We start from the raw sequence: 72,089 nt of genomic DNA, 5'->3' as shown, positions 1-72,089 counted from the left end.
AGCTGCCTGCCTGCCCAGAGCCGTCTGAGCTGCCTGCCTGCCCAGAGCCGTCTGAGCTGCCTGCCTGCCCAGAGCCTTCTGAGCTGCCTGCCTGCCCAGAGCCGTCTGAGCTGCCTGCCTGCCCAGAGCCGTCTGAGCTGCCTGCCTGCCCAGAGCCGTCTGAGCTGCCTGCCTGCCCAGAGCCGTCTGAGCTGCCCGCCTGCCCAGAGCCGTCTGAGCTGCCCGCCTGCCCAGAGCCGTCTGAGCCGACCGTCTGTCCCGAGCCGTCAGAGCCGCCCGTCTGTCCCGAGCCGTCAGAGCCGCCCGTCTGTCCCGAGCCGCCAGAGCCGCCCGCCAGTAAGGAGCAGCCAGAGCCGCCCGCCAGTCAGGAGCCGCCAGAGCCGCCCGCCAGTCATGAGCCGCCCGCCAGTCATGAGCCGCCCGCCAGTCATGAGCCGCCCGCCAGTCATGAGCCGCCCTCCAGTCATGAGCCGCCCTCCAGTCATGAGCCGGCCCTCAGTCCGGAGCCGCCCCTCAGTCCGGAGCCGCCCCTCAATCCGGAGCCGCCCAATGTAAGTCTATTGTTGCCTGGATTGGTTCTCAATTAGAGACAGCTGTCTATCGTTGTCTCTGATTGGGAGCCATATTTTAGGCAGCCATAGGCATTAGGTAGGTTGTGGGTAATTGTTTATGTGTAAGTTGCCAGTGTCTGCACTTATTTGTTTGTATAGCTTCACGGTCGTCTGTTTGTTGTTTTGTTTAGTTTGTTTTAGTGTTATTTGTCTTTCTTAAATAAATACATAATGTATTTATACCACGCTGCGCCTTGGTCCTCTCTTTCACCCGAAGACGGCCGTGACACTATCCCAGCGGGCACCACTCACTTTCACCCGTTCACCAGTAGTTATTACATTGACAAAAATCCCATGCTATTGTTTGAGGAGAGTCCACAACAACAAAACACTTTTATCACGGCAACTGGTTTGATACATTCACCTCTGAAGGTAAATAATGTACTTACATTCAGTAATCTGGCTCTGATGTGTCATCCTGAGGGTCCCAGAGATAAAATGTAGCATAGTTTTGTTTGATAAAATCTAGTTTTATGTTCTACAGTTTGACCCCACTGCTGTCTCTGGCTCCATACCCACTCCGCCCGGGCATCTAGATGTGTGAATGTTAGTGAATGAGCTAACGATCCATCATGTATGACATTTCTGGAAGTGTGTAAACTCTACTTTGATATTGCCATATCATTTGTCTGTGTTCTCTATAGTTATGTACTTGAAAATATATCAATGGACCAAAATTGGCACATTTGGTAAAACTCCTATCAGGATTAATTCAAAATATTGTGTAGTAATGTAATTCTTCACTGGATCAGTCTGAAACTTTGCAAACACACTACTGCCATCTGGTGGCTAAAATTTAAATTACACCTAGACTCCAATCTGAAAGTATGGCCTTTCTCTTGCATTTCAAAAATGATACATTTTTTTCGGTCGGGAAAACGTACGTTTTCTTTTTACAGATATTTTACCAGATTAAATGTGTTATATTCTCCTACATTAATTTCACAGATCCACAAACCTCAAAGTGTTTCCTTTCAAATGGGATCAAGAATATGCATATCCTTGCTTCAGGTCCTGAGCTACAGGCAGTTAGATTCAGGTATGTCATTTTAGGTGAAATTTAAAAAAAGGGTCCGATCCTTAAGTTATTGCCCAGAACAAAATGTATAATATCTCCAAAGCCTGTTTTAACTTCAGACCTTTTATCCCAAAACCCCATTATTTCACCCCTTCATTTCTCCCACAGCAATGGTCAACGAACCAGAGGAAGAAAATGCTGACTCATTTCCGTGTTTTAGGACTACAAGCTGGCGAGCTCTATAGGATAGAATATAATATGTAAAGAGCTGATGGTCTCATCATGGACTGTAGGGGACCTCTAACTTTAATAATGTGAATGTCTCTACAGTCTGAACCACTAATTAGCATGATGTATTCAGATCATCAGTCCCTCCCACTTCACTGACATGTTGAATATGGTGGAACCTGCCGTGGTCTACTGATTGGCATCTATTCATCTATGTGACACTCCTCTTGTTTTATATACATTGATACCAGACTCTTTCCAGCACTCTCACATATAACGTGATCAAACATGTTCACATTTCTCTCCACTGTTACTGTCTCACTGCTCTGTGCTGCAGGTACAGTTTCATAATGTTTCATTTATTTAACCAGGAAAGTTAAGAACAACATTCTTATTTACAATGAAGGACTTCTCTAGTTATAGATATTGATGTTTCCAAGCATATGTTCCCTTCACCTGAGTCTTGATGTATTCAGGTCTAACTGAACCTAACTCTATTGATTTCATTCTCACTGTATCCTTACAGGTCTTGTTGAGGGGAGTGAAGTCACTCAGACACCCACCATACTCTGGGAACTGAAAGACAGGGATGCTCAGATGAACTGCAGTCACACTAAGGGTCTAAGCTACTTCCAGATGTACTGGTACAGACAGCTTCCAGGAGAGGGAATGAAGCAGGTAGCCTTCACTACTCCCAGTTCCAAACCTGAGTATTCAGGGGATTTCAGTGAAGACAAATTCTCAGCCAACAAGACTGTAGCTGAGAGGGGATCTTTCACAGTGAAGAAGTTGGAGGCAGGAGACAGCGGCATGTACTTCTGTGTTGTGAGTGAACACAGTGATACAGACAACAAGTACAGCTGCACAAAAACCCCAGTATTTCAATAGGATGTAATATAATATGTAAAGAGATGGTCACATACTGTAGGGGGACCTCTAACTCTAGTTCTTCTAATGTCTGATGGTCTCATCACATACTGTAGGGGGACCTCTAACTCTAGTTCTACTAATGTCTGATGGTCTCATCACATACTGTAGGGGGACCTCTAACTCTAGTTCCTCTAATGTCTGATGGTCTCATCACATACTGTAGGGGGACCTCTAACTCTAGTTCTACTAATGTCTGATGGTCTCATCACATACTGTAGGGGGAACTCTAACTCTAGTTCTTCTAATGTCTGATGGTCTCATCACATACTGTAGGGGGACCTCTAACTCTAGTTCCTCTAATGTCTGATGGTCTCATCACATACTGTAGGGGGACCTCTAACTCTAGTTCTACTAATGTCTGATGGTCTCATCACATACTGTAGGGGGACCTCTAACTCTAGTTCTACTAATGTCTGATGGTCTCATCACATACTGTAGGTGGACCTCTAACTCTAGTTCTACTAATGTCTGATGGTCTCATCACATACTGTAGGGGGACCTCTAACTCTAGTTCTACTAATGTCTGATGGTCTCATCACATACTGTAGGGGGACCTCTAACTCTAGTTCTACTAATGTCTGATGGTCTCATCACATACTGTAGGGGGACCTCAAACTCTAGTTCTACTAATGTCTGATGGTCTCATCACATACTGTAGGGGGAACTCTAACTCTAGTTCTACAAATGTCTCTACTCTCTTTCCCCTCTAGACTGCCCACCCCCCTAACTCTCCTCTCAGTGATACTCGTATGCAACCAAACTACTAGTTTATACAATACTATATTATGGTACCAGCAGCCATACTACTAGTTTATACAATACTATATTATGGTTCCAGCAGCCATACTACTAGTTTATACAATACTATATTATGGTACCAGCAGCCATACTACTAGTTTATACAATACTATATTATGGTACCAGCAGCCATACTACTAGTTTATACAATACTATATTATGGTACCAGCAGCCATACTACTAGTTTATACAATACTATATTATGGTACCAGCAGCCATACTACTAGTTTATACAATACTATATTATGGTACCAGCAGCCATACTACTAGTTTATACAATACTATATTATGGTACCAGCAGCCATACTACTAGTTTATACAATACTATATTATGGTACCAGCAGCCATACTACTAGTTTATACAATACTATATTATGGTACCAGCAGCCATACTACTAGTTTATACAATACTATATTATAGTACCAGCAGCCATACTACTAGTTCATGCAATACTATATTATGGTACCAGCAGCCATACTACTAGTTTATACAATACTATATTATGGTACCAGCAGCCATACTACTAGTTTATACAATACTATATTATGGTACCAGCAGCCATACTACTAGTTTATACAATACTATATTATAGTACCAGCAGTCATACTACTAGTTTATACAATACTATATTATAGTACCAGCAGTCATACTACTAGTTTATACAATACTATATTATAGTACCAGCAGCCATACTACTAGTTTATACAATACTATATTATAGTACAAGCAGTCATACTACTAGTTTATACAATACTATATTATGGTACCAGCAGTCAATAGATGATACTAGTCTGAAACTGATTGGATATGTGTATTATAAAAGTCAGACAGTTGAAGGATCATTTTAAGAGCACTTTGAAATCCTTGGAAATGGATCGAAAGAAGCATCTCTTCAGCTTCTGTTCTGACCTGAAGTCAGTCCAGTGTATTACTGTTCTGACCTGAAGTCAATGCAGTGTATTACTGTTCTGACCTGAAGTCAGTGCAGTGTATTACTGTTCTGACCTGAAGTCAGTGCAGTGTATTACTGTTCTGACCTGGAGTCAGTGCAGTGTATTACTGTTCTGACCTGAAGTCAGTGCAGTGTATTACTGTTCTGACCTAAAGGCAGTGCAGTGTATTACTGTTCTGACCTGATGTCAGTGCAGTGTATTACTGTTCTGACCTGAAGTCAGTGCAGTGTATTACTGTTCTGACCTGAAGTCAGTGCAGTGTATTACTGTTCTGACCTGAAGTCAGTGCAGTGTATTACTGTTCTGACCTGAAGTCAGTGCAGTGTATTACTGTTCTGACCTGAAGTCAGTGCAGTGTATTACTGTTCTGACCTGAAGTCAGTGCAGTGTATTACTGTTCTGACCTGAAGTCAGTGCAGTGTATTACTGTTCTGACCTGTAGTCAGTGCAGTGTATTACTGTTCTGTCCTGAAGTCAGTGCAGTGTATTACTGTTCTTACCTGAAGTCAGTGCAGTGTATTACTGTTCTGTCCTGAAGTCAGTGCAGTGTATTACTGTTCTGTCCTGAAGTCAGTGCAGTGTATTACTGTTCTGTCCTGAAGTCAGTCCAGTGTATTACTGTTCTGACCTGAAGTCAGTGCAGTGTATTACTGTTCTGACCTGAAGTCAGTGCAGTGTATTACTGTTCTGTCCTGAAGTCAGTGCAGTGTATTACTGTTCTGACCTGAAGTCAGTGCAGTGTATTACTGTTCTGACCTGAAGTCAGTGCAGTGTATTACTGTTCTGTCCTGAAGTCAGTACAGTGTATTACTGTTCTGACCTGAAGTCAGTGCAGTGTATTACTGTTCTGACCTGAAGTCAGTGCAGTGTATTACTGTTCTGACCTGAAGTCAGTGCAGTGTATTACTGTTCTGTCCTGAAGTCAGTGCAGTGTATTACTGTTCTGTCCTGAAGTCAGTCCAGTGTATTACTGTTCTGACCTGAAGTCAGTGCAGTGTATTACTGTTCTGACCTGAAGTCAGTGCAGTGTATTACTGTTCTGACCTGAAGTCAGTGCAGTGTATTACTGTTCTGACCTGAAGTCAGTCCAGTGTATTACTGATCTGGCCTGAAGTCAGTCCAGTGTATTACTGTTCTGACCTGAAGTCAGTGCAGTGTATTACTGTTCTGACCTGAAGTCAGTGCAGTGTATTACTGTTCTGACCTGAAGTCAGTGCAGTGTATTACTGTTCTGGCCTGAAGTCAGTCCAGTGTATTACTGTTCTGACCTGAAGTCAGTGCAGTGTATTACTGTTCTGACCTGAAGTCAGTGCAGTGTATTACTGTTCTGACCTGAAGTCAGTGCAGTGTATTACTGTTCTGTCCTGAAGTCAGTGCAGTGTATTACTGTTCTGACCTGAAGTCAGTGCAGTGTATTACTGTTCTGACCTGAAGTCAGTGCAGTGTATTACTGTTCTGACCTGAAGTCAGTGCAGTGTATTACTGTTCTGACCTGAAGTCAACACAGTGATGTAGATACCCTTCTCTCTTCTACAAACCCCCTTCTGATCCTTTACTCCATAACTGCAGTGTACATCAACACCCAGCACACCTGCTATCCACCGCTGTAGATGTCTGAGCACATGGAGGAAGTTGATATCAAACCTCTAGACCAAATAATGTGGTTGATGTTGTTGTCTTGAAGAAACGGTTCAGGTATTTCTTCAAATTACATCCTATTTCTAGTGTGATGACCGCAGAATCTATAACACAGATCAAATCTAAAGACTAAAAGAGACTTTCAATGATGTAGATACCGGTATGTTCCACAATACACCTTTAAGTTGAACAGGAGACCTGTAGGTGAACAAGGGATCTGCTTGAATATCAACACAAGTTCTGACGTCAAAGTGATGTCATTTCCTTCCCCTCCGGCAGCTCAGTTCAGCTCCCCTTCTCTATTGCCTTATTCTCCTCTCCCCCCCTATGGGCTCTGGTCTAAAGTAGTGCACTAGAAAGGGAATAGGGTGCCATTTGGGATGCTGACATACATTTGACACTCCCACTAGATGACATCACATCTCTGACTATCTGAAAACCCTTTCTCCTTGTCCATGTGACTCTTCTCTCCAGAACCATCAACATGATCAAGCTTCTCATACATGTAGCAACTCTACCACTATGGGTGACAGGTACTAAATCCCTCATGAAAGATAGATTTACTACTGAAATATATTGCTGTCAATATGCTGAGTAATACTGTATATTTCATATTGTCTGTTTTCATCCACAGGGCTGTCACCAACAGACAAAGTTCACCAGACTCCTACTGCAATACTAAAAGGACCTGAAGATAAAGTTAATCTCACCTGCAGCCACACTGATACAAGATACGACACGATACTGTGGTACCAACAGTCAGCCCAAAACACTGCTCTGAAACTCATTGGGTATGTGAGATTCACCAGTCCAACGGTGGAAGATTCCTTTAAAGGGCGTTTTAATGTCAGTGGAGATGCTGCAGCTAATAAAATGGCGTATCTACATATTCCCAAAGTGACAGAAGCTGAAGACAGTGCAGTGTATTTCTGTGCTGCTAGTAAAGCACAGTGTTTCACTATACCCTCTCTCCTCTACAAAAACCCTCTCTGATCCTCTCATATAATACTGACTACAGCTCTATACAACTGCACCTGTCTTCAACCACTTCAACAACACTTTGCTATGAACCATTTGATGTCAAACAGATGGTAATGATACTGTTATAAGTGGCTAGTTTAGATGGTTTAGGTGCACTTCCTCAGTTCTCCACCAGGAGGGAGTGTTTCTCCACACACATTTAGAAGATGCTGTATGGTGGCACTCTATGGTCCCTGGTCAAAGTTAGTGCCCTATATAGGGAATAGGGTGTCATTTGGGATTCAGGCGCTTTCTAAATGTGTGTGGGCCTGGACCAGGGCCAGGCGGTATGGGAGGGCCCTAGGGGGTCTGGACCAGGGCCAGGCGGTATGGGAAGGCCCTAGGGGGTCTGGACCAGGGCCAGGCGGTATGGGAGGGCCCTAGGGGGTCTGGACCAGGGCCAGGCGGTATGGGAGGGCCCTAGGGGGTCTGGACCAGGGCCGGTGGTATGGGAGGGCCCTAGGGGGTCTGGACCAGGGCCGGTGGTATGGGAGGGCCCTAGGGGGTCTGGACCAGGGCCAGGCGGTATGGGAGGGCCCTAGGGGGTCTGGACCAGGGCCGGTGGTATGGGAGGGCCCTAGGGGGTCTGGACCAGGGCCGGTGGTATGGGAGGGCCCTAGGGGGTCTGGACCAGGGCCAGGCGGTATGGGAGGGCCCTAGGGGGTCTGCACCAGGGCCAGGCGGTATGGGAGGGCCCTAGGGGGTCTGGACCAGGGCCGGTGGTTTTGGAGGGCCCTAGGGGGTCTGGACCAGGGCCGGTGGTTTTGGAGGGCCCTAGGGGGTCTGGACCAGGGCCGGTGGTATGGGAGGGCCCTAGGGGGTCTGGACCAGGGCCAGGCGGTATGGGAGGGCCCTAGGGGGTCTGGACCAGGGCCAGGCGGTATGGGAGGGCCCTAGGGGGTCTGGACCAGGGCCGGTGGTTTTGGAGGGCCCTAGGGGGTCTGGACCAGGGCCGGTGGTTTTGGAGGGCCCTAGGGGGTCTGGACCAGGGCCGGTGGTATGGGAGGGCCCTAGGGGGTCTGGACCAGGGCCGGTGGTATGGGAGGGCCCTAGGGGGTCTGGACCAGGGCCGGTGGTTTTGGAGGGCCCTAGGGGGTCTGGACCAGGGCCAGGCGGTATGGGAGGGCCCTAGGGGGTCTGGACCAGGGCCAGGCGGTATGGGAGGGCCCTAGGGGGCTTGTGCCAAGGCCGGTGGTATAGGAGGATCCTAGCGGGCCTGGAATTGGTCCGGTAGTATGCGAAGTCCCTAGGGTGGCTGGACCAGGGTCAGTGGTATGGGAGGGCCCTAGGGGGCCTGGACCAGGGCCGGTGGTATGGGAGGGCACCAAGGAGGCCTGGACCAGGGCCGGTGGTATGGGAGGGCCCTAGGGGGCCTGGACAAGTGCCGGTGGTATGTAAGGGCACTTGGGGGCCTGGCCCGCCCTACCGTACCTCCTTGCCCTTCTAAGTAAAATGTTTAAATATGAATAATTTATTTTACCAAGACGTACACAAACAGAAAGACACATCAATCTCAGATAATGCATCCGATCAAGTGAAACAGCTCCCCTCTGTCTCAGTATGTGTAGACCATGTATCTGATGCTGTCTGGACAGTGAAACAGCTCCTCTCTGTCTCAGTATGTGTAGACCATGTATCTGATGCTGTCTGGACAGTGAAACAGCTCCCCTCTGTCTCCGTATGTGTAGGCCATGTATCTGATGCTGTCTGGACAGTGAAACAGCTCCCCTCTGTCTCAGTATGTGTAGACCATGTATCTGATGCTGTCTGGACAGTGAAACAGCTCCCCTCTGTCTCCGTATGTGTAGACCATGTATCTGATGCTGTCTGGACAGTGAAACAGCTCCTCTCTGTCTCAGTATGTGTAGACCATGTATCTGATGCTGTCTGGACAGTGAAACAGCTCTCCTCTGTCTCAGTATGTGTAGACCATGTATCTGATGCTGTCTGGACAGTGAAACAGCTCCCATCTGTCTCGCTATGTGTAGACCATGTATCTGATGCTGTCTGGACAGTGAAACAGCTCCCCTCTGTCTCCGTATGTCACGCTCTGACCTTAGAGGGCCGTTTTATTTCTCTATTTGGTTAAGTCAGAGTGTGATGTGGGGTGGGCATTCTATGTTTTGTTTTCTAGGTTTCTGTATTTCTATGTTTTGGCTGGGTATGGTTCTCAATCAGGGACAGCTTTCTATCGTTGTCTCTGATTGAGAATCATACTTAGGCAGCCTTTTTTCCCACCTAATGTTGTGGGTAATTACTATTTTCCGTGTGTGTTTGTGTGCACCTCGGTTGCGTCACCTTCTTTGCTGTTTACCGGTTTGTTTTGTTGGTTAAGTTTTTCATTCCCATTAAAAGATGTGGAACTACATGCACGCTGCGCCTTGGTTTTATTTATGACAGGGAGTTTGAGGATAGCGAGCGTGACACCGTATGTGTAGACCACGTATCTGATGCTGTCTGGACAGTGAAACAGCTCCCATCTGTCTCCGTATGTGTAGACCATGTATCTGATGCTGTCTGGACAGTGAAACAGCTCCCATCTGTCTCCGTATGTGTAGACCATGTATCTGATGCTGTCTGGACAAAAGGAGATTGGCATGTCAAATCACATTCAATTTTATTTGTCACATGCACCGAATACAGCAGGTATAGACTTTACATTGAAATGCTTACTTAAATGCCCTCAACCAGCAATGCATTAAGAAGTTTTTAAGAAAAAAAAAGTGTTAAGTAAAAAATAGATACAGAGTCAATGTGCGGGGGCACCGGTTAGTCAAGGTTATTGAGGTAATATGTACATGTAGAGTTAAAGTGACTATGCATAGACAATAAACAGAGAGTTGCAGCAGTGTAAAAGACGGGTCTGGGGAGCCCTTTGATTAGCTGTTCAGGAGTCTTCTGGCTTGAGTGTAGAAGCTGTTATGAAGCCTTTTGTACCTAGACTTGGCGGTCCGGTACCTCTTGCTGTGTGATAGCAGAGAGAACAGTCTATGACTAGGGTGGCTGGAGTTTGACAATTTTTAGGGCCTTCCTCTGACACTGCTTGGTATAGAGGTCCTGGATGGCAGCAAGCTTGGCCCCAGTGATGTCCTGGGCCGTACGCACTACCCTCTGTAGTGCCTTGTGGTGGGAGGCTGAGCAGTTGCCAAAACAGGCAGTGATGCAACCAGTCAGGATGCTCTCGATGGTGCAGCTGTAGAACCATTTGAGGATCTGAGGACCCAATCCAAATCTTTTCAGTCTCCTGGGGGGGAATAGGCTTTGTCGTGCCCTCTTCACGACTGTCTTGGTGTGTTGGGACCATGATAGTTTGTTGTTGATGTGGACACCAAGGAATTTGAAGCTCTCAACCTGCTCCACTACAGCCCCGTCGATGAGAATGGGGGCGTGCTTGGTCCTCCTTTTCCTGTAGTCCACAATCATCTGCTTTGTCTTGATCACGTTGAGGGAGAGGTTGCTGTCCTGGCACCACACGGCCAGGTCTCTGAACTCCTCCCTATAGGACGTCTCATCATTGTTGGTGATCAGGCCTACCACTGTTCTGTCATTGGCAAACTTGATGATGGTGTTGGAGTCGTGCCTGGCCATGGATTCATGAGTGAAAAGGGAGTACAAGAGGGGACTGAGCACGCAGCCCTGAGGGGTCCCCGTGTTGAGGATCAGCGCTGTAGTTGTGTTGTTACCATCCCTTACCACCTGGGGGCGGCCCGTCAGGAAGTCCAGGATCCAGTTGAGGTGTTAAGTACCAGGATCCTTAGCTTAGTGATGAGCTTTGATGTTGTTGAACGCTGAGCTGTAGTCATTGAACAGCATTCTCACATAGGTGTTCCTTTTGTCCAGGTGGGAAAGGGCAGTGTGGAGTGATTTCAAGGTTTTACTGCTAACCTACAAAGCATTACATGGGCTTGCTCCTCCCTATCTTTCCGATTTGGTCCTGCCGTACATACCTACACGTACGCTACGGTCACAAGACGCAGGCCTCCTAATTGTCCCTAGAATTTCTAAGCAAACAGCTGGAGGCAGGGGTTTCTCCTATAGAGCTCCATTTTTATGGAATGTTCTGCCTACCCATGTGAGAGACGCAGACTCGGTCTCAACCTTTAAGTCTTTACTGAAGACTCATCTCTTCAGTAGGTTATATGATTGGTCATATGATTGAGTGTAGTCTGGCCCAGGAGTGTGAAGGTGAACGGAAAGGCTCTGGAGCAACGGACCACCCTTGCTGTCTCTGCCTGGCCGGTTCCCCTCTCTCCACTGAGATTATCTGCCTCTAACCCTATTACAGGGGCTATTACAGTGCTCTTCCATGCCGTCCCTAAGAGGGGTGCGTCACTTGAGTGGGTTGAGTCGCTGACGTGATCTTCCTCTTTGGGTTGGCGCCCCCCCTTGGGTTGTGCCGTGGCGGAGATCTTTGTGAGCTATACTTGGCCTTGTCTCAGGATGGTAAGTTGGTGGTTGAAGATATCCCTCTAGTGGTGTGGGGGCTTATCCTGCCTGTTTGGCCCTGTCCGGGGGTATCATCGGATGGGGCCACAGTGTGTCCTGACCCCTCCTGTCTCAGCCTCCATTATTTATGCTGCAGTAGTTTATGTGTCGGGGGGCTAGGGTCAGTCTGTATATCTGGAGTACTTCTCCTGTCTTATCCGGTGTCCTGTGTGAATTTAAGTATGCTCTCTCTAATTCTCTCTTTCTCTCTTTCTTTCTCTCTCTCGGAGGACCTGAGCCCTATGACCATGCCTCAGGACTACCTGGCATGATGACTCCTTGCTGTCCCCAGTCCACCTCCAGTTTCAACTGTTCTGCCTGCGGCTATGGAACCCTGACCTGTTCACCGGACGTGCTACCTGTCCCAGACCTGCTGTTTTCAACTCTCTAGAGACAGCAGGAGCGGTAGAGATACTCTCAATGATCGGCTATGAAAAGCCAACTGACATTTACTCCTGAGGTACTGACTTGTTGCACCCTCGACAACTGCTGTGATTATTATTATTTGACCATGCTGGTCATTTATGAACATTTGAACATCTTGGCCATGTTCTGTTATAATCTCCACCCGGCACAGCCAGAAGAGGACTGACCACCCCTCATAGCCTGGTTCTTCTCTAGGTTTCTTCCTAGGTTTTGGCCTTTCTAGGGAGTTTTTCCTAGCCACCGTGCTTCTACACCTGCATTGCTTGCTGTTTGGGGTTTTAGGCTGGGTTTCTGTACAGCACTTTGAGATATCAGCTGATGTAAGAAGGGCTATATAAATACATTTGATTTGATTTGAGTACAATAGAGATTGCATCATCTGTGGATCTGTTTGGACGGTATGAAAATTGGAGTGGGTCTAGGGTTTCTGGGAGAATTGTTTTGATGTGAGCATTACCAACCTTTCAAAGCACTTCATGGCTACGGACGAGTGCTACGGGCCTGTAGTCATTTATGCAGGTTGCCTTTGTGTTCTTGGGTACAGGGACTATGGTGGTCTGCTTGACACATGTTGGTATTACAGACTCAATGAGCGACATGTTGAAAATGTCAGTGAAGACACCTACCAGTTGGTCAGCACATGCTGGTAATCCGTCTGGCTCCGCAGCCTTGTGTATGTTGACCTGTTTAAAGGCCTTACTCACGTCGGCTACGGAGAGCGTGATCACACAGTCGTCCGGAACAGCTGATGCTCTCATGCATGCCTCAGTATTGCTTGCCTCGAAGCGAGCAAAGAAGTGGTTTAGCTCGTGTGGTAGGCTCGTGTCACTGGGCAGCTCGCGGCTGTGCTTCCCTTTGTAGTCTGTAATAGTTTGCAAGCCCTGCCACATAAGACGAGCGTTGGAGCCGGTGTAGTATGATTCAGTCTTAGCCCTGTATTGACGCTTTGCCTGTTTGATGGTTCGGCGCAGGGCATAGCAGGATTTCTTGTAAGCTTCCAGGTTAGAGTCCCGCACCTTGAAAGCGGCAGCTCTACCCTTTAGCTCAGTGCGAATGTTGCCTGTAATCCATGGCTTCTGGTTGGGGTATGTACGTACAGTCACTGTGGGGACGACGTCCTCGATGCACTTATTGATAAAGCCAGTGACTGATGTGGTGTACTCCTCAATGCCATCGGAGGAATCCCGGAACATGTTCCAGTCTGTGATAGCGAAACAGTCCTGTAGTTTAGCATCTGCTTCATCTAACCACTTTTTAATAGACCGAGTCACTGGTGCTTCCTGCTTTCATCTCTGCTTGTAAGCAGGAATCAGGAGGATAGAGTTGTGGTTGGAGAGGGAGAGCTTTGTACACGTCTCTGTGTGTGGAGTACAGGTGAACTGGAATTGTATTCCCTCTGGTTGCACATTTAACATGTTGATAGAAATTTGGTTGAACTGATTTAAGTTTCCCTGCATTAAAGTCTCCGGCCACTAGGAGCGCCGCCTCTGGTTGAGCGTTTTCCTGTTTGCTTATTTCCTTATACAGCTGACTGAGTGCGGTCTTAGTGCCAGCATCTGTCTGTGGTGGTAAAAAAATAGCCACAAAAGGTATAGCTGAAAACTCTCTTGGCAAGTAGTGTGGCCTGCAATTTATCACAATATACTCTACTTCAGGTGAGCAAAATCTAGAGACTTCCTTAGATTTCGTGCACCAGCTGTTGTTTACAAATATGCACAGACCGCCCTCCCTCGTCTTACCAGAGTGTGCTGTTCTATCTTGCCAGATCTCCCTCTCTGCTCTACTAAACCCTGCTTCCTGTCCCACATAGACTCCTCCTGCAGGGTTCATCTCAGGTCTCTGATGTTTTAGATGTTCTCATAAGGAGGCAGCATCCCTCTATTAGATCACTGAGATGAGTTGATGAGAAGCCACCTCTAATTCATGAGGAGGGGTTTGTCTGTCTCATTCTGTCTCCTTAACAGTGAGTCAACATGATCACAATTCTTATCTCCATCACCATGGGTTACACAGCCTGGGCTGCAGGTATTCAGATCACTGATTTCATCAACTACTAATATCCTCATTTGATTAGTTTTCATGTTTCAAGTGAATATGTTTCTTTATATGTTGTTTCACCTCTCTCTCTCTCTCTGTCTCTCTCTCCAGGTTCTTCTCTCAGTAGCCAGGTTTACCAGAGACCTGCAGACCTGTACAAGAACCAGGGAGAGTTGGCTAAGATGGAGTGTTCACATAGTATATCAACCTATAATGTCATCCTCTGGTACAAGCAATCCAACTACAGAGAATTAATGCTATTAGGATACATGGTAGGGACATCTGGATTTCCTGAGGCTGGATTTGATATAGAAGGAGATGCTAATGCAGGTGGTACCAGCACCTTAACCATCAATCAACTAACTCCAAATAGCAGTGCTGTGTATTACTGTGCTGCTAGTTTACACAGTGCATCAGATCTCCCTCTCTGCTCTACAAAAACCTCCTCCCTGGTGTACTGTAGACTAATCACACCTGTATTAACATCACACTGTATCTGACTCCGATTCAATGCCAAAACACTCACCAGCTGGTCTAACAGAAAGGGGAGGATCCCTCTGATATACAGGAGACCATGATACAGTATGGTATGATATCATGTCTTTCCTGTAGGGGGAGGTACAGCTCAACAAATCCATGTGGACTCACCAGAAACAGTACCACAATAAACTATGGTGTGTAGTAAGGAGTCTGAGAGCTGAAGATCCATGTCCTTTTGAATGTACATCTTGACTCAGTGTTGGACTAAGAATCTTTCACTGTTGGATATTTTCCACCTATGAACGTGAATCTCTTGATTATTCTGGAACACAGGTTAAATACCGTCTGAAATAATCTATAATTCTATATATTTCCTGAATGACTACAGTAGTTATAACAAACAGGTCTCTCTCTCCTCTTCTGTAACAGGTGAACTCCTCTGTTCCTGCGTTCTTCAGTCTCCATCTTCAGTATTTCAGAGTTCTGGAGAAACTGCTATCCTGTTCACACACTCTCCCCAGCTACAACACCATACTGTGGTATCAGCAGGTGGAACACACTCTCCCCAGCTACAACACCATACTGTGGTATCAGCAGGTGGAACACACTCTCCCCAGCTACAACACCATACTGTGGTATCAGCAGGTGGAACACACTCTCCCCAGCTACAACACCATACTGTGGTATCAGCAGGTGGAACACACTCTCCCCAGCTACAACACCATACTGTGGTATCAGCAGGTGGAACACACTCTCCCCAGCTACAACACCATACTGTGGTATCAGCAGGTGGAACACACTCTCCCCAGCTACAACACCATCCTGTGGTATCAGCAGGTGGAACACACTCTCCCCAGCTACAACACCATACTGTGGTATCAGCAGGTGGAACACACTCTCCCCAGCTACAACACCGTACTGTGGTATCAGCAGGTGGAACACACTCTCCCCAGCTACAACACCATACTGTGGTATCAGCAGGTGGAACACACTCTCCCCAGCTACAACACCATACTGTGGTATCAGCAGGTGGAACACACTCTCCCCAGCTACAACACCATACTGTGGTATCAGCAGGTGGAACACACTCTCCCCAGCTACAACACCATACTGTGGTATCAGCAGGTGGAACACACTCTCCCCAGCTACAACACCATACTGTGGTATCAGCAGGTGGAACACACTCTCCCCAGCTACAACACCATACTGTGGTATCAGCAGGTGGAACACACTCTCCCCAGCTACAACACCATACTGTGGTATCAGCAGGTGGAACACACTCTCCCCAGCTACAACACCATACTGTGGTATCAGCAGGTGGAACACACTCTCCCCAGCTACAACACCATACTGTGGTATCAGCAGGTGGAACACACTCTCCCCAGCTACAACACCATACTGTGGTATCAGCAGGTGGAACACACTCTCCCCAGCTACAACACCGTACTGTGGTATCAGCAGGTGGAACACACTCTCCCCAGCTACAACACCATACTGTGGTATCAGCAGGTGGAACATACTCTCCTCAGCTACAACACCATACTGTGGTATCAGCAGGTGGAACACGCTCTCTCCAGCTACAACACCATACTGTGGTATCAGCAGGTGGAACACCCTCTCCCCAGCTACAACACCGTACTGTGGTATCAGCAGGTGGAACACACTCTCCCCAGCTACAACACCATACTGTGGTATCAGCAGGTGGAACACACTCTCCCCAGCTACAACACCATACTGTGGTATCAGCAGGTGGAACACACTCTCCCCAGCTACAACACCATACTGTGGTATCAGCAGGTGGAACACACTCTCCCCAGCTACAACACCATACTGTGGTATCAGCAGGTGGAACACACTCTCCCCAGCTACAACACCGTACTGTGGTATCAGCAGGTGGAACATACTCTCCTCAGCTACAACACCATACTGTGGTATCAGCAGGTGGAACACACTCTCCCCAGCTACAACACCATACTGTGGTATCAGCAGGTGGAACACACTCTCCCCAGCTACAACACCATACTGTGGTATCAGCAGGTGGAACACACTCTCCCCAGCTACAACACCGTACTGTGGTATCAGCAGGTGGAACACACTCTCCCCAGCTACAACACCATACTGTGGTATCAGCAGGTGGAACATACAGTCTCAGACGTTGTTCCACGTAATGGAACCCAATTATTGTTTTAGATGACATTACCTTCTTGGTTAAATTCACTGGTGTTTCCCAAACGATAAAATGTATTTATAATAATTATAAATGGTTAAAAACATCTCCCATTCAACTATTCATACCTCTGCTCCAAATATCCCACATGCACCCCTTACAGCCGCTCTAGCCCAGCGGGCACCACTCACTTTCACCCGTTCACCAGTAGTTATTACATTGACTAAAATACCATGCTATTGTTTGAGGAGAGTCCACAACAACAAAACACTTTTATCAGGGCAACTGGTTGGATACATTCACCTCTGAAGGTAAATAATGTACTTACATTCAGTAATCTGGCTCTGATCTGTCATCCTGAGGGTCCAGAGATAAAATGTAGAATAGTTTTGTTTGATAAAACCTAGTTTTATGTTCTACAGTTTGACCCCACTGCTGTCTCTGGCTCCATATCCACCCCGCCCGGACATCTTGATGTGTGAATGTTAGTGAATGAGCTAATGATCCATCATGTACGACATTTCTGGGAGTGTGTAAACTTTAATTTGTTATTTGTTAATTCAGGAGAAATTTGAAAAAAAGGTTCCGATCCTTCATTTATTGTTCTCAATTAGAGACAGCTGTCTATCGTTGTCTCTGATTGGGAGCCATATTTTAGGCAGCCATAGGCATTAGGTAGGTTGTGGGTAATTGTCTATGTGTAAGTTGCCAGTGTCTGCACTTATTTGTTTGTATAGCTTCACGGTCGTCTGTTTGTTGTTTTGTTTAGTTTGTTTTAGTGTTATTTGTCTTTCTTAAATAAATACATAATGTATTTATACCACGCTGCGCCTTGGTCCTCTCTTTCACCCGAAGACGGCCGTGACACTATCCCAGCGGGCACCACTCACTTTCACCCGTTCACCAGTAGTTATTACATTGACAAAAATCCCATGCTATTGTTTGAGGAGAGTCCACAACAACAAAACACTTTTATCAGGGCAACTGGTTTTATACATTCACCTCTGAAGGTAAATAATGTACTTACATTCAGTAATCTGGCTCTGATGTGTCATCCTGAGGGTCCCAGAGATAAAATGTAGCATAGTTTTGTTTGATAAAATCTAGTTTTATGTTCTACAGTTTGACCCCACTGCTGTCTCTGGCTCCATACCCACTCCGCCCGGCCATCTAGATGTGTGAATGTTAGTGAATGAGCTAACGATCCATCATGTATGACATTTCTGGAAGTGTGTAAACTCTACTTTGATATTGCCATATCATTTGTCTGTGTTCTCTATAGTTATGTACTTGAAAATATATCAATTGACCAAAATTGGCACATTTGGTAAAACTCCTATCAGGATTAATTCAAAATATTGTGTAGTAATGTAATTCTTCACTGGATCAGTCTGAAACTTTGCAAACACACTACTGCCATCTGGTGGCTAAAATATAAATTACACCTAGACTCCAATCTGAAAGTATGGCCTTTCTCTTGCATTTCAAAAATGATACATTTTTTTGGTCGGGAAAACGTACGTTTTCTCCTTATTATTATTTTTTCTACATTAATTTCACAGATCCACAAACTTCAAAGTGTTTCCTTTCAAATGGGATCAAGAATATGCATATCCTTGCTTCAGGTCCTGAGCTACAGGCAGTTAGATTCAGGTATGTCATTTTAGGAGAAATTGAAAAAAAGGGTCCGATCCTTAAGTTATTGCACAGAACAAAATGTATAATATCTCCAAAGCCTGTTTTAACTTCAGACCTTATATCCCAAAACCCCATTATTTCACCCCTTCATTTCTCCCACAGCAATGGTCAACGAACCAGAGGTAGAACATGCTGACTCATTTCCGTGTTTTAGGACTACAAGCTGGCGAGCTCTATAGGATAGAATGTAATATGTAAAGAGCTGATGGTCTCATCATGGACTGTAGGAGGACCTCTAACTTTAATAATGTGAATGTCTCTACAGTCTGGACCACTAGTTAGCATGATGTATTCAGATCATCAGTCCCTCCCACTTCACTGACATGTTGAATATGGTGGAACCTGCCGTGGTCTACTGATTGGCATCTATTCATCTATGTGACACTCCTCTTGTTTTATAGACATTGATACCAGACTCTTTCCAGCACTCTCACATATAACGTGATCAAACATGTTCACATTTCTCTCCACTGTTACTGTCTCACTGCTCTGTGCTGCAGGTACAGTTTCATAATGTTTCATTTATTTAACCAGGAAAGTTAAGAACAACATTCTTATTTACAATGAAGGACTTCTCTAGTTATAGATATTGATGTTTCCAAGCATATGTTCCCTTCACCTGAGTCTTGATGTATTCAGGTCTAACTGTACCTAACTCTATTGATATCATTCTCACTGTATCCTTACAGGTCTTGTTGAGGGGAGTGAAGTCACTCAGACACCCACCATACTCTGGGAACTGAAAGACAGGGATGCTCAGATGAACTGCAGTCACACTAAGGGTGGAAGCTACTTCCAGATGTACTGGTACAGACAGCTTCCAGGAGAGGGAATGAAGCAGGTAATCTTCACTACTCCCAGTTCCAAACCTGAGTATTCAGGGGATTTCAGTGAAGACAAATTCTCAGCCAACAAGACTGTAGCTGAGAGGGGATCTTTCACAGTGAAGAAGTTGGAGGCAGGAGACAGCGGCATGTACTTCTGTGTTGTGAGTGAACACAGTGATACAGACAACAAGTACAGCTGCACAAAAACCCCAGTATTTCAATAGGATGTAATATAATATGTAAAGAGATGGTCACATACTGTAGGGGGACCTCTAACTCTAGTTCTTCTAATGTCTGATGGTCTCATCACATACTGTAGGGGGACCTCTAACTCTAGTTCTACTAATGTCTGATGGTCTCATCACATACTGTAGGGGGACCTCTAACTCTAGTTCCTCTAATGTCTGATGGTCTCATCACATACTGTAGGGGGACCTCTAACTCTAGTTCTACTAATGTCTGATGGTCTCATCACATACTGTAGGGGGAACTCTAACTCTAGTTCTTCTAATGTCTGATGGTCTCATCACATACTGTAGGGGGACCTCTAACTCTAGTTCCTCTAATGTCTGATGGTCTCATCACATACTGTAGGGGGACCTCTAACTCTAGTTCTACTAATGTCTGATGGTCTCATCACATACTGTAGGGGGACCTCTAACTCTAGTTCTACTAATGTCTGATGGTCTCATCACATACTGTAGGGGGACCTCTAACTCTAGTTCTACTAATGTCTGATGGTCTCATCACATACTGTAGGGGGAACTCTAACTCTAGTTCTACAAATGTCTCTACTCTCTTTCCCCTCTAGACTGCCCACCCCCCTAACTCTCCTCTCAGTGATACTCGTATGCAACCAAACTACTAGTTTATACAATACTATATTATGGTACCAGCAGCCATACTACTAGTTTATACAATACTATATTATGGTTCCAGCAGCCATACTACTAGTTAATACAATACTATATTATGGTACCAGCAGCCATACTACTAGTTTATACAATACTATATTATGGTACCAGCAGCCATACTACTAGTTTATACAATACTATATTATGGTACCAGCAGCCATACTACTAGTTTATACAATACTATATTATGGTACCAGCAGCCATACTACTAGTTTATACAATACTATATTATGGTACCAGCAGCCATACTACTAGTTCATACAATACTATATTATAGTACCAGCAGCCATACTACTAGTTCATGCAATACTATATTATGGTACCAGCAGCCATACTACTAGTTTATACAATACTATATTATGGTACCAGCAGCCATACTACTAGTTCATACAATACTATATTATAGTACCAGCAGCCATACTACTAGTTCATGCAATACTATATTATGGTACCAGCAGCCATACTACTAGTTTATACAATACTATATTATGGTTCCAGCAGCCATACTACTAGTTTATACAATACTATATTATGGTACCAGCAGCCATACTACTAGTTTATACAATACTATATTATGGTACCAGCAGCCATACTACTAGTTTATACAATACTATATTATGGTACCAGCAGCCATACTACTAGTTTATACAATACTATATTATGGTACCAGCAGCCATACTACTAGTTTATACAATACTATATTATGGTACCAGCAGCCATACTACTAGTTTATACAATACTATATTATGGTACCAGCAGCCATACTACTAGTTTATACAATACTATATTATAGTACCAGCAGCCATACTACTAGTTCATGCAATACTATATTATGGTACCAGCAGCCATACTACTAGTTTATACAATACTATATTATGGTACCAGCAGCCATACTACTAGTTTATACAATACTATATTATGGTACCAGCAGCCATACTACTAATTTATACAATACTATATTATAGTACCAGCAGTCATACTACTAGTTTATACAATACTATATTATAGTACCAGCAGTCATACTACTAGTTTATACAATACTATATTATAGTACCAGCAGCCATACTACTAGTTATACAATACTATATTATAGTACAAGCAGTCATACTACTAGTTTATACAATACTATATTATGGTACCAGCAGTCAATAGATGATACTAGTCTGAAACTGATTGGATATGTGTATTATAAAAGTCAGACAGTTGAAGGATCATTTTAAGAGCACTTTGAAATCCTTGGAAATGGATCGAAAGAAGCATCTCTTCAGCTTCTGTTCTGACCTGAAGTCAGTCCAGTGTATTACTGTTCTGACCTGAAGTCAATGCAGTGTATTACTGTTCTGACCTGAAGTCAGTGCAGTGTATTACTGTTCTGACCTGAAGTCAGTGCAGTGTATTACTGTTCTGACCTGGAGTCAGTGCAGTGTATTACTGTTCTGACCTGAAGTCAGTGCAGTGTATTACTGTTCTGACCTGAAGTCAGTGCAGTGTATTACTGTTCTGACCTAAAGGCAGTGCAGTGTATTACTGTTCTGACCTGATGTCAGTGCAGTGTATTACTGTTCTGACCTGAAGTCAGTGCAGTGTATTACTGTTCTGACCTGAAGTCAGTGCAGTGTATTACTGTTCTGACCTGAAGTCAGTGCAGTGTATTACTGTTCTGACCTGAAGTCAGTGCAGTGTATTACTGTTCTGACCTGAAGTCAGTGCAGTGTATTACTGTTCTGACCTGAAGTCAGTGCAGTGTATTACTGTTCTGACCTGAAGTCAGTGCAGTGTATTACTGTTCTGACCTGAAGTCAGTGCAGTGTATTACTGTTCTGACCTGAAGACAGTGCAGTGTATTACTGTTCTGACCTGAAGTCAGTGCAGTGTATTACTGTTCTGTCCTGAAGTCAGTGCAGTGTATTACTGTTCTGACCTGAAGTCAGTGCAGTGTATTACTGTTCTGTCCTGAAGTCAGTGCAGTGTATTACTGTTCTGTCCTGAAGTCAGTGCAGTGTATTACTGTTCTGTCCTGAAGTCAGTCCAGTGTATTACTGTTCTGACCTGAAGTCAGTGCAGTGTATTACTGTTCTGACCTGAAGTCAGTGCAGTGTATTACTGTTCTGTCCTGAAGTCAGTGCAGTGTATTACTGTTCTGACCTGAAGTCAGTGCAGTGTATTACTGTTCTGACCTGAAGTCAGTGCAGTGTATTACTGTTCTGTCCTGAAGTCAGTACAGTGTATTACTGTTCTGACCTGAAGTCAGTGCAGTGTATTACTGTTCTGACCTGAAGTCAGTGCAGTGTATTACTGTTCTGACCTGAAGTCAGTGCAGTGTATTACTGTTCTGACCTGAAGTCAGTGCAGTGTATTACTGTTCTGTCCTGAAGTCAGTGCAGTGTATTACTGTTCTGTCCTGAAGTCAGTCCAGTGTATTACTGTTCTGACCTGAAGTCAGTGCAGTGTATTACTGTTCTGACCTGAAGTCAGTGCAGTGTATTACTGTTCTGACCTGAAGTCAGTGCAGTGTATTACTGTTCTGACCTGAAGTCAGTCCAGTGTATTACTGATCTGGCCTGAAGTCAGTCCAGTGTATTACTGTTCTGACCTGAAGTCAGTGCAGTGTATTACTGTTCTGACCTGAAGTCAGTGCAGTGTATTACTGTTCTGGCCTGAAGTCAGTCCAGTGTATTACTGTTCTGACCTGAAGTCAGTGCAGTGTATTACTGTTCTGACCTGAAGTCAGTGCAGTGTATTACTGTTCTGACCTGAAGTCAGTGCAGTGTATTACTGTTCTGACCTGAAGTCAGTGCAGTGTATTACTGTTCTGACCTGAAGTCAGTGCAGTGTATTACTGTTCTGACCTGAAGTCAGTGCAGAGTATTACTGTTCTGACCTGAAGTCAACACAGTGATGTAGATACCCTTCTCTCTTCTACAAACCCCCCTTCTGATCCTTTACTCCATAACTGCAGTGTACATCAACACCCAGCACACCTGCTATCCACCGCTGTAGATGTCTGAGCACATGGAGGAAGTTGATATCAAACCTCTAGACCAAATAATGTGGTTGATGTTGTTGTCTTGAAGAAACGGTTCAGGTATTTCTTCAAATTACATCCCGTTTCTAGTGTGATGACCGCAGAATCTATAACACAGATCAAATCTAAAGACTAAAAGAGACTTTCAATGATGTAGATACCGGTATGTTCCACAATACACCTTTAAGTTGAACAGGAGACCTGTAGGTGAACAAGGGATCTGCTTGAATATCAACACAAGTTCTGACGTCAAAGTGATGTCATTTCCTTCCCCTCCGGCAGCTCAGTTCAGCTCCCCTTCTCTATTGCCTTATTCTCCTCTCCCCCCCCCTATGGGCTCTGGTCTAAAGTAGTGCACTAGAAAGGGAATAGGGTGCCATTTGGGATGCTGACATACATTTGACACTCCCACTAGATGACATCACATCTCTGACTATCTGAAAACCCTTTCTCCTTGTCCATGTGACTCTTCTCTCCAGAACCATCAACATGATCAAGCTTCTCATACATGTAGCAACTCTACCACTATGGGTGACAGGTACTAAATCCCTCATGAAAGATAGATTTACTACTGAAATATATTGCTGTCAATATGCTGAGTAATACTGTATATTTCATATTGTCTGTTTTCATCCACAGGGCTGTCACCAACAGACAAAGTTCACCAGACTCCTACTGCAATACTAAAAGGACCTGAAGATAAAGTTAATCTCACCTGCAGCCACACTGATACAAGATACGACACGATACTGTGGTACCAACAGTCAGCCCAAAACACTGCTCTGAAACTCATTGGGTATGTGAGATTCACCAGTCCAACGGTGGAAGATTCCTTTAAAGGGCGTTTTAATGTCAGTGGAGATGCTGCAGCTAATAAAATGGCGTATCTACATATTCCCAAAGTGACAGAAGCTGAAGACAGTGCAGTGTATTTCTGTGCTGCTAGTGAAGCACAGTGTTTCACTATACCCTCTCTCCTCTACAAAAACCCTCTCTGATCCTCTCATATAATACTGACTACAGCTCTATACAACTGCACCTGTCTTCAACCACTTCAACAACACTTTGCTATGAACCATTTGATGTCAAACAGATGGTAATGATACTGTTATAAGTGGCTAGTTTAGATGGTTTAGGTGCACTTCCTCAGTTCTCCACCAGGAGGGGGTGTTTCTCAACACACATTTAGAAGATGCTGTATGGTGGCACTCTATGGTCCCTGGTCAAAGTTAGTGCCCTATATAGGGAATAGGGTGTCATTTGGGATTCAGGCGCTTTCTAAATGTGTGTGGGCCTGGACCAGGGCCAGGCGGTATGGGAGGGCCCTAGGGGGTCTGGACCAGGGCCAGGCGGTATGGGAGGGCCCTAGGGGGTCTGGACCAGGGCCAGGCGGTATGGGAGGGCCCTAGGGGGTCTGGACCAGGGCCGGTGGTATGGGAGGGCCCTAGGGGGTCTGGACCAGGGCCAGGCGGTATGGGAGGGCCCTAGGGGGTCTGGACCAGGGCCGGTGGTTTTGGAGGGCCCTAGGGGGTCTGGACCAGGGCCGGTGGTATGGGAGGGCCCTAGGGGGTCTGGACCAGGGCCGGTGGTATGGGAGGGCCCTAGGGGGTCTGGACCAGGGCCAGGCGGTATGGGAGGGCCCTAGGGGGTCTGGACCAGGGCCGGTGGTATGGGAGGGCCCTAGGGGGCTTGTGCCAAGGCCGGTGGTATAGGAGGATCCTAGCGGGCCTGGAATTGGTCCGGTAGTATGCGAAGTCCCTAGGGTGGCTGGACCAGGGTCAGTGGTATGGGAGGGCCCTAGGGGGCCTGGACCAGGGCCGGTGGTATGGGAGGGCACCAAGGAGGCCTGGACCAGGGCCGGTGGTATGGGAGGGCCCTAGGGGGCCTGGACAAGTGCCGGTGGTATGTAAGGGCACTTGGGGGCCTGGCCCGCCCTACCGTACCTCCTTGCCCTTCTAAGTAAAATGTTTAAATATTAATAATTTATTTTACCAAGACGTACACAAACAGAAAGACACATCAATCTCAGATAATGCATCCGATCAAGTGAAACAGCTCCCCTCTGTCTCAGTATGTGTAGACCATGTATCTGATGCTGTCTGGACAGTGAAACAGCTCCTCTCTGTCTCAGTATGTGTAGACCATGTATCTGATGCTGTCTGGACAGTGAAACAGCTCCCCTCTGTCTCCGTATGTGTAGGCCATGTATCTGATGCTGTCTGGACAGTGAAACAGCTCCCCTCTGTCTCAGTATGTGTAGACCATGTATCTGATGCTGTCTGGACAGTGAAACAGCTCCCCTCTGTCTCCGTATGTGTAGACCATGTATCTGATGCTGTCTGGACAGTGAAACAGCTCCTCTCTGTCTCAGTATGTGTAGACCATGTATCTGATGCTGTCTGGACAGTGAAACAGCTCCTCTCTGTCTCAGTATGTGTAGACCATGTATCTGATGCTGTCTGGACAGTGAAACAGCTCTCCTCTGTCTCAGTATGTGTAGACCATGTATCTGATGCTGTCTGGACAGTGAAACAGCTCCCATCTGTCTCTCTATGTGTAGACCATGTATCTGATGCTGTCTGGACAGTGAAACAGCTCCCCTCTGTCTCCGTATGTCACGCTCTGACCTTAGAGGGCCGTTTTATTTCTCTATTTGGTTAAGTCAGAGTGTGATGTGGGGTGGGCATTCTATGTTTTGTTTTCTAGGTTTCTGTATTTCTATGTTTTGGCTGGGTATGGTTCTCAATCAGGGTCAGCTTTCTATCGTTGTCTCTGATTGAGAATCATTCTTAGGCAGCCTTTTTTCCCACCTAATGTTGTGGGTAATTACTATTTTCCGTGTGTGTTTGTGTGCACCTCGGTTGCGTCACCTTCTTTGCTGTTTACCGGTTTGTTTTGTTGGTTAAGTTTTTCATTCCCATTAAAAGATGTGGAACTACATGCACGCTGCGCCTTGGTTTTATTTATGACAGGGAGTTTGAGGATAGCGAGCGTGACACCGTATGTGTAGACCACGTATCTGATGCTGTCTGGACAGTGAAACAGCTCCCATCTGTCTCTGTATGTGTAGACCATGTATCTGATGCTGTCTGGACAGTGAAACAGCTCCCATCTGTCTCCGTATGTGTAGACCATGTATCTGATGCTGTCTGGACAAAAGGAGATTGGCATGTCAAATCACATTCAATTTTATTTGTCACATGCACCGAATACAGCAGGTATAGACTTTACATTGAAATGCTTACTTAAATGCCCTTAACCAACAATGCATTAAGAAGTTTTTAAGAAAAAAAAAGTGTTAAGTAAAAAATAGATACAGAGTCAATGTGCGGGGGCACCGGTTAGTCAAGGTTATTGAGGTAATATGTACATGTAGAGTTAAAGTGACTATGCATAGACAATAAACAGAGAGTTGCAGCAGTGTAAAAGACGGGTCTGGGGAGCCCTTTGATTAGCTGTTCAGGAGTCTTCTGGCTTGGGGGTAGAAGCTGTTATGAAGCCTTTTGTACCTAGACTTGGCGGTCCGGTACCTCTTGCTGTGTGATAGCAGAGAGAACAGTCTATGACTAGGGTGGCTGGAGTTTGACAATTTTTAGGGCCTTCCTCTGACACTGCTTGGTATAGAGGTCCTGGATGGCAGCAAGCTTGGCCCCAGTGATGTCCTGGGCCGTACGCACTACCCTCTGTAGTGCCTTGTGGTGGGAGGCTGAGCAGTTGCCAAAACAGGCAGTGATGCAACGAGTCAGGATGCTCTCGATGGTGCAGCTGTAGAACCATTTGAGGATCTGAGGACCCAATCCAAATCTTTTCAGTCTCCTGGGGGGGAATAGGCTTTGTCGTGCCCTCTTCACGACTGTCTTGGTGTGTTGGGACCATGATAGTTTGTTGTTGATGTGGACACCAAGGAATTTGAAGCTCTCAACCTGTTCCACTACAGCCCCGTCGATGAGAATGGGGGCGTGCTTGGTCCTCCTTTTCCTGTAGTCCACAATCATCTGCTTTGTCTTGATCACGTTGAGGGAGAGGTTGCTGTCCTGGCACCACACGGCCAGGTCTCTGAACTCCTCCCTATAGGACGTCTCATCATTGTTGGTGATCAGGCCTACCACTGTTCTGTCATTGGCAAACTTGATGATGGTGTTGGAGTCGTGCCTGGCCATGGATTCATAAGTGAAAAGGGAGTACAAGAGGGGACTGAGCACGCAGCCCTGAGGGGTCCCCGTGTTGAGGATCAGCGCTGTAGTTGTGTTGTTACCATCCCTTACCACCTGGGGGCGGCCCGTCAGGAAGTCCAGGATCCAGTTGAGGTGTTAAGTACCAGGATCCTTAGCTTAGTGATGAGCTTTGATGTTGTTGAACGCTGAGCTGTAGTCATTGAACAGCATTCTCACATAGGTGTTCCTTTTGTCCTTTGGGAAAGGGCAGTGTGGAGTGATTTCAAGGTTTTACTGCTAACCTACAAAGCATTACATGGGCTTGCTCCTCCCTATCTTTCCGATTTGGTCCTGCCGTACATACCTACATGTACGCTACGGTCACAAGACGCAGGCCTCCTAATTGTCCCTAGAATTTCTAAGCAAACAGCTGGAGGCAGGGGTTTCTCCTATAGAGCTCCATTTTTATGGAATGTTCTGCCTACCCATGTGAGAGACGCAGACTCGGTCTCAACCTTTAAGTCTTTACTGAAGACTCATCTCTTCAGTAGGTTATATGATTGGTCATATGATTGAGTGTAGTCTGGCCCAGGAGTGTGAAGGTGAACGGAAAGGCTCTGGAGCAACGGACCATCCTTGCTGTCTCTGCCTGGCCGGTTCCCCTCTCTCCACTGAGATTATCTGCCTCTAACCCTATTACAGGGGCTATTACAGTGCTCTTCAATGCCGTCCCTAGGAGGGGTGCGTCACTTGAGTGGGTTGAGTCGCTGACGTGATCTTCCTCTTTGGGTTGGCGGCCCCCCTTGGGTTGTGCCGTGGCAGAGATCTTTGTGGGCTATACTTGGCCTTGTCTCAGGATGGTAAGTTGGTGGTTGAAGATATCCCTCTAGTGGTGTGGGGGCTTATCCTGCCTGTTTGGCCCTGTCCGGGGGTATCATCGGATGGGGCCACAGTGTGTCCTGACCCCTCCTGTCTCAGCCTCCATTATTTATGCTGCAGTAGTTTATGTGTCGGGGGGCTAGGGTCAGTCTGTTATATCTGGAGTACTTCTCCTGTCTTATCCGGTGTCCTGTGTGAATTTAAGTATGCTCTCTCTAATTCTCTCTTTCTCTCTTTCTTTCTCTCTCTCGGAGGACCTGAGCCCTATGACCATGCCTCAGGACTACCTGGCATGATGACTCCTTGCTGTCCCCAGTCCACCTCCAGTTTCAACTGTTCTGCCTGCGGCTATGGAACCCTGACCTGTTCACCGGACGTGCTACCTGTCCCAGACCTGCTGTTTTCAACTCTCTAGAGACAGCAGGAGCGGTAGAGATACTCTCAATGATCGGCTATGAAAAGCCAACTGACATTTACTCCTGAGGTACTGACTTGTTGCACCCTCGACAACTGCTGTGATTATTATTATTTGACCATGCTGGTCATTTATGAACATTTGAACATCTTGGCCATGTTCTGTTATAATCTCCACCCGGCACAGCCAGAAGAGGACTGACCACCCCTCATAGCCTGGTTCTTCTCTAGGTTTCTTCCTAGGTTTTGGCCTTTCTAGGGAGTTTTTCCTAGCCACCGTGCTTCTACACCTGCATTGCTTGCTGTTTGGGGTTTTAGGCTGGGTTTCTGTACAGCACTTTGAGATATCAGCTGATGTAAGAAGGGCTATATAAATACATTTGATTTGATTTGAGTACAATAGAGATTGCATCATCTGTGGATCTGTTTGGGCGGTATGAAAATTGGAGTGGGTCTAGGGTTTCTGGGAGAATTGTTTTGATGTGAGCATTACCAACCTTTCAAAGCACTTCATGGCTACGGACGAGTGCTACGGGCCTGTAGTCATTTATGCAGGTTGCCTTTGTGTTCTTGGGTACAGGGACTATGGTGGTCTGCTTGACACATGTTGGTATTACAGACTCAATCAGCGACATGTTGAAAATGTCAGTGAAGACCCCTGCCAGTTGGTCAGCACATGCTGGTAATCCGTCTGGCTCCGCAGCCTTGTGTATGTTGACCTGTTTAAAGGCCTTACTCATGTCGGCTACGGAGAGCGTGATCACACAGTCGTCCGGAACAGCTGATGCTCTCATGCATGCCTCAGTGTTGCTTGCCTCGAAGCGAGCAAAGAAGTGGTTTAGCTCGTGTGGTAGGCTCGTGTCACTGGTCAGCTCGCGGCTGTGCTTTCCTTTGTAGTCTGTAATAGTTTGCAAGCCCTGCCACATAAGACGAGCGTTGGAGCCGGTGTAGTATGATTCAGTCTTAGCCCTGTATTGACGCTTTGCCTGTTTGATGGTTCGTCGCAGGGCATAGCAGGATTTCTTGTAAGCTTCCGGGTTAGAGTCCCGCGCCTTGAAAGCGGCAGCTCTACCCTTTAGCTCAGTGCGAATGTTGCCTGTAATCCATGGCTTCTGGTTGGGGTATGTACCTACAGTCACTGTAGGGACGACGTCCTCGATGCACTTATTGATAAAGCCAGTGACTGATGTGGTGTACTCCTCAATGCCATCGGAGGAATCCCGGAACATGTTCCAGTCTGTGACAGCGAAACAGTCCTGTAGTTTAGCATCTGCTTCATCTAACCACTTTTTAATAGACCGAGTCACTGGTGCTTCCTGCTTTCATCTCTGCTTGTAAGCAGGAATCAGGAGGATAGAGTTGTGGTTGGAGAGGGAGAGCTTTGTACACGTCTCTGTGTGTGGAGTACAGGTGAACTGGAATTGTATTCCCTCTGGTTGCACATTTAACATGTTGATAGAAATTTGGTTGAACTGATTTAAGTTTCCCTGCATTAAAGTCTCCGGCCACAAGGAGCGCCGCCTCTGGGTGAGCGTTTTCCTGTTTGATTATTTCCTTATACAGCTGACTGAGTGCGGTCTTAGTGCCAGCATCTGTCTGTGGTGGTAAAAAAATTGCCACAAAAGGTATAGCTGAAAACTCTCTTGGCAAGTAGTGTGGCCTGCAATTTATCACAATATACTCTACTTCAGGTGAGCAAAATCTAGAGACTTCCTTAGATTTCGTGCACCAGCTGTTGTTTACAAATATGCACAGACCGCCCTCCCTCGTCTTACCAGAGTGTGCTGTTCTATCTTGCCAGATCTCCCTCTCTGCTCTACTAAACCCTGCTTCCTGTCCCACATAGACTCCTCCTGCAGGGTTCATCTCAGGTCTCTGATGTTTTAGATGTTCTCATAAGGAGGCAGCATCCCTCTATTAGATCACTGAGATGAGTTGATGAGAAGCCACCTCTAATTCATGTGGAGGGGTTTGTCTGTCTCATTCTGTCTCCTTAACAGTGAGTCAACATGATCACAATTCTTATCTCCATCACCATGGGTTACACAGCCTGGGCTGCAGGTATTCACATCACTGATTTCATCAACTACTAATATCCTCATTTGATTGGTTTTTATGTTTCAGGTGAATATGTTTGTCTCTCTCACTCTCTCTCTCAATCTCTTTCTCTCTCTCCAGGTTCTTCTCTCAGTAACCAGGTTCACCAGAAACCTGCAGCCCTGTACAAGAACCAGGGAGAGTTGGCTAAGATGGAGTGTTCACATAGTATATCAACCTATAATGTCATCCTCTGGTACAAGCAATCCAACTACAGAGAATTGGTGTTTTTAGGATACATGCAATTGAAAACTGGATTTCCTGAGACTGGATTTGATATAGAAGGAGATGCCAATGCAGGTGGTACCAGCACCTTAACCATCAATCAACTAACTCCAAATAGCAGTGCTGTGTATTACTGTGCTGCTAGTTTACACAGTGCATCAGATCTCCCTCTCTGCTCTACAAAAACCTCCTCCCTGGTGTACTGTAGACTAATCACACCTGTATTAACATCACACTGTATCTGACTCTGATTCAATGCCAAAACACTCACCAGCTGGTCTAACAGAAAGGGGAGGTTCCCTCTGATATACAGGAGACCATGATACAGTATGGTATGATATCATGTCTTTCCTGTAGGGGGAGTTACAGCTCAACAAATCCATGTGGACTCACCAGACACAGTACCACAGTAAACTATGGTGTGTAGTAAGGAGTCTGAGAGCTGAAGATCCATGTCCTTTTGAATGTTAATCTTGACTCAGTGTTAAACTAAGAATATTTCACTGTTGGATATTTTCCACCGATGAACGTGAATCTCTCATTATTCTTGAACACAGATTAGATACCATCTAAAATAATCTATAATTCCATATATTTCCCGAATGACTACAGTAGTTATAACAAACAGGTCTCTCTCTCCTCTTCTGTAACAGGTGAACTCCTCTGTTCCAGCGTTCTTCAGTCTCCATCTTCAGTATTTCAGAGTTCTGGAGAAACTGCTGTCCCGTTCTGTTGACAAACTGTCCCCAGCTACAACACCATACTGTGGTATCAGCAGGTGGAACACACTCTCCCCAGCTACAACACCATACTGTGGTATCAGCAGGTGGAACACACTCTCCCCAGCTACAACACCGTACTGTGGTATCAGCAGGTGGAACACACTCTCCCCAGCTACAACACCATACTGTGGTATCAGCAGGTGGAACACACTCTCCCCAGCTACAACACCATACTGTGGTATCAGCAGGTGGAACACACTCTCCCCAGCTACAACACCATACTGTGGTATCAGCAGGTGGAACACACTCTCCCCAGCTACAACACCATACTGTGGTATCAGCAGGTGGAACACACTCTCCCCAGCTACAACACCATACTGTGGTATCAGCAGGTGGAACATTTACATCAGTCTCAGACGTTGTTCCACATAATGGAACCCAATTATTGTTTTAGATGACATTACCTTCTTGGTTAAATTCACTGGTGTTTCCCAAACGATAAAATGTATTTATAATAATTTTAAATGGTTAAAAACATCTCCCATTCAACTATTCATACCTCTGCTCCAAATATCCCACATGAAGCCCTTACAGCCGCTCTAGCCCAGCGGGCACCACTCACTTTCACCCGTTCATCAGTAGTTATTACATTGACTAAAATACCATGCTATTGTTTGAGGAGAGTCCACAACAACAAAACACTTTTATCAGGGCAACTGGTTTGATACATTCACCTCTGAAGGTAAATAATGTACTTACATTCAGTAATCTGGCTCTGATGTGTCATCCTGAGGGTCCCAGAGATAAAATGTAGCATAGTTTTGTTTGATAAAATCTAGTTTTATGTTCTACAGTTTGACCCCACTGCTGTCTCTGGCTTCATACCCACCCCGCCCAGCCATCTAGATGTGTGAATGTTAGTGAATGAGCTAATGATCCATCATGTATGACATTCCTGGAAGTGTGTAAACTCTAATTTGATATTACCATATAATTTGTCTGTGTTCTCTATAGTTATGTACTTGAAAATATATCAATGGACCAAAAATGGCACATTTGGTAAAACTCCTGTCAGGATTATTTCAAAATATTGTGCAGTAATGCAATTCTTCACTGGATCAGTCTGAAACTTTTCACACACACTACTGCCATCTGGTGGCTAAAATTTAAATTACACCTAGACTCCAATCTGAAAGTATGGCCTTTCTCTTGCATTTCAAAGACGATAAATTTTTTCGGTCAGGAAAACGTATGTTTTGTTTTTACTGATATTTTACCAGATTAAATGTGTTATATTCTCCTACATTAATTTCCCAGATCCACAAACTTCAAAGTGTTTCCTTTCAAATGGGATCAAGAATATGCATATCCTTGCTTCAGGTCCTGAGCTACAGGCAGTTAGATTCAGGTATGTCATTATAGTAGAAATTTGGGAAAAAAAGGTCAGATCCTTAAGTTACTGCACAGAACAAAACGTACAATATCTGCAAAGCCTTTTAACTTCAGACCTTATATCCCAAAACCCCATTATTTTCCCCCTTCATTTCTCCCACAGCAATGGTCAACGAACCAGAGGTAGAAAATGCTGACTCATTTCCGTGTTTTAGGTTCTACAAGCTGGCGAGCTCTATAGGATAGAATGTAATATGTAAAGAGCTGATGGTCTCATCATGGACTGTAGGGGGACCTCTAACTTTAATAATGTGAATGTCTCTACAGTCTGGACCACTAATTAGCATGATGTATTCAGATCATCTTCACTTCCCACTTCACTGACATGTTGAATATGGTGGAACCTGCCGTGGTCTACTGATTGTCATCTATTCATCTATGTGACACTCCTCTTGTTTTATATACATTGATACCAGACTCTTTCCAGCACTCTCACATATAACGTGATCAAACATGTTCACATTTCTCTCCACTGTTACTGTCTCACTGCTCTGTGCTGCAGGTACAGTTTCATAATGTTTCATTTATTTAACCAGGAAAGTTAAGAACAACATTCTTATTTACAATGAAGGACTTCTCTAGTTATAGATATTGATGTTTCCAAGCATATGTTCACTTCACCTGAGTCTTGATGTATTCAGGTCTAACTGGACCTAACTCTATTGATTTCATTCTCACTGTATCCTTACAGGTCTTGTTGAGGGGAGTGAAGTCACTCAGACACCCACCATACTCTGGGAACTGAAAGACAGGGATGCTCTGATGAACTGCAGTCACACTAAGGGAGCTGGCTACAACCAGATGTACTGGTACAGACAGCTTCCAGGAGAGGGAATGAAGCAGGTAGCCTTCACTACTCCCAATTCCAAACCTGAGTATTCAGGGGATTTCAGTGAAGACAAATTCTCAGCCAACAAGACTGTAGCTGAGAGGGGATCTTTCACAGTGAAGAAGTTGGAGGCAGGAGACAGCGGCATGTACTTCTGTGCTGTGAGTCAACACAGTGATACAGACAACAAGTACAGCTGCACAAAAACCCCAGTATTTCAATAGGATGTAATATAATATGTAAAGAGATGGTCTCATCACATACTGTAGGGGGACCTCTAACTCCCCCCTCTCTCTCTCCTCTCTCTCCCCCCCTCCCCTGCCCCCCCTCTCTCTCTTTCAAAGAGCACTTTGAAATCCCTGGAAATTGATTGAAATAAGTATGTTTTCAGCTTCTGTTCTGACCTGAAGTCAGTGCAGTGTATTACTGTTCTGGCCTGAAGTCAGTGCAGTGTATTACTGTTCTGACCTGAAGTCAGTGCAGTGTATTACTGTTCTGACCTGAAGTCAGTGCAGTGTATTACTGTTCTGACCTGAAGTCAGTGCAGTGTATTACTGTTCTGACCTGAAGTCAGTGCAGTGTATTACTGTTCTGACCTGAAGTCAGTGCAGTGTATTACTGTTCTGACCTGAAGTCAGTGCAGTGTATTACTGTTCTGACCTATAGTCAGTGCAGTGTATTACTGTTCTGACCTGAAGTCAGTGCAGTGTATTACTGTTCTGACCTGAAGTCAGTACAGTGTATTACTGTTCTGACCTGAAGTCAGTGCAGTGTATTACTGTTCTGACCTGAAGTCAGTGCAGTGTATTACTGTTCTGACCTGAAGTCAGTGCAGTGTATTACTGTTCTGACCTGAAGTCAGTGCAGTGTATTACTGTTCTGACCTGAAGTCAACACAGTGATGTAGATACCCTTCTCTCTCCTACAAAACCCCCTTCTGATCCTTTACTCCATAACTGCAGTGTACATCAACACCCAGCACACCTGCTATCCACCGCTGTAGATGTCTGAGCACATGGAGGAAGTTGATATCAAACCTCTAGACCAAATAATGTGGTTGATGTTGTTGTCTTGAAGAAACGGTTCAGGTATTTCTTCAAATTACATCCTATTTCTAGTGTGATGACCGCAGAATCTATAACACAGATCAAATCTAAAGACTAAAAAAGACAAATACTTTCAATGACGTAGATACCGGTATGTTCCACAATACACCTTTAAGTTGAACAGGAGACCTGTAGGTGAACAAGGGATCTGCTTGAATATCAACACAAGTTCTGACGTCAAAGTGATGTGATTTCCTTCCCCTCCGGCAGCTCAGTTCAACTCCCCTTCTCTATTGCCTTATTCTCCTCTCCCCCCTATGGGCTCTGGTCTAAAGTAGTGCACTAGAAAGGGAATAGGGAGCCATTTGGGATGCTGACATACATTTGACACTCCCACTAGATGACATCACATCTCTGACTATCTGAAAACCCTTTCTCCTTGTCCATGTGACTCTTCTCTCCAGAACCATCAACATGATCAAGCTTCTCATACATGTAGCAACTCTACCACTATGGGTGACAGGTACTAAATCCCTCATGAAAGATAGATTTACTACTGAAATATATTGCTGTCAATATGCCGAGTAATACTGTATATTTCATATTGTCTGTTTTCATCCACAGGGCTGTCACCAACAGACAAAGTTCACCAGACTCCTACTGCAATACTAAAAGGACCTGAAGATAAAGTTAATCTCACCTGCAGACACACTGTTTCAAGATACAACATGATACTGTGGTACCAACAGTCAGCCCAAAACACTGCTCTGAAACTCATTGGGTATGTGAGTAACACCAGTCCAACGGTGGAAGATTCCTTTAAAGGGCGTTTTAATGTCAGTGGAGATGGTGCAGCTAATAAAATGGCGTATCTACATATTCCCAAAGTGACAGAAGCTGAAGACAGTGCAGTGTATTTCTGTGCTGCTAGTGAAGCACAGTGTTTCACTAGACCCTCTCTCCTCTACAAAAACCCTCTCTGATCCTCTCATATAATACTGACTACAGCTCTATACACCTGCACCTGTCTTCAACCACTTCAACAACACTTTGCTATGAACCATTTGATATCAAACAGATGGTAATGATACTGTTATAAGTGGCTAGTTTAGATGGTTTAGGTTCACTTCCTCAGTTCTCCACAAGGAGGGAGTGTTTATCAACACACATTTTGAAGATGCTGTATGGTGGCACTCTATAGTCCCTGGTCAAAGGTAGTGCACTATATAGGGAAGAGGGTGTCACTTGGGATTGAGAAACTTTCTAAATATGTGTGGGCCTGGACCAGGGCCTGTGGTATGAGAGGGCCCTAGGAGGCCTGGGCCAGGGAATGCGGTATGGGAGGGCCCTAGGGGGCCTGGACCAGGGCCGGCGGTATGGGAGGGCCCTAGGGGGCCTGTAACCAGGGCCGGTGGTATGGGAGGATCCTAGGGGGCCTGGACCAGGGCTGGCGGTATGGGAGGGCCCTAGGGGGCCTGGACCAGGGCTGGTGGTATGGGAGGGCCCTAGGGGGCCTGGACCAGGGCCGGCGGTATTGGAGGGCCCTAGGGGGCCTGGACCAGGTCTAGTGGTATGGGAGGATCCTAGGGGTCCTGGACCAGGGTCGGTGGTATGGGAGGACCCTTGGGGGCCTGGTCCTGGTGACCCGCTGTCTCCGTATGTGTAGAACATCTATCTGATGCTGTCTGGACAAAAAGAGTATGGCGTGTCATACTTTATCTGTCCAGACATCATCAGATAAATCAAATCAAATCAAATTTTATTTGTCACATACACATGGTTAGCAGATGTTAAGGCGAGTGTAGCGAAATGCTTGTGCTTCTAGTTACGACAATGCAGTAATAAGCAACGAGTAATCTAACCTAACAATTCCACAACTACTACCTTATACACACAAGTGTAAAGGGATAAAGAATATGTACATAAAGATATATGAATGAGTGATGGTACAGAACGGCATAGGCAAGATGCAGTAGATGGTATAGAGTACAGTATATACATATGAGATGAGTAATGTAGGGTATATAAACATAAAGTGGCATAGTTTAAAGTGGCTAGTGATATATGTATTACATAAAGATGGCAAGATGCAGTAGATGATATAGAGTACAGTATATACATATACATATGAGATGAGTAATGTAGGGTATGTAAACATTATATTAAGTGGCATTGTTTAAAGTGGCTAGTGATATATTTCTACATAAATTTCCATCAATTCCCATTATTAAAGTGGCTGGAGTCAGTATGTTGGCAGCAGCCACTAAATGTTAGTGGTGGCTGTTTAACAGTCTGATGGCCTTGAGATAGAAGCTGTTTATCAGTCTCTCGGTCCCAGCTTTGATGCACCTGTACTGGCCTCGCCTTCTGGATGATAGCGAGGTGAACAGCCAGTGGCTCGGGTGGTTGTTGTCCTTGATGATCTTTATGGCCTTCCTGTGACATCGGGTGGTGTAGGTGTCCTGGAGGGCAGGTAGTTTGCCCCCGGTGATGCGTTGTGCAGACCTCACTACCCTCTGGAGAGCCTTACGGTTGTGGGCGGAGCAGTTGCCGTACCAGGCGGTGATACAGCCCGACAGGATGCTCTCGATTGTGCATCTGTAGAAGTTTGTGAGTGCTTTTGGTGACAAGCCTAAATTTCTTCAGCCTCCTGCAGGAGGCTGCGCCTTCTTCACAATGCTGTCTGTGTGGGTGGACCAATTCATTTTGTCCGTGATGTGTACGCCGAGGAACTTAAAACTTACTACACTCTCCACTACTGTCCCGTCGATGTGGATAGGGGGGTGCTCCCTCTGCTGTTTCCTGAAGTCCACAATCATCTCCTTTGTTTTGTTGACGTTGAGTGTGAGGTTATTTTCCTGTCACCACACTCCGAGGGCCCTCACCTCCTCCCTGTAGGCCGTCTCGTCGTTGTTGGTAATCAAGCCTACCACTGTAGTGTCGTCCGCAAACTTGATGATTGAGTTGGAGGCGTGCATGGCCACGCAGTCGTGGGTGAACAGGGAGTACCGGAGAGGGCTCAGAACGCACCCTTGTGGGGCCCCAGTGTTGAGGATCAGCGGGGTGGAGATGTTGTTACCTACCCTCACCACCTGGGGACGGCCCGTCAGGAAGTCCAGGACCCAGTTGCACAGGGCGGGGTCGAGATCCAGGGTCTCGAACTTGATGACGAGTTTGGAGGGTACTATGGTGTTAAATTCTGAGCTGTAGTCGATGAACAGCATTCTCACATAGGTATTCCTCTTGTCCAGATGGGTTAGGGCAGTGTGCAGTGTGGTTGCGATTGCGTCGTCTGTGGACCTATTGGGTCGGTAAGCAAATTGGAGTGGGTCTAGGGTGTCAGGTAGGGTGGAGGTGATATGGTCCTTGACTAGTCTCTCAAAGCACTTCATGATGACGGAAGTGAGTGCTACGGGGCGGTAGTCGTTTAGCTCAGTTACCTTAGCTTTCTTGGGAACAGGAACAATGGTGGCCCTCTTGAAGCATGTGGGAACAGCAGACTGGGATAAGGATTGATTGAATATGTCCGTAAACACACCAGCCAGCTGGTCTGCGCATGCTCTGAGGACGCGGCTGGGAATGCCATCTGGGCCTGCAACCTTGCGAGGGTTAACACGTTTAAATGTTTTACTCACCTCGGCTGCAGTGAAGGAGAGCCCGCAGGTTTTGGTAGCGGGCCGTGTCAGTGGCACTGTATTGTCCTCAAAGCGAGCAAAAAAGTGATTTAGTCTGTCTGGGAGCAAGACATCCTGGTCCGCGATGGGGCTGGTTTTCTTTTTGTAATCTGTGATTGACTGTAGACCCTGCCACATACCTCTTGTGTCTGAGCTGTTGAATTGCGACTCTACTTTGTCTCTATACTGGCACTTAGCTTGTTTGATTGCCTTGCGGAGGGAATAGCTACACTGTTTGTATTCGGTCATGTTTCCGGTCACCTTGCCCTGTTTAAAAGCAGTGGTTCGAGCTTTCAGTTTCGCGCGAATGCTGCCATCAATCCACGGTTTCTGGTTTGGGAATGTTTTAATCGTTGCTGTGGGTATTACGTCGCTGATGCACTTTCTAATGAACTCGCTCACCGAATCAGCGTATTCGTCAATGTTGTTGTTGGACGCAATGCGGAACATATCCCAATCCACGTGATTGAAGCAGTCTTGAAGCGTGGAATCAGATTGGTCGGACCAGCGTTGAACAGACCTGAGCGCGGGAACTTCTTGTTTTAGTTTCTGTTTGTAGGCTGGAAGCAACAAAACGGAGTCGAGGTCAGCTTTTCCGAAAGGAGGGCGGGGGAGGGCCTTATATGCGTCGCGGAAGTTAGAATAACAATTATCTAGGGTTTTACCAGCCCTGGTAGCACAATCGATATGCTGATAGAATTTAGGTAGTTTTGTTTTCAGATTAGCCTTGTTAAAATCCCCAGCTATGATGAATGCAGCCTCAGGGTGTGTGGTTTCCAGTTTACATAGAGTCAGATAAAGTTTGTTCAGGGCCATCGATGTGTCTGCTTGGGGGGGAATATATACGGCTGTGATTATAATCGAAGAGAATTCCCTTGGTAGATAATGCGGTCGACATTTGATTGTGAGGAATTCTAAGTCAGGTGAACAGAATGACTTGAGTTCCTGTATGTTGTTATGATCACACCACGTCTCGTTAATCATAAAGCATACCCCCCCGCCCCTCTTCTTACCAGAAAGATGTTTGTTTCTGTCGGCGCGATGCGTGAAGAAACCAGCTGGCTGCACCGACTCCGTTAGCGTCTCTCGAGTGAGCCATGTTTCCGTGAAGCAAAGAACGTTACAGTCTCTGATGTCTCTCTGGAATGCTACCCTTACTCGGATTTCATCAACCTTGTTGTCAAGAGACTGGACATTGGCGAGTAGTATGCTAGGGAGTGGAGCGCGGTGTGCCCTTCTCCGACGCCTGACCAGAAGACCGCTTCGTTTGCCCCTTTTACGGCGTCGTTGTTTAGGGTCGCCGGCTGGGATCCGATCCATTGTACTGGGTGGAAGGCAAAACACAGGATCTGCTTCGGGAGAGTCATATTCCTGGTCGTAATGATAGTGATTTGACGTTGCTCTTATATTCAGTAGTTCCTCCCGACTGTATGTAATGAAACCTAAGATTACCTGGGGTACCAATGTAAGAAATAACACGTAAAAAAACAAAATACTGCATAGTTTCCTAGGAACGCGAAGCGAGGCGGCCATCTCTGTCGGCGCCGGAAGTTAAGATACAAGGGCTACATACTATATTGAGTGACTGAGCATGGGTAAATGAGTGTGTGTGTATATGTATATGTGTGTATGTGAAGAGTTTCAGTATCAGTGTTTGTGGCTGAGTAGTAGAGATCTGAGGATGGCTGAGCGGTAGAGCCCTGAGGATGGCTGAGCGGTAGAGTCCTGAGGATGGCTGATAGGTAGAGCCCTGAGGATGGCTGAGCGGTAGAGATCTGAGGATGGCTGAGCGGTAGAGCCCTGAGGATGGCTGAGCGGTAGAGCCCTGAGGATGGCTGAGCGGTGGAGACCTGAGGATGGCTGAGCGGTGGAGACCTGAGGATGGTTGAGTGTTGGAGACCTGAGGATGGCTGAGTGGTGGAGACCTGAGGATGGTTGAGTGGTAGAGACATGAGGATGGCTGAGTGGTAGAGACCTGAGGATGGTAGAGTGGTGGAGACGTGAGGATGGCTGAGTGGTAGAGACCTGAGGATGGCTGAGTGGTGGAGACCTGAGGATGGCTGAGTGGTAGAGACATGAGGATGGCTGAGTGGTAGAGACCTGAGGATGGCTGATTGGTAGAGACATGAGGATGGCTGAGTGTTGGAGACCTGGGGATGGCTGAGTGGTAGAGACCTGAGGATGGCTGAGTGGTAGAGACATGAGGATGGCTGGGAGGTGGGACAAAGGAGGTATCAGAGGTATGTTGAGTGGGACTAGGGGCTCCGCAGTAAACTAAAACAATGATAACTATCCAAAACGACAATATACAAGGCATATTGACATTTGAGAGAGACATAATGCGAGGCATAAAGCAATCACAGGTGTTGATTGGGAGAGCTAGCTAAGACAACAATGGGTAAGACAACAACAGCTAATCAGCTAAGACAACAACAACAGGTAAAATGGTGATGAATGGGCAGAGAGGGTCAGTTAATGACACACAGGGCCTGAGTTCGAAGGCTGGGGCTAACATATAAACAAAATAAACAAAATGGAGTACCATGATTAATGAACAGTCCAGCAGTTATCAGCTATGTAGCCAGGTGATCATAGGGTCCAGTGAACAGCAATAGATAAAACAGGGAAGCCGTTAGGTAGTCGTTACTATGCTAGCAAGCGGGGGGCACAGCGTTTAAAGTTAGCAGGCCGGGGATAGTAGTAGCGCCTGCTCCGACATCCGGTAAAGGCCGGTTGGGGGCACAGCGGATGGAGATACGTCGGCAGACCAGTCGTGGTGGAACGGCGGGGCTTCGTGTCGACAAAGGGTCCAGGCCAGTTGGCGAAAGAAGTATTGTGGTTGTAGTAATTTAGTTTTCTAACCGGGAGATGCGCCTGGCTCACGGCTAACTGGTGCTAGCTTCAGGACAGGGGAGTTAGCCACTATAGCCTCTCGGTAGCAGCTAGCTAGCAGCGATGATCCGATGCAAAGCTCCAGAGCTTATGGCAAGGAACCGGTGGACTAGTGGAGTACTAGCATCAGCTGTGTAGACGAGTGATCACTGAGCGGGCCGGGAGGTGGGCCAATCTTTATACCTTTATCACAGTACTACGTCATACTGAGAGAGACTTTACCACAGTACTACGTCATACTGAGAGAGACTTTACCACAGTACTACGTCATACTGAGAGAGACTTTACCACAGTACTACGTCATACCGAGAGAGACTTTATCACAGTACTACGTCATGCTGAGAGAGTCTTTACCACAGAAACTACGTCATACTGACAGACTTTACCACAGTACTACGTCATACTGAGAGAGACTTTACCACAGTACTACGTCATACTGAGAGAGACTTTACCACAGTACTACGTCATACTGAGAGAGACTTTACCACAGTACTACGTCATACTTAGAGAGACTTTACCACAGTACTACGTCATACTGAGAGAGACTTTATCACAGTACTACGTCATACTGAGAGAGACTTTACCACAGTACTACGTCATACTGAGAGAGACTTTACCACAGTACTACGTCATACTGAGAGACTTTACCACAGTACTACGCCATACTGAGAGAGACTTTACCACAGTATTACATCATACTGAGAGAGACTTTACCACAGTATTACGTCATACTGAGAGAGACTTTACCACAGTACTACGTCATACTGAGAGAGACTTTACCACAGTACTACGCCATACTGAGAGAGACATTATCACAGTACTACGTCATACTGAACGAATGTCTGACTGCTTGACTGCCAATAACTCAGATACACATTAAAACAGGAAATGACCCATCAGATCTCCCTCTCTGCTCTACTAAACCCTGCTTCCTGTCCCACATAGACTCCTCCTGCAGGGTTCATCTCAGGTCTCTGATGTTTTAGATGTTCTCATAAGGAGGCAGCATCCCTCTATTAGATCACTGAGATGAGTTGATGAGAAGCCACCTCTAATTCATGAGGAGGGGTTTGTCTGTCTCATTCTGTCTCCTTAACAGTGAGTCAACATGATCACAATTCTTATCTCCATCACCATGGGTTACACAGCCTGGGCTGCAGGTATTCAGATCATTGATTTCATCAACTAATAATAACCTCATTTGATGTTTTTTATGTTTCAGATTAATATGTTTCTTTATATGTTGTTTCACCTCTCTCTCTCTGTGTGTCTCTCTGTCTCTGTCTCCAGGTTCTTCTCTCAGTAACCAGGTTCACCAGAGTCCTGCATCCCTGTACAGGAACCAGGGAAAGTTGGCTAAGATGGAGTGTTCACATAGTATATCAGGCTATAATCGTATCCTCTGGTACAAGCAATCCAACAAATTTGTGTATTTAGGATACCAGAATGTGAAAATTGGATTTCCTGAGGCTGGATTTGATATAGAAGGAGATGCTAATGCAGGTGGTACCAGCACCTTAACCATCAATCAACTAACTCCAAATAGCAGTGCTGTGTATTACTGTGCTGCTAGTTTACACAGTGCATCAGATCTCCCTCTCTGCTCTACAAAAACCTCATCCCTGGTGTACTGTAGACTAATCACACCTGTATTAACATCACACTGTATCTGACTCTGATTCAATGCCAAAACACTCACCAGCTGGTCTAACAGAAAGGGGAGGTTCCCTCTGATATACAGGAGACCATGATACAGTATGGTATGATATCATGTCTTTCCTGTAGGGGGAGTTACAGCTCAACAAATCCATGTGGACTCACCAGACACAGTACCACAGTAAACTATGGTGTGTTGTAAGGAGTCTGAGAGCTGAAGATCCATGTCCTTTTGAATGTTCATCATAAATGTGGAACACACTCTCCCCAGCTACAACACCATACTGTGGTATCAGCAGGTGGAACACACTCTCCCCAGCTACAACACCATACTGTGGTATCAGCAGGTGGAACACACTCTCCCCAGCTACAACACCATACTGTGGTATCAGCAGGTGGAACACACTCTCCCCAGCTACAACACCATACTGTGGTATCAGCAGGTGGAACACACTCTCCCCAGCTACAACACCATACTGTGGTATCAGCAGGTGGAACACACTCTCCCCAGCTACAACACCATACTGTGGTATCAGCAGGTGGAACACACTCTCTCCAGCTACAACACCATACTGTGGTATCAGCAGGTGGAACACACTCTCCCCAGCTACAACACCATACTGTGGTATCAGCAGGTGGAACACACTCTCCCCAGCTACAACACCATACTGTGGTATCAGCAGGTGGAACACACTCTCCCCAGCTACAACACCATACTGTGGTATCAGCAGGTGGAACACACTCTCCCCAGCTACAACACCATACTGTGGTATCAGCAGGTGGAACACACTCTCCCCAGCTACAACACCATACTGTGGTATCAGCAGGTGGAACACACTCTCCCCAGCTACAACACCATACTGTGGTATCAGCAGGTGGAACACACTCTCCCCAGCTACAACACCATACTGTGGTATCAGCAGGTGGAACACACTCTCCCCAGCTACAACACCATACTGTGGTATCAGCAGGTGGAACACACTCTCCCCAGCTACAACACCATACTGTGGTATCAGCAGGTGGAACACACTCTCCCCAGCTACAACACCATACTGTGGTATCAGCAGGTGGAACACACTCTCCCCAGCTACAACACCATACTGTGGTATCAGCAGGTGGAACACACTCTCCCCAGCTACAACACCATACTGTGGTATCAGCAGGTGGAACATACAGTCTCAGACGTTGTTCCACGTAATGGAACCCAATTATTGTTTTAGATGACATTACCTTCTTGGTTAAATTCACTGGTGTTTCCCAAACGATAAAATGTATTTATAATAATTATAAATGGTTAAAAACATTTCCCATTCAACTATTCATACCTCTGCTCCAAATATCCCACATGCAGCCCTTACAGCCGCTCTAGCCCAGCGGGCACCACTCACTTTCACCCGTTCACCAGTAGTTATTACATTGACTAAAATACCATGCTATTGTTTGAGTAGAGTCCACAACAACAAAACACTTTTATCAGGGCAACTGGTTTGATACATTCACCTCTGAAGGTAAATAATGTACTTACATTCAGTAATTTTGCTCTGATGTGTCATCCTGAGGGTCCAGAGATAAAATGTAGAATAGTTTTGTTTGATAAAACCTAGTTTTATGTTCTACAGTTTGACCCCACTGCTGTCTCTGGCTCCATATCCACCCCGCCCGGACATCTTGATGTGTGAATGTTAGTGAATAAGCTAATGATCCATCATGTACGACATTTCTGGGAGTGTGTAAACTTTAATTTGTTATTTGTTAATTCAGGAGAAATTTGAAAAAAAGGTTCCGATCCTTCATTTATTGTACAGAACAAAATGTATAATATCTCCAAAGCCTGTTTTAACTTCAGACCTTATATCCCAAAACCCCATTATTTCACCCCTTCATTTCTCCCACAGCAATGGTCAACGAACCAGAGGTAGAAAATGCTGACTCATGTCCGTGTTTTAGGACTACAAGCTGGCGAGCTCTATAGGATAGAATATAATATGTAAAGAGCTGATGGTCTCATCATGGACTGTAGGAGGACCTCTAACTTTAATAATGTGAATGTCTCTACAGTCTGGACCACTAGTTAGCATGATGTATTCAGATCATCAGTCCCTCCCACTTCACTGACATGTTGAATATGGTGGAACCTGCCGTGGTCTACTGATTGGCATCTATTCATCTATGTGACACTCCTCTTGTTTTATATACATTGATACCAGACTCTTTCCAGCACTCTCACATATAACGTGATCAAACATGTTCACATTTCTCTCCACTGTTACTGTCTCACTGCTCTGTGCTGCAGGTACAGTTTCATAATGTTTCATTTATTTAACCAGGAAAGTTAAGAACAACATTCTTATTTACAATGAAGGACTTCTCTAGTTATAGATATTGATGTTTCCAAGCATATGTTCCCTTCACCTGAGTCTTGATGTATTCAGGTCTAACTGAACCTAACTCTATTGATTTCATTCTCACTGTATCCTTACAGGTCTTGTTGAGGGGAGTGAAGTCACTCAGACACCCACCATACTCTGGGAACTGAAAGACAGGGATGCTCAGATGAACTGCAGTCACACTAAGGGTGGAAGCTACTTCCAGATGTACTGGTACAGACAGCTTCCAGGAGAGGGAATGAAGCAGGTAGCCTTCACTACTCCCAGTTCCAAACCGGAGTATTCAGGGGATTTCAGTGAAGACAAATTCTCAGCCAACAAGACTGTAGCTGAGAGGGGATCTTTCACAGTGAAGAAGTTGGAGGCAGGAGACAGCGGCATGTACTTCTGTGCTGTGAGTGAACACAGTGATACAGACAACAAGTACAGCTGCACAAAAACCCCAGAATTTCAATAGGATGTAATATAATATGCAAAGAGATGGTCTCATCACATACTGTAGGGGGACCTCTAACTCTAGTTCTACTAATGTCTAATCAGTCATTTTTCACAGTGAGGTCCTATGAGCAAGCTTTACAGTACAGGCTTCCTAACACTCCCTCTAACACTGTCACTATCCACCACCCTGAAGGAAACATGATACTAGTACAGCCAATCTCCTTTCACATCAGAGCTTCATCCAGGAGACACTCATATCACATCCTCATCATCATCGTCTTCCTCAGCATATTCATCATCTTCATCATCGTCATAATATTTTTCTTCATCATGATGTTCAGAGTTGTGATTCACCTGGCAGGTCTACCACTCTGGGTGACTGGTATTAAATCACTTACGATGAGAAGCCCAACGATACTACGAATGTCATCAAACTGAATAAAATATCCTTTCTCTCGCTCCTTCTCTCTCTTTTTTTCTCTCTATTTCTCACTTCATGTCATCTCTCTCTCTCTGTCACCTTCTCTCCCTCTCCCCTCTCTCTCCTCTCTCTCTCTCCCTTACTGTTCTGACCTGAAGTCAGTGTAGTGTATTACTGTTCTGACCTGAAGTCAGTCCAGTGTATTACTGTTCTGGCCTGAAGTCAGTGCAGTGTATTACTGTTCTGACCTGAAGTCAGTGCAGTGTATTACTGTTCTGACCTGAAGTCAGTCCAGTGTATTACTGTTCTGGCCTGAAGTCAGTGCAGTGTATTACTGTTCTGACCTGAAGTCAGTGCAGTGTATTACTGTTCTGACCTGAAGTCAGTGCAGTGTATTACTGTTCTGACCTGAAGTCAGTGCAGTGTATTACTGTGCTGACCTGAAGTCAGTACAGTGTATTACTGTTCTGTCCTGAAGTCAGTCCAGTGTATTACTGTTCTGACCTGAAGTCAGTGCAGTGTATTGCTGTTCTGACCTGAAGTCAGTGCAGTGTATTACTGTTCTGACCTGAAGTCAGTGCAGTGTATTGCTGTTCTGACCTGAAGTCAGTGCAGTGTATTACTATTCTGACCTGAAGTCAGTGCAGTGTATTGCTGTTCTGACCTGAAGTCAGTGCAGTGTATTACTGTTCTGACCTGAAGTCAGTGCAGTGTATTACTGTTCTGACCTGAAGTCAGTGCAGTGTATTACTATTCTGACCTGAAGTCAGTGCAGTGTATTGCTGTTCTGACCTGAAGTCAGTGCAGTGTATTACTGTTCTGACCTGAAGTCAGTGCAGTGTATTACTGTTCTGACCTGAAGTCAGTGCAGTGTATTACTGTTCTGACCTGAAGTCAGTGCAGTGTATTACTGTTCTGACCTGAAGTCAACACAGTGATGTAGATACCCTTCTCTCTTCTACAAACCCCCCTTCTGATCCTTTACTCCATAACTGCAGTGTACATCAACACCCAGCACACCTGCTATCCACCGCTGTAGATGTCTGAGCACATGGAGGAAGTTGATATCAAACCTCTAGACCAAATAATGTGGTTGATGTTGTTGTCTTGAAGAAACGGTTCAGGTATTTCTTCAAATTATATCCTATTTCTAGTGTGATGACTGCAGAATCTATAACACAGATCAAATCTAAAGACTAAGAAAGACAAATACTTTCAATGATGTAGATACCGGTATGTTCCACAATACACCTTTAAGTTGAACAGGAGACCTGTAGGTGAACAAGGGATCTGCTTGAATATCAACACAAGTTCTGACGTCAAAGTGATGTGATTTCCTTCCCCTCCGGCAGCTCAGTTCAGCTCCCCTTCTCTATTGCCTTATTCTCCTCTCCCCCCTATGGGCTCTGGTCTAAAGTAGTGCACTAGAAAGGGAATAGGGAGACATTTGGGATGCTGACATACATTTGACACTCCCACTAGATGACATCACATCTCTGACTATCTGAAAACCCTTTCTCCTTGTCCATGTGACTCTTCTCTCCAGAACCATCAACATGATCAAGCTTCTCATACATGTAGCAACTCTACCACTATGGGTGACAGGTACTAAATCCCTCGTGAAAGATAGATTTACTACTGAAATATATTGCTGTCAATATGCTGAGTAATACTGTATATTTCATATTGTCTGTTTTCATCCACAGGGCTGTCACCAACAGACAAAGTTCACCAGACTCCTACTGCAATACTAAAAGGACCTGAAGATAAAGTTAATCTCACCTGCAGACACACTGTTTCAAGCTACATCATGATATTGTGGTACCAACAGTCAGCCCAAAACACTGCTCTGAAACTCATTGGGTATGTGAGATTAACCAGTCCAATGGTGGAAGATTCCTTTAAAGGGCGTTTTAATGTCAGTGGAGATGGTGCAGCTAATAAAATGGCGTATCTACATATTCCCAAAGTGACAGAAGCTGAAGACAGTGCAGTGTATTTCTGTGCTGCTAGTGAAGCACAGTGTTTCACTAGACCCTCTCTCCTCTACAAAAACCCTCTCTGATCCTCTCATATAATACTGACTACAGCTCTATACACCTGCACCTGTCTTCAACCACTTCAACAACACTTTGCTATGAACCATTTGATGTCAAACAGATGGTAATGATACTGTTATAAGTGGCTAGTTTAGATGGTTTAGGTGCACTCCCTCAGTTCTCCACCAGGAGGGAGTGTTTCTCAACACACATTTAGAAGATGCTGTATAGTGGCATTCTATGGGCCCTGGTCAAAGTTAGTGCCCTATAAAGGGAATTGTGTTTCACTTGGGACAGTATGGGTGCCTGGACCAGGGCCGGTGGTATGGGAGGGCCTTACGGGGTCTGAGACAGGGCCGGTGTTATGGGAGGGCCTTAGAGGGTCTGAGACAGGGACGGTGGTATGGGATGGCCTTACGCGGTCTGAGACAGGGCCGGTGTTATGGGAGGGCCTTAGAGGGTCTGAGACAGGGCCGGTAGTATGGGAGGGCCTTAGAGGGTCTGAGTCAGGCCCGGTGGTATGGGATGGCCTTACGGGGTCTGAGACAGGGACGGTGGTATGGGAAGGCCTTACAGGGTCTGGGCCAGGGACGGTGGTGTTGGAGGGACCTATGGAGCCTGGGCCAGGGATTGTGGTACGGGAGGGCCCTAGGGGGCCTGGGCCTGGTGACCCTCTGTCTCCGTATGTGTAGAACATGTATCTGATGCTGTCTGGACAAAAAGAGTATGGCGTGTCATACTTTATCTGTCCAGACATCATCAGATACAAGGGCTACATACTGTATTGAGTGACTGAGCATGGGTGAATGCGTATGTGTGTGTATATATAGTCATGGCCAAAAGTTTCGAGAATGTCTTTAGATATTTTTGTCAGATGTTACTATGGAATACTGAAGTATAATTACAAGCATTTCATAAGTGTCAAAGGCTTTTTTTGGCAATTACATTAAATTGATACAGAGTCAATATTTGCAGTGTTGACCCCTCAAGACCTCTGCAATCCGCCCTGGCATGCTGTCAATTAACTTCTGGGCCACATCCTGACTGATGGCAGCCCATTCTTGCATAATCAATTCTTGGAGTTTGTCAGAATTTGAGGATTTTTGTTTGTACATCCGCATCTTGAGAATTGACCACAAGTTCTCAATGGGATTAAGGTCTGGGGAGTTTCCTGGCCATGGACCCAAAATATCGATGTTTTGTTCCCTGAGCCACTTAGTTATCACTTTTGCCTTATGGCGAAGGTGCTCCTTCATACTGGAAAAGGCATTTTTTGTCAATGTTCCTGGATGGTTGGGAGAAGTTGCTCTCGAAGGATGTGTTGGTACCATTCTTTATTCATGGCTGTGTTTTTAGGCAAAATTGTGAGTGAACCCACTCCCTTGGCGGAGAAGCAGAGACCTGAGGACGGCTGAGTGGTAGAGACCTGGGGATGGCTGAGTGGTAGAGACCTGGGGATGGCTGAGTGGTAGAGACCTGAGGATGGCTGAGTGGTATAGACCTGAGGAGGGCTGAGTGGTAGAGACCTGGGGATGGCTGAGTGGTAGAGACCTAAGGATGGCTGAGTGGTATAGACCTGAGGACGGCTGAGTGGTAGAGACCTGAGGATGGCTGAGTGGTAGAGACCTGGGGATGGCTGAGTGGTAGAGACCTAAGGATGGCTGAGTGGTAGAGACCTGAGGATGGCTGAGTGGTAGAGACTTGAGGATGTCTGAGTAGTAGAGACCTGAGGATGCCTGGGAGGTGGGACAAAGGAGGTATCAGAGGCATGCTGAGTGGGACTAGGTGCTCCGCAGTAAACTAAAACAATGATTACTATCCTAAACAACAAAGCATATTGACATTTGAGAGAGACATAATGCGAGGCATAAAGCAATCACAGGTGTTGACAACAACGGGTAAGACAACAACAGCTAATCAGCTAAGACAACAACAACAGGTAAAATGGCGATGAATGGGCAGAGAGTGTCGGTTAACTACACACAGGGCCTGAGTTCGGGGCTAGGGCTAACAGATAAACTAAAAATAAACATAATGGATTACTGGTATTTAATGAACAGTCCAGCAGCCATCAGCTATGTAGCCAGGTGATCATAGGGTCCAGTTAACAGCAATAGATGAAACAGGGAAGTCGTTTCTACCTAGCAAGCGGGAGACACAGCGTTTAAAGTGAGCAGGCCGGGGCTAGTAGAAGAGCCTGCTCCGACATCCGGCAAAGGCCGGTTGGGGGCACAGCGGATGGAGATACGTCGACAGTTCTGTCGTGGTGGAACCTCGGGGCTTCGTGTCGACAAAGGGTCCAGAACAGTTGGCGAAAGAGGTATTTTGGTTGTAGTAATTTAGTTTGCTAGCCCGGGAGATGCGCCTGGCTCACGACTAACTGGTGCTAGCTTCAGGACAGGGACGTTAGCCACTATAGCCTCTCGGTAGCAGCTAGCTAGCAGCGATGATCCGATGCAAAGGTCCAGAGCTTACGGCAAGGATCCGGTGGACTAGTGGAGTTCTATCCGTGTTGGGGAAGAGTCCGGGAGGCATCAGCTGTGTAGCTGAGTGATCACTGAACGGGCCGGGAGGTGGGCCACTCTTTATCACTTTATCACAATACTACGCCATAACGGACTACGCCATAACGCCATAATGTCTGCCTGCTTGAATGCCAATAACTCAGATACACATTAAAACATGAAATGACCCATGGAATTGATAAGACCTCACTCAGAGATCCACAAAAATATTATAACATTCAAAATGGGTGAATATTTCCTTTAACCATCAATCAACTACCTCTAGATATCAGTGCATCAGATCTCCCTCTCTGCTCTACTAAACCCTGCTTCCTGTCCCACATAGACTCCTCCTGCAGGGTTCATCTCAGGTCTCTGATGTTTTAGATGTTCTCATAAGGAGGCAGCATCCCTCTATTAGATCACTGAGATGAGTTGATGAGAAGCCACCTCTAATTCATGAGGAGGGGTTTGTCTGTCTCATTCTGTCTCCTTAACAGTGAGTCAACATGATCACAATTCTTATCTCCATCACCATGGGTTACACAGCCTGGGCTGCAGGTATTCACATCACTGATTTCATCAACTACTAATATCCTCATTTGATTGGTTTTATGTTTCAGGTGAATATGTTTGTCTCTCACTCTCTCTCTCAATCTCTTTCTCTCTCTCCAGGTTCTTCTCTCAGTAGCCAGGTTCACCAGAAACCTGCAGCCCTGTACAAGAACCAGGGAGAGTTGGCTAAGATAGAGTGTTCACATAGTATATCAACCTATAATGTCATCCTCTGGTACAAGCAATCCAACTACAGAGAATTGGTGTTTTTAGGATACATGCAATTGAAAACTGGATATCCTGAGACTGGATTTGATATAGAAGGAGATGCTAATGCAGGTGGTACCAGCACCTTAACCATCAATCAACTAACTCCAAATAGCAGTGCGGTGTATTACTGTGCTGCTAGTTTACACAGTGCATCAGATCTCCCTCTCTGCTCTACAAAAACCTCCTCCCTGGTGTACTGTAGACTAATCACACCTGTATTAACATCACACTGTATCTGAGTCTGATTCAATGCCAAAACACTCACCAGCTGGTCTAACAGAAAGGGGGGGTTCCCTCTGATATACAGGAGACCATGATACAGTATGGTATGATATCATGTATTTCCTGTAGGGGGAGTTACAGCTCAACAAATCCATGTGGACTCACCAGACACAGTACCACAGTAAACTATGGTGTGTAGTAAGGAGTCTGAGAGCTGAAGATCCATGTCCTTTTGAATGTTCATCTTGACTCAGTGTTGAACTAAGAATCTTTCACTGTTGGATATTTTCTACATATGAACGTGAATCTCTTGATTATTCTTGAACACAGATTAGATACCGTCTAAATTAATCTATAATTCCATATATTTCCTGAATGACTGCAGTAGTTATAACAAACATGTCTCTCTCTCCTCTTCTGTAACAGGTGAACTCCTCTGTTCCAGCGTTCTTCAGTCTCCATCTTCAGTATTTCAGAGTTCTGGAGAAACTGCTGTCCTGTTCACACTCTCCCCAGCTACAACACCATACTGTGGTATCAGCAGGTGGAACACACTCTCCCCAGCTACAACACCATACTGTGGTATCAGCAGGTGGAACACACTCTCCCCAGCTACTACACCATACTGTGGTATCAGCAGGTGGAACACACTCTCCCCAGCTACAACACCATACTGTGGTATCAGCAGGTGGAACACACTCTCCCCAGCTACAACACCGTACTGTGGTATCAGCAGGTGGAACACACTCTCCCCAGCTACAACACCATACTGTGGTATCAGCAGGTGGAACACACTCTCCCCAGCTACAACACCATACTGTGGTATCAGCAGGTGGAACACACTCTCCCCAGCTACAACACCATACTGTGGTATCAGCAGGTGGAACACACTCTCCCCAGATACAACACCATACTGTGGTATCAGCAGGTGGAACACACTCTCCCCAGCTACAACACCATACTGTGGTATCAGCAGGTGGAACACACTCTCCCCAGCTACTACACCATACTGTGGTATCAGCAGGTGGAACACACTCTCCCCAGCTACAACACCATACTGTGGTATCAGCAGGTGGAACACACTCTCCCCAGCTACAACACCGTACTGTGGTATCAGCAGGTGGAACACACTCTCCCCAGCTACAACACCATACTGTGGTATCAGCAGGTGGAACACACTCTCCCCAGCTACAACACCATACTGTGGTATCAGCAGGTGGAACACACTCTCCCCAGCTACAACACCATACTGTGGTATCAGCAGGTGGAACACACTCTCCCCAGATACAACACCATACTGTGGTATCAGCAGGTGGAACACACTCTCCCCAGCTACAACACCATACTGTGGTATCAGCAGCTGGAACACACTCTCCCCAGCTACAACACCATACTGTGGTATCAGCAGGTGGAACACACTCTCCCCAGCTACAACACCATACTGTGGTATCAGCAGGTGGAACACACTCTCCCCAGCTACAACACCATATGGTGGTATCAGCAGGTGGAACACACTCTCCCCAGCTACAACACCATACTGTGGTATCAGCAGGTGGAACACACTCTCCCCAGCTACAACACCATACTGTGGTATCAGCAGGTGGAACACACTCTCCCCAGCTACAACACCATACTGTGGTATCAGCAGGTGGAACACACTCTCCCCAGCTACAATACCATACTGTGGTATCAGCAGGTGGACCACACTCTCCCCAGCTACAACACCATACTGTGGTATCAGCAGGTGGAACACACTCTCCCCAGCTACAACACCATACTGTGGTATCAGCAGGTGGAACACACTCTCCCCAGCTACAACACCATACTGTGGTATCAGCAGGTGGAACACACTCTCCCCAGCTACAACACCATACTGTGGTATGAGCAGGTGGAACACACTCTCCCCAGCTACAACACCATACTGTGGTATGAGCAGGTGGAACACACTCTCCCCAGCTACAACACCGTACTGTGGTATCAGCAGGTGGAACACACTCTCCCCAGCTACAACACCATACTGTGGTATCAGCAGGTGGAACACACTCTCCCCAGCTACAACACAATACTGTGGTATCAGCAGGTGGAACACACTCTCCCCAACTACAACACCATACTGTGGTATCAGCAGGTGGAACACACTCTCCCCAGCTACAACACCATACTGTGGTATCAGCAGGTGGAACACACTCTCCCCAGCTACAACACCATACTGTGGTATCAGCAGGTGGAACACACTCTCCCCAGCTGCAACACCATACTGTGGTATCAGCAGGTGGAACACACTCTCCCCAGCTACAACACCATACTGTGGTATCAGCAGGTGGAACACACTCTCCCCAGCTACAACACCATACTGTGGTATCAGCAGGTGGAACACACTCTCCCCAGCTACAACACCATACTGTGGTATCAGCAGGTGGAACACACTCTCCCCAGCTACAACACCGTACTGTGGTATCAGCAGGTGGAACTACAACACCATACTGTGGTATCAGCAGGTGGAACACACTCTCCCCAGCTACAACACCATACTGTGGTATCAGCAGGTGGAACTTACTCTCCCCAGCTACAACACCATACTGTGGTATCAGCAGGTGGAACACACTCTCCCCAGCTACAACACAATACTGTGGTATCAGCAGGTGGAACACACTCTCCCCAGCTACAACACCATACTGTGGTATCAGCAGGTGGAACACACTCTCCCCAGCTACAACACCATACTGTGGTATCAGCAGGTGGAACACACTCTCCCCAGCTACAACACCATACTGTGGTATCAGCAGGTGGAACACACTCTCCCCAGCTACAACACCATACTGTGGTATCAGCAGGTGGAACACACTCTCCCCAGCTACAACACCATACTGTGGTATCAGCAGGTGGAACACACTCTCCCCAGCTACAACACCATACTGTGGTATCAGCAGGTGGAACACACTCTCCCCAGCTACAACACCATACTGTGGTATCAGCAGGTGGAACACACTCTCCCCAGCTACAACACCATACTGTGGTATCAGCAGGTGGAACACACTCTCCCCAGCTACAACACCATACTGTGGTATCAGCAGGTGGAACACACTCTCCCCAGCTACAACACAATACTGTGGTATCAGCAGGTGGAACACACTCTCCCCAGCTACAACACCATACTGTGGTATCAGCAGGTGGAACACACTCTCCCCAGCTACAACACCATACTGTGGTATCAGCAGGTGGAACACACTCTCCCCAGCTGCAACACCATACTGTGGTATCAGCAGGTGGAACACACTCTCCCCAGCTACAACACCATACTGTGGTATCAGCAGGTGGAACACACTCTCCCAGCTACAACACCGTACTGTGGTATCAGCAGGTGGAACTACAACACCATACTGTGGTATCAGCAGGTGGAACACACTCTCCCCAGCTACAACACCATACTGTGGTATCAGCAGGTGGAACTTACTCTCCCCAGCTACAACACCATACTGTGGTATCAGCAGGTGGAACACACTCTCCCCAGCTACAACACAATACTGTGGTATCAGCAGGTGGAACACACTCTCCCCAGCTACAACACCATACTGTGGTATCAGCAGGTGGAACACACTCTCCCCAGCTACAACACCATACTGTGGTATCAGCAGGTGGAACACACTCTCCCCAGCTACAACACCATACTGTGGTATCAGCAGGTGGAACACACTCTCCCCAGCTACAACACCATACTGTGGTATCAGCAGGTGGAACACACTCTCCCCAGCTACAACACCATACTGTGGTATCAGCAGGTGGAACACACTCTCCCCAGCTACAACACCATACTGTGGTATCAGCAGGTGGAACACACTCTCCCCAGCTACAACACCATACTGTGGTATCAGCAGGTGGAACACACTCTCCCCAGCTACAACACCATACTGTGGTATCAGCAGGGGGAACACACTCTCCCCAGCTACAACACCATACTGTGGTATCAGCAGGTGGAACACACTCTCTCCAGCTACAACACCGTACTGTGGTATCAGCAGGTGGAACACACTCTCCCCAGCTACAACACCATACTGTGGTATCAGCAGGTGGAACACACTCTCCCCAGCTACAACACCATACTGTGGTATCAGCAGGTGGAACACACTCTCCCCAGCTACAACACCATACTGTGGTATCAGCAGGTGGAACACACTCTCCCCAGCTACAACACCATACTGTGGTATCAGCAGGTGGAACACACTCTCCCCAGCTACAACACCATACTGTGGTATCAGCAGGTGGAACACTGACTTCAATCTCAGAAATTGTTCCACTTAATGGAAACCAATTATTGTTTTAGGTGACATTTCCTTTATGGTTAAATTCACTGATATTACCCGAACTACTACAATCTTCCCCAACTATAAAATGGAGAATGTTTTGTGAGAAACATGTGAGAAAAATTGCTAGATGTAATAATACGTTTTTTTGCTTAAAATGGTAGTTTTGTTCAACAGAATCGAGCATCTTAACTACTGTGTTTGTTCTACTGAGGATGGGCATCTGGGAGATTACACTGACAGGAGATTTCCGATGTCTTTTGGGTGATAAAACCTAAAGAGCATTCCAGAGAACATGAGCTAATGTTTCTGTTCTATACAGTACCAGGGAGAGATGGTTCCAGTTTGCAGTCGAAGGGCCAGACACTGGTCTATACAATGAAAACTGTTGACACAGCAGATGCTGTCTGCTATGTATTATAGGTATCTTTCATACAAATCTTAACCTTGTGACCCATTCTATATATCTGTTGTTCGTCATGTTTGTTGAAAGGGGTGTGTCTTGGCTATATAAAACCTTTGAACTTTTGTTTCGGGTCTCTCAACGGATCATCAGAAACGGTGATTTGTTTACCGGCCATCGCTATTGCAAAGCTCTCGCTATTAAAGATTTAGTTTAAGTATAACTCTGACTTGTGTGATAAATTTGTCTCTCCTGATTTGATAGTAAAGAAATGAACCACCACATTTGGCGATGAGGATTGGATAATAATCTCCACCTGGTGACCTCTCCTGACGACCTGGGTAAATCGTGCACGAGGGATCCCTCAAACTTGGGATCTCAGAGACACCACTGTTGTGTCTTTGGCATCATTCAAGTGAAGACTTTTGATAGTAAAGAAATGAAACCACAAGTAATAATAATTAGAAATGGTTAAAAACATCTCCCATTCAACTGTTCATACCTCTGCTCCAAATATCCCACATGCATCACTTACAGCCTCTCTAGTCCAGCGGGCACCACTCACTTTCACCCGTTCACCAGCCTTTACATTGAAAAAATACCATACTATTGTTTGAGGAGAGTCCACAACAACAAAACACTTTTATCAAGGCAACTGGTTTGATATATTCACCTCTGAAGGTAAATAATGTACTTACATTCAGTAATTTTGCTCTGATGTGTCATCCTGAGGGTCCCAGAGATAAAATGTAGCATAGTTTTGTTTGTTAAAACCCAGTTTTATGTTCTACAGTTTGACCCCACTGCTGTCTCTGGCTCCATACCCACCCCGCCCGGCCATCTAGATGTGTGAATGTTAGTGAATGAGCTAATGATCCATCATATATGACATTTCTGGGAGTGTGTAAACTCTAATTTGTTATTACCATATCATTTTTCTATGTTCTCTGTAGTTAAGTACTTGAAAATATCTAAATTGTCCAAAAATTTACACATTTGGGCAAACTCCTGTCAGAATTAATACAAAATATTGTGCAGTAATGTAATTCTTCACTGGATCAGTCTGAAATTTTGCAAACACACTACTGCCATCTGGTGGCCAAAATATAAATTACACCTAGACTCCAATCTGAAAGTATGGCTTTCTCTTGCATTTCATAGATGATTCATTTTTGAGTGGAAAAACGCATGTTATCTTTTGTATTATCTTTTACCAGATGTAATGTGTTATATTCTCCTACATTAATTTCACAGATCCACAAACTTCAAAGTGTTTCCTTTCATATGGTATCAAGAATATGCATATCGTTGCCTTCGTTGTCCTGAGCTACAGGCAGTTAGATTCAGGTTTGTCATTTTAGGAGAAAAATGAAAAAAAAGTCAGATCCTTAAGTTATTGCACAGAACAAAATGTATAATATCTCCAAAGCCTGTTTTAACTTCAGACCTTATATCCCAAAACCCCATTATTTCACCCCTTCATTTCTCCCATAGCAATGGTCAACGAACCAGAGGTAGAAAATACTGACTAATTTCCGTGTTTTAGGACTACAAGCTGGCGAGCTCTATAGGATAGAATATAATATGTAAAGAGCTGATGGTCTCATCATGGACTGTAGGGGGACCTCTAACTTTAATAATATGAATGTCTCTACAGTCTGAACCACTAATTAGCATGATGTATTCAGATCATCAGTCCCTCCCACTTCACTGATATGTTGAATATGGTGGAACCTGCCGTGGTCTACTGATTGTCATCTATTCATCTATGTGACACTCCTCTTGTTTTATATACATTGATACCAGACTCTTTCCAGCACTCTCACATATAACGTGATCAAACATGTTCACATTTCTCTCCACTGTTACTGTCTCACTGCTCTGTGCTGCAGGTACAGTTTCATAATGTTTCATTTATTTAACCAGGAAAGTTAAGAACAACATTCTTATTTACAATGAAGGACTTCTCTAGTTATAGATATTGATGTTTCCAAGCATATGTTCCCTTCACCTGAGTCTTGATGTATTCAGGTCTAACTGTACCTAACTCTATTGATTTCATTCTCACTGTATCCTTACAGGTCTTGTTGAGGGGAGTGAAGTCACTCAGACACCCACCATACTCTGGGAACTGAAAGACAGGGATGCTCAGATGAACTGCAGTCACACTAAGGATGTAGCCCACATTCAGATGTACTGGTACAGACAGCTTCCAGGAGAGGGAATGAAGCAGGTAGCCTTCACTACTCCCAATTCCAAACCTGAATATTCAGGGGAATTCAGTGAAGACAAATTCTCAGCCAACAAGACTGTAGCTGAGAGGGGATCTTTCACAGTGAAGAAGTTGGAGGCAGGAGACAGTGGAATGTACTTCTGTGCTGTGAGTCAACACAGTGATACAGACAACAAGTACAGCTGCACAAAAACCCCAGTATTTCAATAGGATGTAATATAATATGTAAAGAGATGGTCTCATCACATACTGTAGGGGGACCTCTAACTCTAGTTCTTCTAATGTCTGATGGTCTCATCACATACTGTAGGGGGACCTCTAACTCTAGTTCTACTAATGTCTGATGGTCTCATCACATACTGTAGGGGGACCTCTAACTCTAGTTCTACTAATGTCTGATGGTCTCATCACATACTGTAGGGGGACCTCTAACTCTAGTTCTACTAATGTCTGATGGTCTCATCACATACTGTAGGGGGACCTCTAACTCTAGTTCTACTAATGTCTGATGGTCTCATCACATACTGTAGGGGGACCTCTAACTCTAGTTCTTCTAATGTCTGATGGTCTCATCACATACTGTAGGGGACCTCTAACTCTAGTTCTACTAATGTCTGATGGTCTCATCACATACTGTAGAGGGACCTCTAACTCTAGTTCTACTAATGTCTGATGGTCTCATCACATACTGTAGGGGGACCTCTAACTCTAGTTCTACTAATGTCTGATGGTCTCATCACATACTGTAGGGGGACCTCTAACTCTAGTTCTACTAATGTCTGATGGTCTCATCACATACTGTAGGGGGACCTCTAACTCTAGTTCTACTAATGTCTGATGGTCTCATCACATACTGTAGGGGGACCTCTAACTCTAGTTCTACTAATGTCTGATGGTCTCATCACATACTGTAGGGGGACCTCTAACTCTAGTTCTACTAATGTCTGATGGTCTCATCACATACTGTAGGGGGACCTCTAACTCCTCTCAGTGATACTCGTATGCAGCCATACTACTAGTTTATACAATACTATATTATAGTACCAGCAGCCATACTACTAGTTTATACAATACTATATTATGGTACCAGCAGCCATACTACTAGTTTATACAATACTATATTATGGTACCAGCAGCCATACTACTAGTTTATACAATACTATATTATGGTACCAGCAGCCATACTACTAGTTTATACAATACTATATTATGGTACCAGCAGCCATACTACTAGTTTATACAATACTATATTATGGTACCAGCAGCCATACTACTAGTTTATACAATACTATATTATAGTACCAGCAGCCATACTACTAGTTTATACAATACTATATTATGGTACCAGCAGCCATACTACTAGTTTATACAATACTATATTATAGTACCAGTAGCCATTCTACTAGTTTATACAATACTATATTATAGTACCAGCAGCCATACTACTAGTTCATACAATACTATATTATGGTACCAGTAGCCATACTACTAGTTAATACAATACTATATTATGGTACCAGCAGCTACACTACGAGTTTATACAATACTATATTATAGTACCAGTAGCCATTCTACTAGTTTATACAATACTATATTATAGTACCAGCAGCCATACTACTAGTTTATACAATACTATATTATGGTACCAGTAGCCATACTACTAGTTTATACAATACTATATTATGGTACCAGCAGCCACACTACGAGTTTATACAATACTAGATTATGGTACCAGCAGCCATACTACTAGTTTATACAATACTATATTATGGTACCAGCAGTCATACTAGTAGTTTATACAATACTATATTATAGTACCAGCAGCCATACTACTAGTTTATACAATACTATATTATAGTACCAGCAGTCATACTACTAGTTTATACAATACTATATTATAGTACCAGCAGCCATACTACCAGTTTATACAATACTATATTATGGTACCAGCAGCCATACTACCAGTTTATACAATACTATATTATATGACCAGCAGCCATACTACTAGTTTATACAATACTATATTATGGTACCAGCAGCCATACTACTAGTTTATACAATACTATATTATAGTACCAGCAGCCATACTACTAGTTTATACAATACTATATTATGGTACCAGCAGCCATACTACTAGTTTATACAATACTATATTATGGTACCAGCAGCCATACTACTAGTTTATACAATACTATATTATGGTACCAGCAGCCATACTACTAGTTTATACAATACTATATTATAGTACCATCAGCCACTACTACCTGTTTATACAATACTATATTATAGTACCAGCAGCCATACTACTAGTTTATACAACACTATATTATAGTACCAGCAGCCATACTACTAGTTTATACAATACTATATTATAGTACCAGCAGCCATACTACTAGTTTATACAATACTATATTATAGTACCAGCAGCCATACTACTAGTTTATACAATACTATATTATGGTCCCAGCAGCCATACTACTAGTTTATACAATACTATATTATGGTACCAGCAGCCATACTACTAGTTTATACAATACTATATTATGGTCCCAGCAGCCATACTACTAGTTTATATAATACTATATTATAGTACCAGCATCCATACTACTAGTTTATACAATACTATATTATAGTACCAGCAGTCAATAGATGATACTAGTCTGAAACTGATTGGATTTGTGTATAATAGAAGTCAGACAGTTGAAGGATCATTTTAAGAGCACTTAAAAATCCTTGGAAATGGATCGAAAGAAGCATCTCTTCAGCTTCTGTTCTGATCTGAAGTCAGTGCAGTGTATTACTGTTCTGACCTGAAGTCAGTGCAGTGTATTACTGTTCTGACCTGAAGTCAGTGCAGTGTATTACTGTTCTGACCTGAAGTCAGTGCAGTGTATTACTGTTCTGACCTGAAGCCAGTGCAGTGTATTACTGTTCTGACCTGAAGTCAGTGCAGTGTATTACTGTTCTGACCTGAAGTCAGTGCAGTGTATTACTGTTCTGACCTGAAGTCAGTGCAGTGTATTACTGTTCTGACCTGAAGTCAGTGCAGTGTATTACTGTTCTGACCTGAAGTCAGTGCAGTGTATTACTGTTCTGACCTGAAGTCAGTGCAGTGTATTACTGTTCTGACCTGAAGTCAGTGCAGTGTATTACTGTTCTGACCTGAAGTCAGTGCAGTGTATTACTGTTCTGACCTGAAGTCAGTGCAGTGTATTACTGTTCTGACCTGAAGTCAGTGCAGTGTATTACTGTTCTGACCTGAAGTCAACACAGTGATGTAGATACCCTTCTCTCTCCTACAAAACCCCCTTCTGATCCTTTACTCCATAACTGCAGTGTACATCAACACCCAGCACACCTGCTATCCACCGCTGTAGATGTCTGAGCACATGGAGGAAGTTGATATCAAACCTCTAGACCAAATAATGTGGTTGATGTTGTTGTCTTGAAGAAACGGTTCAGGTATTTCTTCAAATTACATCCTATTTCTAGTGTGATGACTGCAGAATCTATAACACAGATCAAATCTAACGACTAAGAAAGACAAATACTTTCAATGATGTAGATACCGGTATGTTCCACAATACACCTTTAAGTTGAACAGGAGACCTGTAGGTGAACAAGGGATCTGCTTGAATATCAACACAAGTTCTGACGTCAAAGTGATGTGATTTCCTTCCCCTCCGGCAGCTCAGTTCAGCTCCCCTTCTCTATTGCCTTATTCTCCTCTCCCCCCTATGGGCTCTGGTCTAAAGTAGTGCACTAGAAAGGGAATAGGGAGACATTTGGGATGCTGACATACATTTGACACTCCCACTAGATGACATCACATCTCTGACTATCTGAAAACCCTTTCTCCTTGTCCATGTGACTCTTCTCTCCAGAACCATCAACATGATCAAGCTTCTCATACATGTAGCAACTCTACCACTATGGGTGACAGGTACTAAATCCCTCATGAAAGATAGATTTACTACTGAAATATATTGCTGTCAATATGCTGAGTAATACTGTATATTTCATATTGTCTGTTTTCATCCACAGGGCTGTCACCAACAGACAAAGTTCACCAGACTCCTACTGCAATACTAAAAGGACCTGAAGATAAAGTTAATCTCACCTGCAGCCACACTGTTTCAAGTTACTACATGATACTGTGGTACCAACAGTCAGCCCAAAACACTGCTCTGAAACTCATTGGGTATGTGAGATACACCAGTCCAACGGTGGAAGATTCCTTTAAAGGGCGTTTTAATGTCAGTGGAGATGCTGCAGCTAATAAAATGGCGTATCTACATATTCCCAAAGTGACAGAAGCTGAAGACAGTGCAGTGTATTTCTGTGCTGCTAGTGAAGCACAGTGTTTCACTATACCCTCTCTCCTCTACAAAAACCCTCTCTGATCCTCTCATATAATACTGACTACAGCTCTATACACCTGCACCTGTCTTCAACCACTTCAACAACACTTTGCTATGAACCATTTGATATCAAACAGATGGTAATGATACTGTTATAAGTGGCTAGTTTAGATGGTTTAGGTGTACTTCCTCAGTTCTCCACCAGGAGGGAGTGTTTCTCAGCACACATTTAGCCCATGCTGGCGGTATGGGCCTTGGTCCTAGGGGGCCTGGACCAGGGCTGGTGGTATGGGAGGGCCCTATGGGGACTGGACCAGGGCCGGTGGTATGGAAGGGCCCTAGGGGGCCTGGACCAGGGCCGGTGGTATGGGAGGGCCCTTGGGGGCCTGTGCCAGGGCCGCTGGTATGGGAGGGCCCTAGGGGGCCCTGGGCCAGGGCCTGTGGTATAGGAGGACCCTAGGGGGCCTGGACATGGTCTGGTGGTATAGGAGGACACTAAGGGTTCTGGCCTGCCCTACCGTACCTCCTTGCCCGTCGAAGTAAAATTCTACAGTTTTGATAACTTATTTTACCAAGACGCACACCAAAAGAAAGACACATCAATCTCAGATAAAGCATCCGATCGAGTGAAACAGCATCCATCTGTCTCTTTATGTGTAGACCATGTATCTGATGCTGTCTGGACAGTGAAACAGCTCCCATCTGTCTCTCTATGTGTAGACCATGTATCTGATGCTGTCTGGACAGTGAAACAGCACCTCTCTGTCTCAGTATGTGTAGGCCATGTATCTGATGCTGTCTGGACAGGGAAACAGCTCCCCTCTGTCTCCGTATGTGTAGACCATGTATCTGATGCTGTCTGGACAGGGAAACAGCTCCTCTCTGTCTCAGTATGTGTAGACCATGTATCTGATTCTGTCTGAACAGTGAAACAGCTCCCCTCTGTCTCAGTATGTGTAGACCATCTGATGCTGTCTGGACAGTGAAATCAAATCAAATTACATTTATTTATAAAGCCCTTCTTACATCAGCTGATATCTCAAAGTGCTGTACAGAAACCCAGCCTAAAACCCCAAACAGCAAGCAATGCAGGTGTAGAAGCACGGTGGCTAGGAAAACCTCCCTAGAAAGGCCAGAACCTAGGAAGAAACCTAGAGAGGAAGCAGGCTATGAGGGGTGGCCAGTCCTCTTCTGGCTGTGCCGGGTGGCTATTATAACAGAACATTGCCAAGATGTTCAACTTTTCATAGGTGACAAGCAGGGTCAAATAATAATAATCACAGTAGATGTCGAGGGTGCAACAGGTCAGCACCTCAGGAGTAAATGTCAGTTGGATTTTCATAGCCGATCACTCAGAGTATCTCTACCGCTCCAGCTGTCTCTAGAGAGTTGTAAACAGCAGGTCTGGGACAGGTAGCACGTCCGGTGAACAGGTCAGGATTCCATAGCCGCAGGCAGACCAGTTGAAACTGGAGCAGCAGCACGGCCAGGTGGACTGGGGACAGCAAGGAGTCATCAGGAAACAGCTCCTCTCTCTCTCAGTATGTGTAGACCATGTATCTGATGCAGGATGAACAGTCTGTAACAGTTTGGGTCTAGAGTGTCACTCCCTGTGAAGAGGGGGATGACCGCGGGCACTTTTCCAATCTTTGGAGATCTCAGACGATATGAAAGAGAGGTTGAATAGGCTAGTAATAGGGGTTTCAACAATTTCGGCAGATCATTTTAGAAAGAGAGGGTCCAGATTGTCTAGCTCAGCTGATATGTAAGGATCCAGATTTTGCAGCTCTTTTAGAACATCAGCTGTCTGGATTTGGGTGAAGGAGAAGCAGGGGGTACTTGGGCAAGTTGCTGCAGGGGGTGCTGAGATGTTGGCCGGGGTAGGGGTAGCCAGGTGGAAAACATGGCCAGCCGTAGAAAAATGCTTATTGAAACTATCGATTACCATAGATTTATCGGTGGTGACAGTGTTTCCTATCCTCAGTGCAGTGGGCAGCTGGGAGGAGGTGCTCTTATTCTCCATGGACTTTACAGTGTCCCAAAACTTTTTGGAATTAGTGCAACAGGATGCACATTTCTGTTTGAAAAAGATATACTTAACTTTCCTAACTGACTGAGTATATTGGTTCCTAACTTTCCTGAAAAGTTGCATATCGCAGGGGCTATTCGATGCTAATGCAGAACGCCACAGGAGGTTTTTGTGCTGGTCAAGGGCAGTCAAGTCTGGGGTGAACCAAGGGCAATATCTGTTCCTAGTTCTACATTTTTTGAATGGGGCATGCTTATTTAAAATGGTGAGGAAAGCACTTTTGAAGAGCAACCAGGCATCTTCTACTGACGGGATGAGGTCAATATCCTTCCAGGATACCCGGGCCAGGTCTATTAGAAAGGTCTTCTCGCTGAAGTGTTTTAGGGAGCGTTTGACAGTGATGAGGGGTGGTCGTTTGACTGCGGACCCATTACGCACGCAGGCAATGAGGCAGTGATTGCTGAGATCCTGGTTGAAGATAGCAGAGGTGTATTTAGAGGACAAGTTGGTCAGGATGATATCTAAGAGGGTGCCCATGTTTACGGATTTAGGGCTGTACCTGGTAGGTTCCTTGATAATTTGTGTGAGATTGAGGGTATCTAACTTAGATTGTAGGACGGCCGGGGTGTTTTTTTTTTATTTTATTTTTTTTTTTTTTTTGGGGGGGTGGATCAGCTTAATATTGCGGAAAGAATGTTGCTTCCAATGTAATTGTCTGCATCATTTCCAATCCCCCATATTTTTGGGGGTAAATATATATATCCATTCACGTATGCATACATATACACATATATACATACACATACCTACATAGACATACATACTTTTTTAAAGAGTATACCTTTATTATTATTCCCCGCAAACCCTACCACCGATCCCCCAATTGGAGTAAACTGATAAACATTTCTGTTTTTACCTTCAATTTATACATCTTATACACATTTTACAGACACAGTCTACTTTATAATAGTTCTCTCTTGTTTGTTCTTAGTCCTTCCTCTATTTCTGTTGTCCATCCAGTTTGATTTCCACTTGTAACTGTGCTATTTCACAAAAGCTCCGCCCCTATACACATTTCACAGATCCCGTATGCCCTACATTGTTTATCTTGTTATTAGTCCCACCCTTCAGCTCCACTCAACCTTTCCCATCTATCTTCCAACATCATCCATTTCGGATTTTTATTTGCCATATATTTTTCAACTGTGCTGTGATGCTTCACAAAAGATTTGAATCTTCCTATTCTCATAGCTTCCACGGATTGTAAATTAAAAATAAACATTTTTGCTAAAATAATTATTATATTATTGATTGATTGACTATGGCTTTTCAAATCCCCCAGTATTGCTATCTGTAGCGTTAGTTCTACGCAAATGTTGCAATTCTTCAACCATTCCTGGACCTGTGACCAAAAACGAGCTACATGCGGACAATACCAAAATAAATGGTCTAATGACTCTGCCTCCTCACAGCAGAATCTACAGAGCTGGGAAGATTGTATCCCCCATATATATAACATTCTATTAGTTGCAAGAATTTTGTACAATAATTTAAATTGAAAAATTCGAAGTTTTGAATCCGGCGTTGTTTTGCGTATCAATTCATACACCATGTGCCATGGAATGGGTACATCGAAAATCTCTTCCCAACTATTTTGCAATTTATATGGCACAGCTGTAAGTTTTTTGGTCCTTAAATGAAATTGGTATATGTTTTTATTTATCACACTTTTCTTTAACCATTTATGTTCTTTAATATAAGGCCGACATACAAGTTCCTTACTTTTATCCCCTTCCACCTGCCTCTTCCATTTTTGTGGTAATGCTGCAATTAATTGGTTGTAATTTTGGGTAGAGCAGACATTTCCATATGTCTGTGTTAGCTGCATGTGTGACATTACTCCACCAGTCCTATTTATGATATCATTCACAAAAATTATACCTTTTTTAAACATTTCTTCGATAAATACAGTTTTTTTATCAATTACTATATTTGAATTTAACCACAAGATTTGTTGTACTATTTGTTCCGTCCTTTCAGGTGGATTAAACTGAAATTGCAACCAACTTTCTAAGGCTTGCTTAAAAAATAAAGATATTTTGGAGATTATTTCCTTTTCAAGCAACCGAAAGTGAGCAGGTGTAATCTGAATAAAGGGAAAAAGGCCCTTCTTGAACATAGGATGAGACATTCGTACCAATCTACTAGAGAACCAGTTTGGATTTAAGTATAACTTTTGTATGACTGATGCCTTTAGTGAGAGGTCTAATGCTTTAATATTTAATAATTTCTGCCCTCCGAATTCATATTCGTTATATAAATAGGCCCTTTTAATTTTATCTGGCTTGCCGTTCCAAATAAAATTGAATATTTTTTGTTCATATAATTTAAAAAGCAGGTCACTAGGTGTAGGCAAAACCATAAGCAAATAGGTAAACTGTGATATGATTAAAGAGTTAATCAGGGTGATTTTCCCACAAATAGACAGGTATTTTCCTTTCCATGGTAGCAAGATCTTATCTATTTTTGCTAACTTTCTATAAAAATTTATTGGAGTGAGATCATTTCTTTCTTTTGGGATTTGTATACCGAGTATGTCCACATCGCCGTCAGACCATTTAATTGGTAAACTACATGGCAATGTAAAATGTGTATTTTTTAGTGATCCAATACGTAATATGGTACATTTATCATAATTTGGTTTTAATCCAGAGAGGATAGCAAATGTATCTAGATCCTCTAAGAGGCCGTGGAGAGATTCTAGTTGTGGTTTTAAAAGAAAACATGAATCATCAGCGTACAATGACACCTTAGTTTTTAGGCCCTGGATTTCTAATCCCTTAATATTAATGTTTGATCTAATTTTAACAGCTAACATTTCGATGGCAATAATAAATAGATATGCCGATAGTGGACAACCTTGTTTTACTCCTCTAGATAGTTTAAAACTTTCTGAGATGTAGCCATTATTTACTATTTTACACCTAGGGTTACTATACATAATTTTTACCCATTTTATAAGAGATTCCCCAAAATTGAAAAAGTCTAGGCATTTATATATAAACTCCAGTCGTACTTTATCAAAAGCCTTTTCAAAATCAGCTATGAAAACCAGGCCTGGTGTCCCCGATATTTCATAGTGTTCTATTGTTTCCAGTACTTGCCTTATATTATCTCCAATGTATCGTCCATGTAAAAAACCTGTCTGATTAGGATGAATAATATCTGACAAAACTTTTTTTATTCTATGCGCCAAGCATTTTGCTAGGATTTTTGCATCACAACACTGAAGTGTAAGAGGTCTCCAATTTTTTAAATGGACTGGATCTTTATATATACCACTTGGGTCCTGTTTCAGTAATAATGATATCACACCTTCTTGTTGCGTGTCTGATAATCTATCATTTATATAGGAGTGGTTAAAACAAGCTAATAATGGTCCTTTGAGTATATCAAAAAAATGTTTGTATACTTCCACTGGTATGCCATCCAGTCCTGGAGTTTTCCCATCCTTAAAGGCCCCAATTGCATCAAGTAGTTCCTCCTCTGTAATTAGGCCTTCACATGAGTCTTTCTGTACAGATGTTAATTTTACATTATTATTAGGGAAAAAATCCATGCAATTAGTTTCAGTTAGTGGAGATGGAGGAGCCTGAAACGAAAATATATTCTTAAAGTACTTTACTTCCTCTTTCAAAATATCATTTGGTGAATCATGCGTGACTCCATCATTTGTAACAAGTTTTAATACGTTTTTTTTGGTAGCATTTCTATATTGAAGATTGAAAAAGAATTTGGTGCATTTTTCCCCATATTCCATCCAGTTCGCTTTATTTTTGTAATATATTACACTGGATCTTTCTTGAATAAGTTCCTCCATTTCTTTTTGTTTTTCCTCTAACTTATTCTGTGCCTCTATGGTACCGTTTTTATTGTTATCTAACTGTACTGTTAGTCCTTCAATTTCCTTTGTTAATATGGACTCTTTTGATCGAAATTGCTTTTGTTTTATAGATGAGTACTGAATTGCATGGCCTCTAAAGCCACACTTAAAAGTGTCCCATACAATATGGGGATCTGCTGTACCTATGTTATGTCTAAAAAAGTCAGTTATAAATTCTTCTGTCCTAGTTCTAAACAATTTATCATCTAGTAGGCTTTGATTAAATTTCCAATATCCTCGCCCACGTGGAAATTCTGTAAGAGTAATATATATGCCAATTATGTGATGGTCCGACCGCATTCTGTCCCCTATCAAACACTTTTTAACTTTTGGTGCCAGAGAGAATGATATAAGAAAGTAGTCAAGGCGACTAGCTTGATTAAGCCTCCGCCATGTATATCTCACTAGGTCAGGGTATTTAAGTCTCCATATATCCACTAATTCCAATATATCCATGACATTCCTGATTTCCTTAAGTGCCTGAGGGTGATAGTTTGTAGTGTGATTTCCTTTCCGGTCCATAGAGGTATTTAAGACCGTATTAAAATCTCCCACTATAATAATAGAGTCTAGTGTTGCTTGTAGAGTTGATACATTCTTATATATATTGTCAAAGAAGCTTGGATCATCATTATTCGGACCGTATAGGTTAATAAGCCATATATGTTTATTGTCCAATAACATATTTAAAATAATCCATCTACCTTGAGGATCTGTTTGGACAAGTTGCACATTTGGATCAAAGTTATTATTAATTAAAACCATCACCCCTTTTGAATTTCTTTGCCCATGGGAGAAATATATTTCGCCCCCCCAGTTCTTTTTCCACAAAACTTCATCTAAAACTGTCGAATGGGTTTCCTGTAAACAGTAGATATTATAATCCTTCTCTTTTAGCCAGGTAAATACTGATCGTCTTTTCTTATTATCTGCTAAGCCATTACAATTGTAACTGGCTATACTTATTTCACCACTTACCATAATGAGACACACCTTTCAATTATTTTTATCAAAATATATGTTTGTAAACGTCCTATTAAAAAGTAACATAATGATTGAGTGTCTATATAGTTGTACCATGACATTTGCATCTCCACTAAGCAAACCTCCAATTGGTCCCCACTATTCCACCCGCCAAAAGCCCCCATCTCGAGTTGGGTTGTCATCCCAATGACCGGCAGACCACCCCCGACCCCCCGCATCGCACAGCCCCGGACCGACTGGGATCCATCCTTCGAAAAGTGCACACAGCGCCATCCACCGAACCGAAGCAGATCCATTGCCAAATGCATTTCCATCGCCCTCACCTCTATTTTTATTACATATTGCTGTGAATCATCCTCTATAGTCCCTAACATCTTTTACTTCTTCCTTCGCAACAGTTGTGGGATACACACATACACCCACACACATTCAGCCCTTACCCCCACACAACCATAAGCTCACCCTCTCAACAATTGCACCATCCCAGAGCCCAACTCAAGATGGATCATGATTTACAAATGTACTTGCAGTTGCAGCTGCATGAGAAGGCCTGCAAGACCGCGCAAAAAATGAGCATAAATGTAGAGATTTATTTACCATTGTCACATCCTAAATGATGGAGGTCAAATGTACACCTTCTTCCTGAAACACCCACAATACGGTCATCCATTTTGACCATGTTCCCAAGCATCTCCATGCAGTCCGACTTGATTTCGTGCCACCAGGGCCACAATAATATACCCCCTCTCTGAATGTCCGAGTGTGACCCCCTCCCCATGGGTTACTGCAGCTAGTGTTGCCAGCACTGCCACTGCCTGGGTGGGGGCACCCCACCGGAATCCCCACCGGCTAGGTACAAGGTCGTCAAGGTTCTCATTAGCAGCTTTGAGAATTTCCTTGTTTATTATGCTCTCCCTTTAGGGGGCTTTGGCTTTGCAGGACCAACCCTGCCAAGCAGGCTCAGAATCTTGAGGGGGCAGTGCTGCTCTTGGTCCCTGACCTCATTTTGGCTGCATACAGACCGCTTACAGCATGCACATAAAACAGTTAGGGACTTCTCCTTAGTATCTGGGCCATTCATGTGGGTGTCTAGGGTATAGGGCCATGGACCGTACCATTAAAATAGGATAATAAATAATTAGATATAATTTATTTTAAAAATGTAGTTCCCCATGATAGGACAATAAATAAATAAGACGTATAATTCATTATAAAAGTATATCCATCATCTGAACAACATTGAAAGCCCTCTCATACCCGGCCCACAGCAATACACTGGCTCTGGGATATGCAACTATTTCATTACTCACTCACTCAACTTTCCAAACATAACAAATAAAAATAAACACACACCACACCATCCACACATACTGTGCCTTCTGTTTACTTAGTTTTTATCTTCACTATGTAGAAATAGTGCTTGTGTTCAATTAGTTATATATGAAGATTTATAGAAAAGCTATATTTTGTATTGTATTGTTACAATCAATAACCGGGCTTGAATTGTGTTTATTTTCCTCATCTATGAGAACTTTGTAATTTTTAAAATAACCATGGAGTAGTCTTTGTGTCTCTGAACAACTGGTTATCAATATATAGTTTATCAACGACGAGAGCTACTCGTTTCGCTTTTAATCTATTTTCTTTGAAAATTGGATACAGAACTTTGCGCCGTTCTGCAATTTCTTTCGGAAACTGATCAT

At 44.6% G+C, this 72,089-nt stretch overlaps 3 gene segments (V, D, J or C); all 3 read left to right on the top strand.

Moving 5' to 3' along the window:
• The first annotated feature begins 2,145 nt into the window (after positions 1–2,145).
• LOC120022979 lies at positions 2,146–2,745 on the top strand. The segment is given in 2 exon segments: positions 2,146–2,194; positions 2,384–2,745. Coding segments are annotated over 2 exon segments (411 nt in total).
• A 16,196-nt stretch (positions 2,746–18,941) lies between these two features.
• Positions 18,942–31,682, top strand: LOC120022978. The segment is given in 5 exon segments: positions 18,942–18,990; positions 19,180–19,507; positions 23,736–23,794; positions 30,882–30,996; positions 31,679–31,682. Coding segments are annotated over 5 exon segments (555 nt in total).
• Positions 31,683–33,652: 1,970 nt separating this feature from the next.
• On the top strand, positions 33,653–34,252 carry LOC120022977. The segment is given in 2 exon segments: positions 33,653–33,701; positions 33,891–34,252. Coding segments are annotated over 2 exon segments (411 nt in total).
• The last annotated feature ends 37,837 nt before the right edge of the window (positions 34,253–72,089 follow it).

The sequence above is a fragment of the Salvelinus namaycush genome, chromosome 28 (genome assembly GCF_016432855.1).
Source record: "Salvelinus namaycush isolate Seneca chromosome 28, SaNama_1.0, whole genome shotgun sequence".
In the NCBI taxonomy this organism is placed as follows: domain Eukaryota; kingdom Metazoa; phylum Chordata; class Actinopteri; order Salmoniformes; family Salmonidae; genus Salvelinus; species Salvelinus namaycush.
The sequence above is the reverse complement of the archived record's forward strand: the minus strand, read 5'-3'. Positions and strand labels throughout refer to the sequence as shown.